This window comes from Carettochelys insculpta, chromosome 7 (genome assembly GCF_033958435.1).
Source record: "Carettochelys insculpta isolate YL-2023 chromosome 7, ASM3395843v1, whole genome shotgun sequence".
Classification (NCBI taxonomy): Eukaryota; Metazoa; Chordata; order Testudines; family Carettochelyidae; genus Carettochelys; species Carettochelys insculpta.
In genome coordinates this window covers 20649405-20721493 of record NC_134143.1, presented here as the reverse complement: position 1 = coordinate 20721493, position 72089 = coordinate 20649405, and the positions used below count along the sequence as shown (strand labels likewise).

General features: G+C 41.3%; 3 protein-coding genes across 3 annotated transcripts in view; 2 read left to right on the top strand and 1 right to left on the bottom strand.

Annotated features, from left to right (window-relative positions):
• Positions 1-20987, bottom strand: part of RGR (retinal G protein coupled receptor) — a 28785-nt gene extending 7798 nt beyond the window's left edge. The window contains exons 1-3 of the mRNA XM_074999738.1: positions 20909-20987; positions 15272-15428; positions 11981-12102 (exon numbers count right to left, since the gene is read on the bottom strand). Of these exons, the coding sequence (XP_074855839.1) occupies positions 11981-12102; positions 15272-15428; positions 20909-20987 (358 nt within the window). The remainder of the gene's footprint in view (positions 1-11980; positions 12103-15271; positions 15429-20908) is intronic.
• Positions 20988-36503: 15516 nt separating this feature from the next.
• LRIT1 (leucine rich repeat, Ig-like and transmembrane domains 1) lies at positions 36504-55028 on the top strand. The gene is made up of 4 exons (XM_074999725.1): positions 36504-36625; positions 41384-41850; positions 49315-49620; positions 54016-55028. The coding sequence occupies exons 1-4, from the start codon at positions 36504-36506 to the stop codon at positions 55026-55028; spliced, it is 1908 nt and encodes a 635-aa protein (XP_074855826.1).
• Positions 55029-67017: 11989 nt separating this feature from the next.
• Positions 67018-70852, top strand: LRIT2 (leucine rich repeat, Ig-like and transmembrane domains 2). Its single transcript, XM_075000014.1, has 3 exons — positions 67018-67127; positions 67452-68233; positions 70044-70852. Exons 1-3 carry the CDS (start codon positions 67018-67020, stop codon positions 70850-70852), a joined length of 1701 nt encoding a protein of 566 aa, XP_074856115.1.
• The last annotated feature ends 1237 nt before the right edge of the window (positions 70853-72089 follow it).

The following is a 72089-nucleotide window of genomic DNA, read 5'->3' as shown; positions in this document are numbered from 1 at the left end:
GGCAGAAAAAGGAAATGTTATTTCCACATAACTGCAGTTATCCAGCCTGCGCTCTCATTTCTATGAAACTATTGCATGTCAAGTGTTTGAGCTCCTCAACCTTTGGCCTCCTGCCTAAGAGAGAAATCCAGTCTCTATGCCAAACTTTAGTAGCCAGGGTTGAACAAAAGGCAGACACCATTGGTGTTGGTGTAAGGAATTCCTCCAGGGCATTCAGTGGCATTGGAACTACTCTGACTCTTATATCAGTAACTCATTTCGCTGCTCCCCTGATGCCACTTGGCCTTCACCGCCAAGCCTTGCTGTGCAATGGCACACAAATGGGGGTGCAGTACCCCCACAAAGGCTGTTCAAGTTCTATCTCTGTCCTGCTCTTCTCCGCTGGTTGGCAGTGGAGGTGTGAGATTTGACTCTGAGAACATCACTTGATGGGTCAGGGACAGTCTTCAAGCTATCATATACAAATGTCCTAAAAGCTGTGGCTAGGAGGAAGAAGCAATTTGTTGTGCCAGTCCTGGCTCTCCTAAAAATAGTGGCTCTTACAATTTCTATTTTGCCCCTTCATGGGTCATTTGCATCTTGAGACATAGCGGGTCAAGGATGTTCTATGCTCCAAATTAACTGTTCTTGTCTGCCATCAACCCATCTTTGCCAGGGTTGCTTTTGTTCCTGGTGTCTTTGTGGGTTGTGCAGATGTAACCCACACACCTATGTGTGGTTCACTGTCCCACATAGTGGTAGTTAGATCTCTTCACAGAGACAGAATGAGTGTCCTCTACAGCCTAAGATGAGAAGCAGCTGGCTTTTACTTCAAACTGTAGAGGCACCTACACTAAACTCCAGATGTCTGCCTGTGGATGTTACACGGAAACCAAAGTTCTTGAGAATGTGGGTGCAAAATCTAAAGAACTCAGGATATGATCCAAGGAGATCATAATTGCTTTCTGCCATATTTTATTGCCTGAAGCATAGATATAGAGACATCAGGCTGATTTCAGTGGAATCACACTAGAATAAAACTACAGGAACACAGTGAGGCATGAGTTCAGGACTTCTGAACCAGGAAACTACTCTTCTTTTGGCATAATCGTAGAAGACATCTAGTATACCACTGTTCAATTTTCCATAAAACAGGAGTTACATGTGGTGCTCTAGTTGAAATGTTCTTTTTTTTTAAAGTGTCTTCAATAAAGAGCTTCTCGTGTGTTTTGAGAACATGTTTGTAAAACTGGTTAGGCTACATACTTGAAGGAATGAAGACGCCATACAAATAGAGGAGCCAGGGCGATGAAATGGGATTCAAGACATGAATGTTCACCACAAAGGGGCGTGGCCAGAAATGAGACTCTATAAATAACATTTTGGACTGCTTTATTGTGGGCAAAGATTCTAGAGCAAATTTGCTCATTTTACAAATTACCTTTTCTTAACTGCAGATATAACCTGTGATCTGATGTCATGAATGCGTGCGTGTGCGTGTGTGTGTTGGGGCCAGGTTGTGCCTGATCACCTATAATAAAAGTTCTGCCAGATAAATTATTTTGTCTTCATAAAGTAAAGTTGTTTAGCCTGGGTTAGAGATGACTAATGGGAAAATTGATAGAGGTACTTGACCTTCATAATTATATAGTAAAAAACTGATTAGTCATGCCTTTATATCCAGTACCGTAAAATAAGAGGAAGAGGTTAATAAATTAAATTAATAGCTGGTAAATTTAGACTACATAGGAAATATTTCTTCAGACAAGGCAGTCTGTGGAATTTGCTGCAGTGCAGGTCATTGAGTCAAATATTCTGCAGTTAAAAAGAGCTGGATGATTTTCTTACCAAGATTACCATTTATAGTTATGCTGAGGTAAGGATAATCAAATCTCATGCTACAGGGTATGCACTAATCTTCACTGAGGCTGGAAAGCAAACCTCTCCCTCTTAAATGAACAATATACATTTGGCCAGGAACATTCTGGGATAGTTTCACATTTGTTAGAAGAATCATGAATTGGACAGTGTCAGAGGCCTGTTGTTGAACCTATTATCTCATTTAGTATGGGTAACCTTGAGTTCCTATGTTCTTATGACACATAGCATTTTGGGAGTATAAACTGGAGATGGGATGGTAGTGAGAAAAACATATCTCACACTATGTCTACACTAGTCCAGAAAATCAACCGGGGTTTGATTTTGTGCATCTAGTAGGGACATGCAAAATTGACCTCTCAGGGGTTGCAGTTGATCCCTGTACTCCTCATGAGATGCAAAGAGTAAGGAAGGTTGATGGGAAAAACTCTCCCATTGACCTTGTTCAGTAGGGACAGCCAAGTAAGATGACCACAAATAGGTTGATTCTAGCAATGCAGTTGCTGTAGCTAGAATTGTGTATCTGCAGTTGGCTTACTTTGCCTAGGGTAGACATAACCTCAGTAACCCCAAAGTTAGTGCTTTGAACCATTTCTGCAGGGTACAGTAGTACTTTATTTCTGTTCCTCCTCCTTCTTCTTGAGCTGCATTGGGCAGGAAGCATTAAAAGCGATGGAAAAGACAGCTTAAAACCAGTGAAACTCTGAAGTTACTAACAACTTCCAGAATGGTTTATAAGGAGCAGTTTAGGATGTAGATCAGTGTGCTAGCTGATTAGTGCCAAGAAAAGTCTCTGTCATGGCTTCTATTATGCTATAAAGCATCTCTCACACAAATTTCCTTCTTGATCTTTGACAAATTTCGCACACCAGAAATGAATGTGTTTGCAAATGGGAGATATATAGGACTGGACAATCTATTCATTCATTTTTTCGTATAAACAAAATTGCTTCATCAGTAACCAAATCAAGGAAAGCAAGATTATCAATTGGCAAACAAATTCTCACTAATTTGATTTGATGTAATATGTTTACTGAAAAATGAACTGTGTGTGTATATATACACATACATACATACATACATACATACATACATACCTACATACATATATATATATATATATATATATATATATATATATATATATATATATAGTGGAAGTGATAAATGTAAAGTGAATGTGTGTGAAGACCTTGTGTGGAAAAACCGGGCACTTTGCTCTCGAAATTTACTAAAACTCTTAACATCAGGTGCAACCTACTACACACCAGAGGCAATACATATGCTGCTAAGAAATACTTTTGTGACCCTATGAGGTAGTCTTAGGCATAAGTTCCATCAGAGAGGAGATAGCTCCCTCAGTTACAGGGATACTAGTTCAACTTTTCCTTTAGATTGGTGCTAAAAATGAAAAAGAGTTTAGTAGCAGCTCCTAAGACCCTGCCTCACCTCTCACCCCATACCTAGATAGCACATGAAGTACACAGTGGATACTTTAAGGTGCTGTGCATCTTCAGTAGAAATTGAGAAAGCACAGCACCTCTTAGAAAAGTCAGAGAGCTTTGCAGGATTGGGGCCTAATGTAGGGTTGCCAACTTTGGCCGTATTCCTGGTAGCCTGTCTTGGTTATGACAGTCTTGCTGCCCAATGAAATGAAGACAGACCGCTTATGTGGCCCACTCACTAGGCTAGATTGCCTATTGCTGCTCTAAACTTTTTGCCTTAGTTTCCTCTCTTGCAAGACAGACTAACCATATTAACACATAACAACATTTGTAAAGCATTTAGAGATACTTATTATGGAATAGGGCAGGTCAACCCTAGACCTGAAAGTTGGTCTTAGATGTGCAATTCCAGCTACGACAACTGTGTACTGGAATCGATGTGTCAAAGAACCATTTATCAGGCTGTCCACACAGAGGGAGTTTGATGGGCGAAACTCTCCTGTTGATCTCCCTTATGCAAATGAGGAGTACCAGGGCTGTCTGTTGAGGCCTGATAGTTCGATTTCACAGAATCACAGAATCAGGAGGATCAGGCAGGATCAACCCCCACTAAGTCATCACAGCCAGGACCTTGTCCAGCTGGGACTTAAAAACCTCAAGGGATGGAGAATCCACCACCTCTCTAGGCAACACATTCCAATGCTTCACCACCCTCCTGGTGAAGTAGTTTTTCCTAATATCTGACATACACCTCTCCCTCTTCAACTTCAGACCAGTACTCCTTGTTCTACAATCTGACACCAGTGAGAACAGTTTCTCACCCTCCTCTTTAGAGCTCCTCTTCAGGAAGTTGAAGGCTGCTATTAAATCACCCCCAAGTCTTCTCTTCTGTAAACTAAACAAGCCCAAATCCCTCAGCCTATCCTCATAGGTCTTGTGCTCCAGATGCTTAATCATTTTTGTCACCCTCCACTGAACCTGCTCCAGCAAATCCATACCCTTTTCATATGGGGGGTGGGGGTGGGGGTGGGGAAACTGGATACAATATTCAAGATGTGGCTTCACCAGTGCCGAATAGAGGGGAATAACTACTTCTCTAGATCTGCTTGAAATGCTCCTCCTAATGCACCCTAGTATGCTGTTAGCCTTCTTGGCTACAGGGCACACTGTTTACTCATATCCAGCCTTTCATCCACCATAACCCCACGGTCCCTTTCCATTGTACTGCTGCTGAGCCAGTCAGTCCGTAGCCTGTAACAATGATTGGGATTCTTCCACCCCAGGTGCAGGACTCTACACTTCTCCTTATTGAACAGCATCAGATTTCTTTTGGCCCAGTCCTCCAATTTATCCAGGTCACTCTGGATTCTCTCTCTACCTTCCAACATATCTACCTCTCCCCCTAGTTTTGTGTCATCTGCAAACTTGCTGAGGTTGCAACCCAGTCCCTCATCCAGGTCATTAATAAAGATGTTGAACAACTCCGGCCCCAGAACCGAGCCTTGCGGCACTCCACTTGAAACCAGCCGCCATCCAGATATTGAGCCATTGACCACTACCCATTGGGCCCGACCCTCAAGCGAGCTTTCTATCCATCTTATAGTCCAAAGATCCAATCCATATTTCCTTAACTTATGGACAAGAATGTTGTGGGAGACCGTATCAAAAGCCTTGCTGAAGTCGAGGTATATCACATCCACTGACTTCCCCATGTCCACAGAGCTTGTTACCTCGTCACAGAAGCTAATCAGATTGGTCAGGCAGGACTTACCCCTGGTGAATCCATGTTGGCTACTTTTGATCACTTTCCCCTCTTCCAAGTGCTGCAAAATGGATTCCTTGAGGATTCCCTCCATTATTTTCCCAGGGATTGAGGTAAGGCTGATGGGTCTATAGTTCTCTGGATTGTCCTTCTTTCCCTTTTTAAGGATGGGCACTATGTTTGCCTTTTTCCAGTCATCCGGGATCTCTCCTGATCACCAAGAGTCTTCAAGGATAATGGCCAAAGGTTCAGCAATGACCTCTGCCAATTTCCTCAGTACCCTCGGGTGCATTAAATCCAGACCCATGGACTTGTGCACATCTAGATTTTCTAGGTAGCTTAGAACTTGTTTCTTCCCTACAGATGGCTGCCCTCCACCTTCCCATACTGCATTGTCTAGGACCGTCATGTGGAAGTTGACTTTGTCCATGATGACTGAGGCAAAAAAAGCATTTTTTCAGCCTTTCCTGCATCATCTGTCATTGGTTACCTCCCACATCCAGTAATGGCCCCACACCTTCTCTGATCACCTGTTTATTGTTAACATGCGTGTAGAAACCCTTCTTGTTACTCTTCACATCCCTTGCCAGCTGCAGTTCCAATTGTGTTTTTGCTTTCCTGATTACTGCCCGGCATTCTCCAGCCGTATGTTTATACTCCTCCTTAGTCAACTCTCCCTGTTTCCATTTCTTGTATGCATCCTTTTTGAATTTAAGCTCACTAAAGATTTCCCCATTAAGCCAAGCTGGTTGCCTACCATGTTTGCATTTCTTACTATGCAGCAGGATGGTTTGTTCCTGTGCCTTCAGTAAGACTTCTTTAAAATACTGCCAGTTTTCTTCAACTCTTTTCCGTTTTGCCTCTGTTGCCCAAGGGATCCTGTTCATCCATTCTCTCAGGGAGTTGAAGTCTGCTTTCCTGAAATCAATGGTCTGTATGTTATTGCTCACCTTTCTTCCTTTTGTCCGGATCCTGAAATCTACAATCTCATGGTCGCTGCAGCCCAGGTTTCCTCCCACTTTTATTCCTTCTACTAGCTCTTCCCTGTTTGTGAGCAGCAGGTCAAGTTGCGCATGGCCCCTGGTCGCTTCCTTCAGCCCTTGTACCAAAAAGTTATCTCCAACATTCTCCAAAAACTTCCTGGATTGTCTGTGTTCTGATGTATTGGTGTCCCAACAAATGTCCAGATGATTAAAGTCTCCCATGAGAACCAGGGCCTGTGATTTGGGAGCTTCACTTAGCTGCCTGAAGAAAGCCTCATCTATCTCATCTTCCTGATCTGGTGGTTTATAGCAGACACTAACTACAACATCACCTCTGTTACTTCTGCCTCTAAGTTTAACCCAAAGACACTTAACTGGATTTTCTCCTTTCTATACTGGATCTCTGAGCAATCACACTGCTCCCTCACATAGAGCACAACTCCTCCTCCTTTTCTACCCCGTCTGTCCTTCCTAAACAGTTTGTAACCTGCCATGACCGTGCTCCAGTTATACGAATCATCCCACCAAGTCTCTCTTTTTCCAACCACCTCATACTTTGACTGTGGCAGGGCCTCCAATTCTTCCTGTTTGTTCCGCAGGCTTCTGGCATTAGTGTACAAGCATCTTAGAGAAGGGGCTGATTGGCCCACATTCTCCTCTTCACCCAGGAAACCTACTCGATTTTTCCCTGCTCCTTCCCCACTTACCTCAGGGCTTGTGTAACCTTCCCCCTGACGAACCTAGCTTAAAGCTCTCCTCACTAGGTTTGCAAGCCTGCACATCCTCACTAGGTGCACTAAATAGAACCCCAGAAGATTGACCCTGAATGAGTCGATCATCTGGTAAGTATAGATGTATACTTAGAGCCCAGTGTTGTTTTATTTTATTACGAAAATAAACAGCACCACTGAAGTCTTTGCAGACAGACTAACAATTGAATTGATATAGAACTTTTTTGGAGGTTGTCACTTCAGAAGAGAGATGCCACAATGGTAAGGCAATATACCAAAAGCTTGCTCACCCCCTGCTTGTGCTGTACCTATTCAGGGCTCTAGAGAATTTGGATAGTCCTGAAGAATCTGATTGATATCTTACCAGAGCATTAAATTCACTTCAGCAATGGTTTTAATTAAAGAAAAAAATTAATATCAGTCATGTTCCCTGGAGCTGGTGATGAATTGAGAAAGTGAACAAAACTAATTTCAATGAAAGAATAGACAAAACCATACTCTCATATCACAATGAAACAATATTTGAAGTTTTAGAGATTGCTTGACAATGTTGGTACAAATAATTATTCAATACCATGTAGCTCAAATTAAGGCTTTAGGCAAAACTTCTTCTCTTGTCTTGTCCAAATTCCAAAAGGAGCAATAAAGGTCCTGATCATGGACAACAATCATATATCTTGAGGTTGCCGTGGGCTCAAATGTTGTGTGAATAGAGATGGTTTCCTAAATCGGGGCCAAAATTACTACCAAATCAAAAGCATAAACAGCAATGCTTGCACAACATACAAGTCAGTGGAGGAACAGATGTTCAAAGAGTAATCAAATCTAGTGCTCTGGCCTTAACTCCTTTGAGAATCAGAAAAGATAGGCACCTTTGACATACGGTAGGATGTCTGGATGGAGAAGTTTCACCATCTTTTTTTAGGAATGCACTATCAAAGAGGATTGTCTGCACATGTTACACAGAAAACTGTGTTAACAGGATATTAAAGTTGCAAAATCAAGGCCTGAAAAATTAGTAAATTCCAGATTTGAGCTGCAACATTAATCTGTTCCTCTTGAGCATTAGGATAGTCTTTAATTACATGATCATGTGTTACTACTTTCTTTCCACTGGACCATGGAATCCTGGAAAATTTTAACACCTAAATTCTGAGGAGTAGCTGTTGAGCATCTGTGAACTGATTTTTTTCATGAAACTGTTGTAGGTTGCTCAAATTTGGACAGATTTTCAGATAACCAGACCAAAGACAATCCACCTGCTACGTGTTGAGTCCCTGCTCCAGAGTTATGGAGGCGGTACAGCTTCTCAAAGAGAAGGTCACCCGAGTATTTTAATACAAGACCTTGAAATGTCTGAATTGTCTGGCTGATATTTTCCAACGCCATTCAGCTTGGGGTGGATACTAGGCACAAAAAATTTAAACCAATATCATTAAAAATTGTCAAAATTATAAGCAATTGAAAATGGGGCCTTTATAATGAGAAATACCATGCAACTTTAATATGTGGTGCCTCTAATTAAGGTGCCAGTAGATAATGCTCACGAATATGTAGAATTGTTACTAAGTTTTGTAGGACTTATAACACTTGCACACTGCAAAATGGCTTCTTTACATGTAGCTGTTCACAAAGTATCCTTGGAAAATGTTTTTTACTCCTTAGGTTATTGTTATGACTGTTGAGGGACCCAAGTCACTTTGGCAATGTCTAGGCATAATCTTTCATTGCCTGTGCAATGCAAATATATGGAGATGTCTGTTGATTATATAAAAGCTTAGAGCCCTCCTCACATACTGGGCAAAATGATTCACCACTGCCAGTGTGACAGTTGCCTGGACCCCAACTGACCATTTGGCTTCAGAAGAGGCAGGAAGAAGCAGAGGTTGGGGTTCAACTCTAAGGGCAACCCTCTCCTACATTAGCTGAAAAGTTCCACTGCATGTAACCATCAGATTGATTCACTGCTCTATTGCCCTTTTCATGCAAAACTTTGGCATCCCAAAAGCAGATGGTAAATGGTGTGGAATGAAATCCAGTCCATTAACATCAATGTTAGCATTTCCATGGTAGTGACACAGGATGATGAGAGAGGTGATTGAGGTGATTGCGTCTGGGCAGCCTGTATCTCAGACCATATTATTTCTGGTGAGCTAAAGCTGAAACTGTCCACTAGCCCCGCACATACCTTTTGTTTATAGGTTAAATGTAACTTTGCATGATTAGTATCAGAGGGGTAGCCGTGTTAGTCTGGATCAGCATCTGAGGAAGTGAGTTAACTCACGAAAGCTCATGCTCTAAACTTTTCTGTTAGTCTATAAGGTGCCACAGGACCCTTCTTTGCATGATTAGTACAGGCATGTGACTCACATGGATGTAAACGGGAATTGAATGTATGGCTTGAGGGCAGGATGAGGCCTGGAGTTTCGATATATCAGATTTATAGAGATGTGAATTACTTTTGTCACAATCAGCATAGCCGTGTCTAACCTTGCTCCCTCCTTTCAGAGTGGTCATGTTAACGAGGCACTTTGGAAGATGCTAATGAGGCACTGACATGAATATGCAGCGCCTCATTAGCATAATAGCATCCGTGCGAGATTTGAAAGTATTGCTTTTGAATGCTGCCACCCATGTAGATGGGGGTCTTTTGAAAGGACCTTATAAGCATCTTCTGAAGTGCCTCATTAACATGCCCCCTCTGAAAGGAGCACATGTAGACACAGCTCGTGAAATAATCTTGGAGTACTGGCTCTTAAAACTACTCCCTTCTTTTCCTTTTCATCTGAAATCTTCAGTAAGAGCATTGCTAGTAGGTTATCAGTAAGTAACAATTCATGGAAAATAAAAAATGTTATTGTGCCCTAAGGGTTCATCAGCCTTAGTTTTTGAAATAATACTGTACTGAATGGGTGGGGGTACAAAGATTATAAAACACACTCCTCAAAAGAAAGAGTCCAGCGTTGCAGAATATACAGTGTGTTTCCAAAGCTAAACGTAGTTTCAGTCCAGCTTTCTTATCAAATAGGGACGGTGTTGTTCTGCTTCCAGACGTATATCACTGTCCAAAGAATATTAGTATGCATGCTGCTTATGACCTGTGCTATCCCAGGGCCTTTGTTTGGGCCTGAAAGGAAAACTTTTTATAGCCTAAGTTGAATTTTTGACAAAAGCTTCCAAACAAACAGATAGCAACCCCCTTTGCAGCTAATGGAGCGGGGCTGTCATAGCAAATAGCTCATTGGAAGCTGCGCATTTAGTTTAAATATTTTTTTTTTAATCACAGAAATGCCAGGTCTCAAAGGTATTGTGATGGCTAAGGTAGCACTGGAAGTGGGGAATAGAGAGCCAGTCAACCAGCAATTAATTTTTTAAGATATTTCTTTACTAAGGGATCTGTGAAAATAGGTGTGCCCAGATAATACCGGGCAGTGCTTTAGCACCTCGTATAAAGAACTTGATTCACCTACCAACATAACAAGGATGCGTGGGCACTAATTGCAAAACATCAGTTGAGAAGAGTGTTATGGCATGTCTATTCTGTGGTGGAGCTCATTGCTAGATTTTGCCACCCCAAAATAAATGGGAAGTGCTGACTTGAGTTTGTGGTGTTGCAAAGTAACATGGGAAAAGGATTGATTCAGCACATTGCATAGTTAGGCATGGCTTCCCCAGGAAGAGATAGCGTAGAGGGCACCCTCCTCTAAATCTACTAAGGAGTGCAGATCAGTGTTAAGTGACTATCCAAATGGTTCAGACTATGGAATTTCCATAGGAATTTCCATTTGTCTTTCTAGTTGAAAGAACTTTGAAGTCCTGGAAATAAAGGTTCATATTTTCATGTTTTTTCCTCCTGCCTTTTTTAGTTTTAAAAGAATACAGGGTCCTCTTGAGAATCGTTCAGTGCACAGTATGAAGGTAGCTTTATCTTTGCATACTTCTCTGCTCAATAATGGGGCTGGCTGGAAGGTGGTTTGGTGCTCTGCATAGTTCTTTCTCCACGTAGACTGTATTTGGCATGCCTGTGCACATTAAAACTCAAATCCTATGCATGCATACACAGATTGAATGGGGTCCTGGGAGATGGCCTAATTCAATGAAAATTTCCACTCAGTTTACATATGAGCACGGAGCTCATAGGACTTTGGTAGATAGTTTTACACTTAATGCTAGGTCACACCCTGATATCTTTATCAAGTCAAAAGCAATTTTTAAAAGGCCACTAAAAGACATTTGTGCTCAGAAGCATATAGGTTCGAAAACATCCATTGATATCTCCCTGTGAAATATTACTTTTCTACCATTTCCAAATGAGGTGCTAGAACTAGCGAGAAGGTTGCAAAACAATGTTTTAGCAGGAAAACAGCATTTCTTCCACTTTCTCTGCTTGAAAACGGCTCAACAATTTTTGCTGAAATCTCGGGGAAAATGTGCTCCCTGACTGACACCAAATGTATTACATGTCAGTAAGAAAGAGGAAAATTGAGAAAGCAGCAAGAAAATGACTCTTTCGAACATAAGTGCTGGGGCCATCTTAATATGGGTGTCACAGACTGCCTATAATACATTCCAACTATTTTTGATGTCGGCTGCAACGAATCTGTGCAGAGCCAAACTGTAATCAATTGGGTACCACCCACGCATGAAGGGCTACCCAAGCAAACCAGACTGCTGGACTGGGGGCAAAGTCCATATTTTTATACACATGACATTTAATTTACATAAGAGTTCTGGGGAGATTAGAGAATTAAAAATATAGGATCATGCCACTATGATTGTTATTTACTGGTGATTTGTATGCAGAAATATACTTACACTATGTTGCCTGTGCTTAGCTTATAGTATTAAAACTAGGGTAGATATAAGGCAAGCTTTCCCAAATTTATATACCTACATATCTTGCTACCTTTTGCCCGGGTCAACAACTACTAACCATGGTACCAAATATTATTACAGACTCATATTCAAGACCTTACTATTATCTTTTGCAGAGTCCCCAACATGGCCAAGATCTCAACATCACATATTTTATTTATGCCACACCTTAGACGTATTTTAAAAGAGTTTTAAACACTTATTGGTGAACATATATATTTTTAATGTTTTCATACTATTGCAATTAAAGACTTCTGCATCTAAAGCAGCCTTATTTTAAAATGAAAAATAAAAAAACAATGGAGCTCTGTAAGTTGTAACACTTACTGGTGCAATAATGGTGATAACGGTCCCAGGCAACTGCAGCAGAGGAGCTAATACTTGCCAGTGCTGTCACAAAGCCCTGAAATCCATGAATCTGGCAACCTTCAGAGCCATAGGGCCAATACCTGCAAAAAAAATAGGGAAACGCTTCCAAATGTAAGATAGGTGAAGGCATCTTTGAAAACTGAAATAATTTGGAAAACATAAAATATGTAATTGTTTTCCTATTTTGAAATTTGTAAATGCTATTGATATTGTGGTCATCATTAGACAGTCTATAGTCTCCAGTACTTATTACACAATGATGTCAGATATAATATATTTTTTCTCTGTATTGAAGATAGAAACCATCTCTTGCTGTGTTGGTGAATGCTGACATTGTGAGCAATCTACATATTCAATTATAGAACTATATATGATCTGAGTGGAAACTTGTCAATATATTAATTTAAGATGCTTTAGTAAAGTTTATACAAAAAAGATGGAAACCAGTAACAAAAGCTTAGTTGCAAAGTGAAAGGAAATGCCGTAGAACCTCCTGGAAGGGTAATTTGCTAATCGGTCACCCTCAAAGATTTTCAGAGAGCTAATGTTAATCTCAGTCTTTACCAGTCCTGTCTTTTCATGCTTGTACAGCTGTCTGTAGAGTTGAAGTCACCTGGTGATCTCCCTTGTTATATATGTGTATGATCACCAAAAACATAGTATATGATGTGTTCTACTAAAAGTTTCTAAATCCATGTTTAAGTACTCAAATGGCAGTGGCCTGAATTTCAGAGGTACTAAACAACTCAGATCCCATTTAAATTAATGAGAACTTCAGGTACAGAGCAGCTGTGAAAAGAGGCCCATTTTATTTAAGTACATAAACATGAATTTAAGAGCCTCCCTTCTGGTACACCAATTGCCCTCTGCTTGCAAATGAGACACTCAACTGGCCATCGAAGTAACAGTAATTATAGGCACAAAAATGTGTCTGCAATTATTTGTGCTCACAATTTATGGGTGCAGAAAGAATGCTCAGTTTTTGCAATTATAATTTTAAATATTGGGTATGCAGACTTTGCACAAGTTAAGAAGGGGTAAGCAACTGTGCTGGCTCAGGCAGCTCCATTCCACCACACCTGCAAAGCATGCATGGCTTGAAGGAGTAGCTTTAAAGGGGAGTAGGCCAGCTCAGTAAAGAGCAAACTGTGCAGTTTACCTGCCGTCTGAGTTCCTGGGAAGTAGTTCTGCAGGAACTACTGCGCCCTAGCACCTGATAGCCAAACACAGAAGGAAGCAGCTTAAGATTTGTAGAAGATCTGAAACTTTCCACTTAGCTGACATCTTTACCCATTGGAAAAGAGAGAATGGGTAGGAAGTAATCCAGGGAGGCACCGGTATAGCATGTTGGTAGTTCAGGGTGTACTAATCTACACTGGGCCCTGGATTGGAAGCTGGTAGGCAGGGTGCATCTGGGTTCCCCTACCAATACTTACAAGGTGAAGACAGGTGGACCCTGGTACAGGGAGTCTAGGGCAAGGAATGGCCTGAAGGGCAAGACCTCAAGGTCTCAAGAACTTGACCCTGACCCAGTCATCTAACTCACAGGGCAACTGTGTTATTGGGCCCACATACTATGAACGGTGGAAGTGAAACCTGTAACCTGGGCAGAGTACATGAGTGATAGAAAGGCCAGAGCATAACAGGATCAGAGAGGCTGTCATTTTCATTACTTTTATAAATATTGTATTACTGTATTGTGAAGTAAAATTAAAACATGAGCATAGTTTTTGAAAGAAATTAACAACTTACATTTTTATACGGTATTTAGATTTTAATTTTATTTTTAGGTGCCAAATCAGGGAAGTATCCCTATTGATGTCAATAAGATTTAAGTACATGCTTGAAATTAAATAGGTGCTTAGGGGCTGCTTGCAATAGAGATGGTCTTAAAAACACATTTAAGTGCCTTTCTGAACTGTGGACCTTATTGTGTCCATTTACTTTGTTAGCTTGCAAAGTTCATTAATACAGAGGGATAAATTATACCAAGGAATTCATGAAAACCTCCCTCAAATGCTGCAGTTAAAATATCCACATCTACATTTTTGTCTATTAAAATGAATTGCTTAATTTTAGTTTTACTAGATACAATATATGGAGGTAATGCCTTGTTGATATACAGTAGGACCCCATTTAGCTGATCTGACATTAACTGGCTCTTCATATTTACTGAACCACCAGGGCTGCGTCTACACTAGCAAGTTCTTTCAAAAGATTTTTCGAAAGGAGGGTGCTCTTTCAAAAGATCCAGCAGAGCGTTGACACACACAAAAAGTGTTCTTTCGAAAGTAAATCGAAAGTAAAGCTCACCACACATCCACACATGAAATGTGTTTTGCCGACAGACTGTTGACAAAACTCAGCGCTTCTGCTGACATCCTTCTGCCTCTCCCAGATGAGAAGGAGTGCCTTCATCAACAGATTCTGCCAACAAAAAAGTTGTATGGATGCTCTGCGTGGGCCTTCTGTTAACAGACAGGGCTTCCAAGACACTGGGCAGACCGGGCTGCTGTGCTGCCGGTTGGCTGTTTTGTCAAGAGAATGGCCAGGCAATCCAGCTGCTCTGTCAACACAGTGGATCGCTGTTTTGATCTGCTTAGGTGTATGGACGCAATCTGTCAACAGACATTTTGTTGGAAGATATCTTCCAACAGAAATGTCTGGCAACAGATGGCTCTAGTATCCCCACATGGTATTGATTCTGTTACATGTGGAAGGAAGGCTTAACATGGCATAACTGGTTTGAACCTCCATGCAAACATATTTGCATGAGTGACACTTTTGTTTTTAGCCATATTTTTGTGAGCAAAAATGCCCTCATACAAGTGTTCAGAGACAACATATAGACTGGTCACAAGTGACTTTGGGGTGAATTTGGAGGGTTTTTTAAAGGTCTGGTTTAATCAATGGTGAAGTTCTTTGGGTTTAGGTTATTACTTTCAGAGACCTGACTGGGAATGCTAAGAGCTACTCTAATTTGCATGGTGAAAACACTACGATATACAACCCCAAAGGTATTTAGACATCTTACTTCAGTGAGAATTTGGATTTTAAAAGTCTTTGTGAACCATGCTGTCAGAACAGAATCTAGTTTCATAGTTTTCTAGATAGACAAAGATGGTTAGATGGTGCAGTAAAAATATATTCATTTGATTGTTCTTTTAGGTTTAGAATTTTGTTTTTATGTAGTCCTCAAGTTTTTTTTCCCAAACAAATTACATAGAAAGAAAGAAAAGATGTAAATACCTCAGGAAGCTGGAAAAAGCAGCAATAAATGCATTGATGCAGATCCCACAATCAGCCAATGCAACACTGAGAACCAGGAAGTTGCTGGGAGTTCGGAGTTCTTTGATTTTACGAAAAGAAATGATTGTCAAGCCATTCAGACAGAACCCAAGCAGAGCTGAAAAACATCATCATTTTGGCTAGAATCAACTGAAATGGGAAACACAATGAAAACCACTGTTTTCTATAATGAGACAGAAATAGTTGCTATAAAATAAATACACAGTAGACAACTGGTGACTTATGAAGTATCTGCATAGTAGTCAACACAAATAAGCAACAAAAGGATTTTCAAAGGAAGAAGACATTGATGCCAACTCAAGCTGTGTCTCTAGCTGCACAATAGGATCATGGGCAGGATTGCTGATATGAAGCACAAACTATTTTCATACTCCTTCTTTAAAGACAGAATTTTTTACCAATCTCCACATAGCAATCCAGAAGAACTGAGGACAAAGGGACAGTTTTAGGGGGACCAGCCATCTTTGGGCTTGTCTATATGCTTAACATCAGATCTTCCATCACAACTATAACATGTCTTTTTTTATCTAACCATAAAAAATCCTCAGTTGTGTCGCAGTCAGAGTACATTGGGCTTCTCTCTAAGATCAACCCTGACGGAGCCCGAGTCAGCTTAGTCTTGTTTATGACCTCCTCAATGGGTTATGCATGGAAAGTAATAATCTACTTTTAAGATATCAGTGGGGAATATCAAAAGCAAGTTATTTGGTTTCCTAAGAGAGTGGCTTCAGGACAAACAAGACAAGCAGACCTATTAATTAGGGAGGATATGATAAATTTACGTTTGAAATCAATTCCTCGCAAAGCTTAAACCCAGGAGAAATCAAAGTGCTTTTTATTGCCCTCTCAGATCAGACCTTTTTTTTTAACAATGATATGGTTGTCTCCTGACTTGACGCTGCTTGGATTACATTTCAAATGCCCGATGCAACCAAATTCAATGGCAACTATACATAGTACACGTTTCTTTTTTTGACAAACAGAAACAGAACAGAACTTAAAACAGCTATGTGGATTAATACTTAAAAATCCTCATCACCTGATTCCCTAACATAGTAATCTTGCCCCAACATTCTCAATGGTGCCAACATGCGGACTGGAGATTTTTGCATCGTGAGCAGTCCTTGTCCTATTTTAATTGTCCTAATCAATGGTGGCATAAATGTACTAAAAGTAACCCTAGAATATTCTGCTGCAAATTATATCAGAAAAATATTTCTAAAAAGAAATACATGCACCACTTTTGTTTATTTGCTTATCTGTAACATTAGTCAGGGGGAGAGGATTTAAGTTTATCTGCATCCCTCATTTTTCCCCACAGCAACTTACCTTCCACCAACAGGGCAGTGCCAAAACCAACCATCTCTAACTCAGTGAAGCCTTCTGGGAGAGGGTATGAAGTAACCATATCTGCAGTAGTAACACTAACTAGCCCCAGCTTTACGTCTTGCTAGCAAATACTCGTCAGCTTTTTTCGTGCATCACAAATCCAAAGCACCTTTCTTCTTAAAAGGCTAGTTCTTGTCTGCATGCACACATTGTGTTAAGGGGAAAAAAAAAGCTTTGAGTTTTGAAACACTACAGTCCTGCCCAATTAGTGATGTGAATGAAAACAGACACATTCACCATCCTTTCTGCTAACTGGATTGGCAAACCACAGCACGAAAAAAAAAAAAAGGAAAAAAAAAGCTGCCTTCATTGCACTTACAACGACATCTTTGTAAAGACATTAACCCTTTCTTATTTAAAATTATTTAGCTTTATAATTGATTGTGCACATTTCAGTTGTGTCTGCAGGAAGACAATAACTGTAAAGTAGTACTCCAGTGCACTTTAGTCACCTGAGAAACAACCCAGAGCAGTGTATAAAAATATTGAGCTATCACACCTTCATGGAATCATAGGACTAGGCAGGACCTCAAGAGGTCATCTAACTCAGTCCCCTGCACACAAGGCAGGATTAAATATTATTTACAGTCCAAGATAGGTGTTTGTCTACAACCTCCCTGGACAATTTATTTCAATGCTTAACCACTCTGACAGTTTGGAAGCTTTTCCTAATGTTCAACATAAACAGCCTTTGCTACAATTTAAGCCCATTGTTTCTTATCCTTTTGTCAGAGGTTAAACAAAACAACTTTCCTCCCCCCTCTTTGTAAGAACCATTTATGTATTTCAAGACTGTTATCCTGTTCTTTCTGTCTTCTCCTAAACAAACCCAGTTTTTCAGTCTTCACTTATAGGTCATATTCTCTAGCTCTTTAATAATTTTTGTTGCTCTTTGGACTTTCTCCAATTTGTCTATCAGTAACAGAGAGAAAGCTGTGCTAGTCTATATACTATCAAAACAAAAAAAGCAGTGAAGTAGCACGTTAAAGACTAGCAAAATAGTTTATTAGGTGAGCTTTCGTGGGACAGACCCACTTGTTCAGACCATAGCCAGACCAGAACAGACTCAATATTTAAGGCATAGAGAACCCTATGGTTCTCTATGCCTTAAATATTGAGTGTATTCTGGTATGATGGTCTGAACTCTATGCCTTAAATATTGAGTCTGTTCTGGTATGGTTTTGGTCTGAAGAAGTGGGTCCGTCCCACGAAAGCTCACCTAATAAATTGTTTTGTTAGTCTTTAAAGTGCTACTTCACTGCTTTTTTGTTCCAATTTGTCTGTGTTTCCTGAAATGTGGTGCTCAGAACAGGACACAGTACTCCAGATGAGGCCTAATCAGCGTGGAGTAGAGTGAAGAATTACTTCCCGTGTCTTGCTTGCAATACACCTGCTTTTATATTCCAGAACAATATTTGCTTTTTTTTGCAACAGGGTTACACAGTTGATTTATATTTAGCTTGTGGTCCACTATGGTCCCCAGATCCCCTTCAGCAGTCTCCCCTTTTCAGTTGTGTTTAATCTAATAAACGTAACTCATATCAGGCCTTCATTTTTTAAAACCGCAGCATATGTGAAGATATATTTTCATAGAATTTGTATTTTTTGCACGTTTTAGTCCCCAGATGAATATCTCTGTGGATTATATGGAGTAATACATATATAGTCTCTCTGGATGGCTAAAATGAATTTGTAATGCAGTGGAGAGCTCTGATTGTCCTGCAGCATTTACTATGGTAAAAGACTTAGTGGTATATAGGTCAAAAGCGAAACCCTAGCTTGAAACCACAAAATGTGGATTCAACTGTAAGCAGTCTGTTAGATACATATGCATCTTCACTCACTGCTATGCCAGTGTTTTGACAGTTAAAACTACTAACTGTTTAACTGAACTACCACTATAACAGAATTAAGGTCTTAAATTACAATTGAAGAAAAATACATATAATAAATAGGGACAAGCAAGCGTTGATAAAATAAGTGCCAACCTAAGTATTTTCCCAGAATTTGAAAAAAAACATTTTTGAGTGGTCAGAAAATATTTCTTATTTTCATATATCCCTTCACTTCTTGTTTGAAATCAGACTCCAACACTTAATCCCTGGAATGTAAGCAGAAAAGACTGAGAAATTGCTGGCCAGAAGGGACTTGGCTTCTGAAACACCATGACAGAAGTACGATCAGAAAGCAAAAGGCTACCGTAGTCCAGAAGAAAAAGTGATGCATACTGTCTCCCATTGCAGATTACAAATAGCAGGAAGAATCCAGTCATAAGGAGGGGAATCTTGCTGAGGCAAGTGACAGCCATAGAAAAGATATAGGAGGGGTAAATATGGACTGCAGGCAGATGATTTAGAGGAAAATAGGAGAACAGAATGCTGAAGTCAGGGAGAATGGAAGGCCAGTCAGCAGGTAGTTAGGGGAAAGATATTTTCAATTTGGATAGATGTTGTGAAGTCATCTCTTGTAACAAGGATTCCATACTATCCCACTCAGCTGCCAAACCCTTTCTACACCCCCAGTTACCAGTGTCCCTACTTTACTGCTAGTTCTTGGCTTTCCAGTTCTGAGGAATTAATTCATACAGTGGTCCACAAAATCTAAAGTCAGCCTCGGCATGGGCCTCTTCTGGTCTATATCTCTCTTCAGTGAATGTTGCAGCAATGGACTCAGGCCTTTTTCTTTTAGCAGTGAAGGTCTCTTTTCTCTCTGTGCTCCAAGGATGGGCTCTTAAAGCACATAACTCTTCCGGCCAGTTTGTGTGGGCAGATATATTTCTGATTTGAAGGCTGTTCTCTCTTTGCCGGTACTTTTACCCCTCTCAGTACAGAGAATTGCCTTTGGAATACCAGGTCCTTTTTTTCCCTCCCTACATTCCTGAGGATAGGCTACAGAACACAGGTTCTGTCCTTCTTGATGGCACTCGCAGTAGGTCTCCTTGAATGCTGCCAGGACCTCAGACCCAGTGCATGGTTCTAGGAGGGAGATGAGAATGGAGCCCAAAAGTGAGAGGCCCACACAGCTGCATACTTTCCATGGGTTAGTGTTGGCTCTGACCAATGGCTAGCAGTCAGCATTTGAGGATGGCCACATGAATAGTCTCTGATAGACCTCCAAATACATATACATTAAGGTCGTTGCCTTAAATTTGGCTTTTGTTGACAAAACCCATGGAGTGTCTGCACAGTTAAAGCGCTCTGTTGGGAGTTTGTTGACAATCTCAGCTGTACTGTTGGCAGCATTATACCTCTCCCTGGTCAGGTCTAACACCTCTCTCGACAATGTTTTATCGACAGAGGGCCTGTGTAGACACTGCTGTCGACACTGGGGGCTTCCGGTTCCCTGGGCAGCCCTGTTGGCAGAGCTTCCAATCAGCTGTTCTGTTGAGAGAGGGCAGGGCAGTCCGGCTGCTCTCTGTCAGCAGAATGGATTGCTCTTTCAGTCTTCTTTTATGTGTAGACAATCTGTCGACAGAGGTATTGTTGAGGTTCCTCTGTCGACAGAGGCTACCCATGTAGACATAGCCTAAGAGTTTAATTATGGTGAGAGGAAGCTACATATGTTCTCACAAAAGCAGCCCATGGACCTTGGACCATCTTGGCTAAATTATGTTAGTTGAGTCTGTTCTACCAGGAGTCCAATTCTTAACAGTGTTCAAGGTTTCAAGCCTTATGCAGCTATATTTCTGTTTTCAACCAAAAGGCTGTTATTACTATTACACCAATTAGTTTGAATGTATTATAAGTTATAAGGCTAAATTTTGACTTCTCTGATTTTAAAATTCCCATCACATCAAACAAAACATGAATGCCAACTATTAGTTTGTTATCCTGAATCTGTTCAGTATCCCTTCTCTAAGGAAAATAAAATTAGCATCCCCTTTACCCACCGTTGATTTCTTCCTCAAAAGGCAAAATACAACCACCTGCTCTCTCAGTAATATCATTACATATACAGAAGAGTTCTGCTTTGCAAGCAACCTCCACCCTACTCATCCTCTTATTTTAATCAACAGAACTAATGATGATGCAGCCATAGAAACAAGCAATCTCGAAGTCTCTGTTGCTGTATTGGAAATACTTCTATTTGCTCAGATTTTGCATTGTTTCTCACAAACCCTGCTTTTGCTAGACTTTGAGAATAACAATGGAGAAAAGATCTGATTCCTTAACATGTCCGGGATCTTACCTTCAACCAGCAGGGCAGTACCAATGCCAAACACCTCTAATTCAGTGAAGCCTTCAGGCAAAGGATATGAAGTGACCATACCTACAGTAATAATGCTAACTAGCGTAGGCTCTGTACCCCACTAACTCACAATCTATCAGCCTTTCCCCTGGATTCCCCTTTACCAGTAACCTGAGGGAGCTTCCTTCTTAAAGGTCCAGTTCACGTGCAGACACATGCACGTTATTATGTAAAAGCTTTGGGGTTTTAGTTCAACACTGCAATCCCTACAAGAATGCCGTTAATGATGTGCACAAGCGCCCTTCCCCATTCCGCAAATCGTATTTGCAGGCCTATTTGCAAAAGGAAAGCATTCACTGAATTTACAACAAGGTCTTTGTAGAGACAGGATTAAGTACAGTCCAGTTAATTCTGCAACAGTGAAAAAGAATTAAAGGGTCTGGAGTGAAAGAAACACATGTAATATATAATTGGGAAGTGAATTGAGCAACAAAGGGGCAGTTATTGAATTTCTCATTAGGGAAAAAAGAGCACACAGGTAATTTGTGGTGTGTATAGTTTTCCCCATCAAGTATTTATTAAGAAATATGAAGTGTGTGTTTTCTGACAGCTGTGGTTCTGAATCTAATCCTTCCTCATCCTCTGCCCCCCTTGTAACATGTTTTTAAATTCTAGAGGATTAAATTCAGATACTTTTTTCTAGCATAGTTATGTATCTTGCTGGCACGGGCCAAAGGAGGACAAGCGCATGCTGAAAAGGCAATTAGTTCTTATGAACTGGGGACCAGTCCAGCAAACACTTATACAAATGGGTAGTCTTTTGTAGTCTAGTGGGGCTACTCACATGTAACTTTTTAGATCTAGGAAAGTGCTTGCAAGAGTAAAGTGTTGCTATGATGTGAACTGAAGTGTGGGGAGCATGTGACGTTTAAAAAGATATTACCCTCTACCCAACACTGCCTCAATAATAAGCTATCTCACAAAGTCATTCCAATAAATGCACTTGTAGGGAGTATCCTAGTGTTGTAAGTTCTGTTCTTTTGATTTCCTTCTTAGTGCAGTTAACTGCTTAATATATTGCTTTGGAAAGTTGTGACATAAAATTGCAGTCACTCCCTTTGATTGATTGTTGAAGTGACCCAAATAATAAGTATTTTGAGACACTAACATGTCAATATTTCCCTCCATCTCATGGCATTTTTAATGTTTTACAAGCACATATGGAGGTCACCATTCAAGTCAGTGACTTTGTCATGTTACATGTGACGTGGTCATTACACACTACATTTAGATTAGGAAGTAATTGATTCTTGCTGAGGAATGTTTTTTTTTGTAAAACGGTGATCACTATAGTTGTCTGTGCATTTGTCTGTTCCCCCTTTTCTTATATTATTTCCCTCTTTCTCATCTCCTCTTCTTTTCTTCTGCCTTCGGTTACTCCAGAGACCTTCTATCCGTCTTAAATGCTTACATTGTCTCTATTATCATAATATCATGACTTTTATAGGCTTTATATTCATAATACCCCTTTGATGTGTGGAAGTACTATAACCCTCTGGACAGATGGGTATATGTGGCAAAGACACACCAAAGTGAATTTCTTTACTTTTATTTAATGCAATTATATTGCACAACTAAGCATTATGAATTCTCAGTGATCTTCTATACATCAGTAAAACATCCACTTACACTCATTCTCATCATAGCCGTGTCTACACGTGCACGCTACTTCGAAGTAGCGGCACTAACTTTGAAATAGTGCCCGTCACTATTAACATCGACGTTAGGCGGCGAGACGTCGAAGCCGCTAACCCCATGAGGGGATAGGAATAGCGCCCTACTTCGACGTTCAACGTTGAAGTAGGGACCGTGTAGTTGTTGCGCGTCCCGCAACATCGAAATTGTGGGGTCCGCCATGGTGGCCATCAGCTGAGGGGTTGAGAGACGCTCTCTCTCCAGCCCCTGCGGGGCTCTATGGTCATCGTGTGCAGCAGCCCTTAGCCCAGGGCTTCTGGCTGCTGCTGCCGCAGCTGGGGATCCATGCTGCATGCACAGGGTCTGCAACCAGTTGTCGGCTCTGTGGATCTTGTGCTGTGTCTGGGAGGGGCCCTTTAAGGGAGCGGCTTGCTGTTGAGTCCGCCCTGTGACCCTGTCTGCAGCTGTGCCTGGCACCCTTATTTCGATGTGTGCTACTTTGGCGTGTAGACGTTCCCTCACTGAGCCTATTTCGATGTGGTGCTGCGCAATGTCGAAGTTGAACATCGGCGTTGCCAGCCCTGGAGGACGTGTAGATGTTATTCATCGAAATGGTCTATTTCGATGTCGCTACATCGAAATAAGCTACTTCGAAGCAGGCTTCACGTGTAGACATAGCCCATGTGAAAATACTTCACTTGTTCACCAATCTGTCTAGACTCTGGTGAGAGACAGAGAGAAAACAGATCAGAATGTTCCTTTTGCTGAGTTTCCTTTCTGTCTTCAGAGGACAAAATACTTTTGCTCAGTTGGTACATCAACCTTAATAAAATATTCATAGCTACATATGCAGTGAAAACAGTACGGTACAAAATGGAACACTCAAACACAGTCAGGAATTTTCTCTATATAATCAAAGGTGATTGACATATTTATATATTCATGAGACTTTAGTTAAATTAATATATTATTATTTAGCTGTCTGTGTAACCCTTTCTTCTGATTCAGCTTCAGCCAAATTGCCTTTCATTCATTTGATTAAATGCCAAACAGCAACATTTTATGAAAGACCATCCCAGCCTTGTAGGCCACTGAAAGTTAGTCACACAGATGAGCAGTAGCCTTGGCTCTAATTAGAAATGCTCCTACTCAAGTGTAAGAAAAAACAAGAAGCACATTGTCTGAAGGCATCTGGTTTAACTTGACCAGCTTAGTTGGTTTTGATTTTCAGACAGTGATCGGGGCAATGTTTTAGACAGTCTGCGGGCATGTGATCTGCAGTGGGAGCAGAGATGTAGAAGATAATACTGCAGTGCAGATGGTACTAAGGTTAACAGTGTCAACCCTATGAATGTATTTGGTGCCTCTTAGCAATTATTACACTCAAAATGACAAGATCTTGAATCACAGAATCAGAGGGTCGGATGAGATCACAGGAGGTCATTGAGCCCAACCCTCCTGCTGAAAGCAGGACAAATCCCAAGTAAATCATTCCAGCAAGGGCTTTATCAAACCAGGATTTAAAGACCTCTAGGGAAGGAGATTCTACTGCCTCCCTAGGTTACCCATTCCAGAGCTTCCCTTTTATGCTAATGAAATAGTTTTTCCTAATATCCAACCTAGACCTCCTGCGCTGCAACTTGAGACAATTGGTCCTTGTTTTGTCATTTGTCACCACTGAGAACAGCCTCTTTCCATCCTCTTTGGAACCCTCCTTCAGGGAGTTGAAGGCTGCTATCAAATCCTCCCTCACTCTTTTGTAGACTAAGTAAGCCCAAATCCCTCAGTTTCTCCTCGTACGTCATGTACTCTAGCCACCTAATCATCTTTGTCACACTTCCTGGACCCTCCTCCCATGCATCCACATCTTTTCTGTAATGGGGCACCCAGAACTGGACACAGTGCTCCATATGCAGCCTCATCATTGGCAAATAAAGAGGAACAAACAGTTCCCTAGATCTGCTAGCAGTGCTCCTACTAATGCACCTCAGTATGCCACTAGCCTTCTTCGCTACAAGGGTACACTGTTGGATCCTATCCAGCTTCTCATCACCTGTCATCCCCGAGTCCTTCTCTGCAGAACTGCTGCTTAGTCAGTCAATTCCCAGCCTGTAGCAGTGCTTGGGATTCCTCCGTCTTCAGTGCAGGACTCTGTACTTGTCCTTGTTGAACCTTATCAGATTTCTTTTGTCCCAGTCCTCCAATTTGTCTAGGTGTCCCTGGCCCCTATCCTTACCCTATCAACCTCTCCCCCTTGTTTAGTGTTATCCACAAATTTTCTGAGGGTGCAATCCATCCCCTCAGCCAAGTCCATTAACAAAGATGTTGAACAAAATGCGCTCCAGAACCAACCCTTGGTGTGTTCCAATTGATACTGGGTGCCAACCAGACATAGAATCATTGATGACTACCTGTTGAGCTGGGTGATCTAGTCAGCTTTCTGTCCACCTTACAGTCCATTTATCCAATCCATACTTCTTTAACTTGACGACAAGAATACTGTGGGAGACCATATGAAAAGGTTTGCTAAAGTCAAGTTATATTACGTGCACCACCTTCCCCATCTCCACAGAGCCACTCAACTTATAATAGTAGGTGAATAGATTGGTCAGCCGTGACTTGCCCTTGGTGAACCCATGTTGAGTATTCCTGATCACTTTTTTCCTAGGAACTGATGTGAGGCTGACTGGTCTGTAGTTCCCCAGATTCTCCTTCTTCCATTTTTTAAAGATAGGCGCTACATTTGCCTTTTTTCCAGTCATCCAGGACCTCTCCTGATTACTATGAGTTTTCAAAGATAATGATCAGTAGTTCTGCAATCAGATCATCCAACTCTCTCAGCATCTTTGGATGCAAAAGATCTGGCCCAATGGATTTGTGCATGCCCAGCTTTTCTAAATGGTTCTTAACCTGTTCTTTTCCCCTGAGGATAGTACACCTCCTAACCAATGACCAGTTCCCAAGGAGCAACTTTGCCCCAATTGTGACTTAGAGAGACCTAGAAACAAAGACAGTTCTTTTCTACAGCTCACCAAATGGCATTAAGTAATAAAATGAACATCCAGCATTTATTCAAAGACAATATGTGGCTTACAGGCTAAGAAAAAGAACTTTTAAGATTACATGGAACACAGTCAGCTGATGACTTCTGCCATAACAATATTTTACCAAATATCTGTCCTACTGGTCTGTGTACTCCATGCTTATTTGTCTCCCTGACAACAAGTACAGTTTATCTTGATAGAAAGCACTTTTCTTGGCCACATTCCTTGAGTCCCATCACAAGATCTGCATAGCTCCCTTTCAATTAAAGATATACTTGTAATTTAGTGCTAGGAGACTAGCAAGGTCACTTCAGATTCTCCCATCCACTTTCTGTCCATGAGTTCTTTTTTCTTCTACAAGCTATGAGTCAGTAGAAGTTACATATATCTAACTGGAGTATCAGACCCTTATCATTGGACCTTATGTGCATTTGTTAGTTTGTTGGGAAAATTTGATAGAATTTGTTTCATAAACTTTGAAGTATCTTTGTGTTTTGATTTCAGATATCAAATGTTATAGCTTTTTACATGGTTGCTTGATTTCTAGCTTCTGTTTTTTGTCTCTCTAGGTCAGAGTAGTTAGTAAGACTATGGTTATGTTGCAGTTTTAAGTGGACATAAGATAGGTTGCTTATGGGCATGATTTAGCCATCCCACCAAGGAACAGAATGTATGCCAGTTCATGCATTTGTGTAGACAGTGTTTTGTCAGTGGGAGCACTTCTCCCACCAACACAGCTACTATTGCTCACAGGGGCATGGTATCAACTAATGGGAGAACTCTATTCCATCTGCTTAGAGCGTCTGCGTTAGTGAGCTTACAGCACTGCAGCTGCAAGCTCCCTAGTGAAGCCATATTCTAAGCAAAATGCTCAGACTGAATTTCTTTTTACAGTAGAGAGTAATGATGCTTGTAAAGATCAGGCTGCATAGTTTCATAAAATGGAATTAATGATGATGAAAGCAAAGTTTTTGAAATATCTTTATTGTTTTTGTTGTCTTCTCTATTGTGAGCAACCTGGATGATGTATTGTCTGCATAACCAGGTAATAAAAGAGGATTGGAGTTCTTCAATACTTGTTACTGAAAAACAGATTTTTCCCTTTGAGCCAAAAATAATCAGCATTAGAACACAGTCTTTACCAGAAGGAATCTCACCATAAAAGGGAAGTCTTGACTAGGAAGTTGCTTTCTGAACAAAGAAAAAAAATTGTGGCCCAGATATTTTAGCAGTATCTTAAAGGCAATTTGCCAAATTGATGTAAAAAAGAACGCAACAGAATTAAAATGTTCTCTTCATTTATATTCCTATGGCTTATGGGAGTGAGCGTTAGAACACATTATATAAGAGATAAAACCAAACATAAATATATTTTTAATACTCTAATGGATGCATTTACACAATGGGAATACAGAAATCCCTAGAGTAAAAGGTGGGAAAGTGAAATGCAGACATTAAGGGAAGAACTGATTCGAAACCAGACAAAGACAAGAAGGGAAATTTTATAGTGTACTGATTTTTCCTCAGAGTAATAAGAGAGATAAAGGCAATAGTGACCTGAAAGGAGGAGAGAAGCATGTGACTGTTCAGAATGGCACCTCAGTTCTGATTTGCAAACTCCATCCAATTCTAGTCTTACAATATAGTCTAGTTTAGAACTAGAATACACAAACACTATGACATTTAGTCCAAGGGTAATTGCAGTAATATATTTACATAGGCAGTAGATTACTTATACAGTGTAGTCACTAACAGATGCAAACATTATATCACCGAGGCTGTGTCTACACTACAAAAATAGCTTTGAAGTTGCTTATTTTGAAGTATAATTTCGAAGTCAGCAACTTTGAAGTTGAGCGTCTATACACACCCTACTTCGAAGTTTTCCAAGAGTTAAACTTCAATGTAGGGTGCTACTCCATTTCTGGGGATGGAGTAAGGACTTCGAAGTTGGGGAAGTAAGGGAAAATGTGTGTAGACTTTTTGATGGCTACTTCAAAGTAACGCCTGACTTCGAAGTTAACTTTGAAATTAGTTCCTAGCGTTGACACAGCCTGAGTGTAATAAATATAGAAGAATGCACTGTTCTGAGCAGTTAATATTTAGAAAATACTATCTGAAAAAAAAACCACTCCTCCGTCTCTTCCTACCTTTTATTACCTTCTTTCTGTTTTCCAATTTTGCTGAGTCCCTAGTGTTTGAAATTTGACTTCTAATTTCCAAGAGGTTAATGAAAACTGGTACAAGGCCACGCATATGATCTCTGAAACCTTGAAAAGAGTGTGGTGAGATTAGTCAGAATATGAAAGCTGATGATTATCTGACCAAGATACGGAGGAGGGGGGTCTCTTCTACAGAACTCACAATGTTCCAACTGTATTTGGAAGCAAGATAATTGAGCAGAGGGTTTAGTTTTTTCCGGCATGCCTGACAATGAAGCTGAAGATGCAGTACAAGCACTGTTGTTTCCTAAGCTCAGGTGACCCTGTAGAGCTTAGAGTAATACCATTAGGATTCAAATCAGAAAGGACTGTTGCAAGTCTACAACATTGTCACATGACTTTCTCTACGCCACCACCTAGGATGTTAGGTCTGGTTTTTACGTATAAAAGCCTGAATGGAGTTTAGAGGAAAACTGTTATCTAGCCTAAGTATATATGTCAAATCCATGCATTGCTGTGCTTTTGGTTTTTTATGCAACAACAGTATGAGAGATCCCAGGGGCATAGTTCTGGGCCAAATAATGATGTTTAACAGATTAACAGACAAGGCCTAGCTATATACATACTGCTGCTCTAACTGTAGCTTCTAAAATAGAACAGAGTCAGTACTACCCAGCTCATCAACTTGTTAAAGAAATACTACCTTAATCCCATATACTGCAAGGATTAAATTAGAAAAGCAAAAATTCCAATACAAACTTGCTCTCAGCCATTTTAGTTTACTTCCTCCCTCAAATCCTTCCTTAAGACATACTTCTGCTGCAATGGTGAATGAATGGTTTGCTGACCTCATGAATGGGAAATGCATGGAATTTTATAGAGTAAGACGTATGCAGGGATTACATTTGAGAAGTCACCACTGAAGGCAAAAATCAACCTGTTACTTAGACATGGTGTTTTTTTCTGCTACAGGAATGTCGCAGAATGTATCATCATCACCAATTTTTACCTCAGTGAATGGTTGTATAATGGTTAAAGTCTTATGATGGAGTCATACAAATTGCTTTCCTTTTTCTCAGGGGTGGGAGAAGTGGTACTACCACTTCCAGACAGCCCATCTCCTGGATAACATGTACACTAGTTCTGCTTAGAGTTAATATTCTGTAAAAGGCTGCAAAAGACAGCGAGGATCCAAATCTTCATGTTTTCATGTATGGGGGAATCCATGTCTCAAAGAGGTTACAAAAGGGGATTGTGCTCTAGTGGCAATGAAGTTGTGGTTGATAGTAGCTGTTTTCTTGCCACTGCTTGTGGCAATGGGAGAAGTGTGAGAGAGGAGAGGAAGGGGCGTGGCTAGAAGAGCCATGACTATGCAGATCTAATAGCTAGCCTCCTTGCCTTTGGAGCAGTGGTGGGCAACCTGCAGGCTGAGGGCCACATGCAGCCAACTGGGGTTCTATGAGTGGCTCATGAGACATTTTCTTTACTGTTGCCCTGAGTCTGTTGTCTTCCCTCTGCATAGTTTTTGCCCTGTTTGTATTTCTGTAGTGACAAGAACTTAAAGCAAGGGCACGGGAAGTGAGGAGCGTGCTGATCGCGCACCACATTGACTATGAGAACCGTATGCTCCGTCTGCATTCAGAGTGCTGCTGTGATTCAGTCGGCGGAGCTTTTGGATTCTAGGTACACAAGAGCAATTAGCAAAACTAAGATATCATGTAAGGCTGTCTTGGTTACAACAATCTTGTGGCCCACTGAGAGAGAGTAGGTCCACTCATGCAGCTCACCTCCTAGCCTAAATTGCCCATCACTGCTTTGCAGAGCAGTAGTGGTGGATACTACTTTAATTCTGATGCTATAGTAGAGGCCAAGGACTGGTTCTCCAGGTAATTTGAGACCTCAGGAGAGTAATCTGTTCCCACCTGGACTTCACAGAGCCTTATTTTGTAGAACCTGTAGTCTCGGGCTTTTCACAGAAGTCAGGACTTGGTTCTATAGAGTTTGTTACTGAGTTTTAAAGAATATAGGTCAAACTATGGTCCCATGAGCTATATGTCCTTTACGTTTGGTTTCCTCTGGGGTGATGCTTTATGTTATTCTTTACTATCTGTAACAAAAGGGAACATAACTGATAGGTTTTAATATTCCATGCCAAAAAGCATCAGTGTTTCTTTTCTTTTTTTTCCATCAATATGCACATAGAGGTCTACTTAATTACTTAAGTCCTACAGGTCTGGAGGAGCTTTCTTCATCAGCATTAAGTGCAAAATCCAATTTAGGCTGACATAATGCATTAATGTGCTCTCAACATGCATCAGTGGGGAGGATTTTTCCATTTTACAATATGTGTCTTGCCAGAAGCTTCTGGAAGATGCATTTACCTAATGAAATTGCTTTGCTGTCTGGCTTGAGTTGTCTGCTGTCAGACAGAATGGTGATAATAAGGTATTTTACAGCTTTTATTTATTATAAATATATTTAATTTGTATTATAGGACCTTTGTCAAGCATGAGGGAGAGGAAAGCAAAAAGAAATCTATCACAAAAGTCCAATTAAAGAAAATTAACTCAGAAATGGTTTGATTTTTTTGGACTGTCTATTGATATCCATCCACACCAAGGTTCAGAAATTCCAGAAGGGAGATAGATATTACAAAGGCAGATAATTAAATTTGATAAGAAACAAAAACAGAAGAAAGTTCTCAAAATTACACAGTCTGACCTTGCTGAAGTTGCTGTAGACTTCACTGAGGTTGTAACTGAGAGCGTAATTTGGCCCGATGTACAGGGACATACACTCAAAATCTGAACAAGAGATCCTGCTGTATTCAGGATATGCAAAACTAAATCCTCATACCTTTACTGAAGGCAACTTTACACCTCATGCTGACATCTTTTCCTCTGTCCCTACTAATTTGTATCCAAATACTCTATTCCTGTAATTTAGGGCCCTCTCTTGCTTCCATTGAATTCAATGGCATAGCTCCCAGTGACTTCAGTTGAAGCAGGAGCAAGCTCAATGGAAGATGGTGTATAACTGTACAGTTACCATTTTATCCTCCCTGAAAATGGAACATTGAATTTAAATACAAAAAAGTGAGTGAAACATAGGACTAGGAGGGAATTAATCAACAATAATGATAAATTAAGTAATTCTTTAGTATTTGTAGAACAGAGTGATCAGGGTGACTGTGAAATGCTCAGGGAGATTAGAGAAGCTATAAAAATAAAACTTAATTGATACTGGGGGATTTCAACTATGCCTGCATTGATTGGGTACATGACACATCAAGGTGAGAGGCAGAGACAAAGCTTGACATTTGAAATGACTGCTTCTTGGAGCAGCTGGTTTTAGAACCCAGAAGTGGAGTTCTAAGTGGAGCAATGAATATAGCAGGACCTCTTGGTAACAGTGACCATGATATAATTAGATTTAATCTACCTGTGGTGGGAAAAACACTACAGATGCCCAATACTGCGGAATTTAATTTCAGAAAGGAGGACTTAAAAATGTAGAAGTCAGTTAAACAGAAATTAAAAGGCATAGTGCCAAAAGTGAAATCCCTGCAAACGTCATGAAAACTTTTTAAAGATATTATAATACAGGCTCAATTTAAAAGTATATCCAAAAATAAAAAAAAAGCCATCATTAAAGAACAAGAAAGAGTGCCCATGGCTAAACAATAAAGTAAAGTAAAAGAAACAGTGAGAGACAAAAGGGCATTGTTTAAAAAGCAGAAGTTAAATTCTAGTGAGGAAAATAGAAAGGAGCACAACCCATGTCAATTAACGTGTAAAAATATAATTAGGGAGGTGAAAAAGGAAGTTGAAGAACAACTAGCCAAAGATTCAAAAAGTAATAGAAATTTTTTAATTACATCAGAAGCCGATAACCTGCTAAACTGCCAGTGAGATCACTGTACAATCAAGATGTCAAAGGAGCACTCCAGGATATTCAGGCTGAGGGTGTGAGGGTGATTTCCAAACCTGAGCCACACTATTTAGGTGGCAAATCTGAGGAATTGTCCCAAATTTATAAACTAAACAGTAATAAGTGACCAGGATCAGATGGTATTCACCCAAGAGTTCTGAAGGAACTCAAATGTGAAAATGCAGAATTGCTAACTGTGGCTTGTAATCTATCCTTTAAATCAGCCTCTGTACCAAATTACTGGAGGATAGCTCGTGTGATGTAAATTTTTTAAAATGACTCCAGGGCCATGTCTACGTGAGTGGCTTTTCTCAGCAACACTGTGCTTTTACTAGAAAAAAAAAACATGGAGTGTCTACATGGCAACTGTGCTTTGTCAACAGTTTGTCCACAAAACCTGCCACATCCACGGGCAGCTTTTTCTCTCTTCCTGTGCGGGTAGAATGCCTCTTTCAACAGTGTTCTGTCAAAAAAAAACAAAACAGCTATGTAGATGCTCCAGGGCTCTTTTGTCAAGAGACAGGGCTTCCAGTTCACTGGGCAGTCCTGTTTGCAGAGCTTCCGGTCAGCCATTCTGTCGAGAGAGGGACAGGTAGTCTGGTTGCTCTCTGTCGACAGAGCAGGTTGCTCTTTCGATCTGCTTTTATGTGTACATGCTGTCTGTCAACAGGAGTTTTGCTGGGAAATCCCTTATGACAGTGACTCCTGTCAACAGAGGCTTCTTGTGTGGATGTGGTTCAGAGGTGATCTTGGCAATTACAGGCAAGTAACTAATTTCAGCCCCCAGGCAAACTGGTTGAAACCATAGAATGGAACATAATTGTCTGACATAGGTGAAGATAATACGTTCATTGCAGAATCCTTTTTCAGTAGGTGCTTTATTATCCTAATACATTTTCCACCAGCCTGTTGGATTGGGGATAATAAGGTCTGGCAGTGATATGTCAAACCCATTCTTTGCTACAAATTGCATAAAGTCATGCGCACTAAACTGTGGCCCATTTTCTGACATTGTGGTGTCACACTATCTCTAGCAAAAATAGATTTGGCATGCAGCTTACTTGTTTAACTGTGGTATCTTCTAGTGAGGCTGTAATTATAATTCTCTAGGACAGGTACATAGTTTATTTCCCCTGACAGCATAAACAAATCTATGCATTCTTTGCTCCAATGCCCTTTTGTCAAATGCCCTAAAGTCTGGAAGGTGTGTTTGCAACCACCAAATGTCTCTCAAGATTTTATTCTCTTCACAGATTATATATCTGTAGCTGAAAAAAAAGTTCTCTCTATCCTGGAGAGAGAGAGAAACTCTCAACAGAGTACAGACTAGAGCTGAAAGAACCCATCTACCCTAAAATTCATGCCTCTAGGAAAGTTTGCCTGACCTTAAGGCAGGGGCTAAGCAAAATCTGGGCAGGCCTATTGCTTTGGGAATATTAGCGCGAGTGTAAACAAATGAACACAATAAACACATTGGTTATAACAAGAAAAAACCTGGAATCTTCCACTTGAATTATAGACCTAAAAGAATGGAAAACATATGTAAAAAAGGGACCATGTTCCATTACCTAGAGTGAAAATTTTGGGAGAAAGATGCTATGTCAAATATTTTTCTTTGCTTGAGATGTCAGCAGGGACTGACAAACACCCCCTGGTCATACCATTTATTGCACACAGATCACTCAAGCTGCCCCTACACTAGCAAGTTCTTTTGAAAGATTTGTCAAAAGAAGGGGGCTCTTCCAAAACACCCCATGGGGCATCCACACACAAAAATTGTTGTTTAGAAAGTAAATTGAAAGAATGTGGCGCTCCTTTCAAAATCTCTCTGCTTTTCCCCTTTCAGGAACAGCGCTCCTTTACGAAAGCTGCGTTCAAAAGAAAATGTGCGTAGACACCCCACAGGGCTTTTCTTTCAAAAGAACAGGATTATTTTCTCTATGCTATTGTTATATTTAATGTTTATTATTTTTTGAAAAATCTCAAGTATCTGTAACCTAACAAACAAACAAGTGGCTGCTTGAGATTTTTCAAAAAATAATAAACATTAAATATAACAATAGCATAGAGAAAATAATGCTTCGAGTGCTTCTGAAAAATAACTGATTTTGCAAGCCTTGTGATCCAAACCATCACTTACAGTTACTAGTGAGACAGACTTACCCACAATCACGACACTGTAAAATGCCTACTTAATAGTTAGCCCACAGATGACATTTACGTTATGTCTAAATTCTTATTTCTTTGATTTCTCTATTCACTATTCTAAAGCAATTGCTAGGGATATTTCATTCTGAGGAAGGACTAAAAATTAATTTTATGGTAAAAATATTCAATAGTAAAATCATTAGTAAAGTTTCTTTGTTAGGAATAATGTCCACTGCTCTTACTATAATTTATCCATTAACATTCAGTAATGTATCAGTTTTTGCTGCAGGGAATTCATTTATTCATTCATGGAGGGCTGAATTGATTATGCATCTGAAGGGAGATGCAAAAGCAACTCATCTGTGATAAGGAGAGTTATAGGTGAGGAGAGTTGGCAAAGTGTGGGTCTGAGGGGATGGCCCTTCTTCGAAGCATTATCCCCCACTTTGACCTTGCAAAGGCTTCTGGGATAAAGACCCTCTGTGCAGCAAATTATATGGGTTCCCTCACCACATAACTAAGGCTACATCTACACTAGGCAAAGTAAGTTGACCACAGATACACAGTTCTAGCTACAGCAATTGTGTAGCTAGAATCGATGTACTTATGCTCGGCTAACTTTGCCATCTCTACTGGGGAAGATTGATGGGAGTTTCTCCCATTGACCTCCCTTACTCCTCACATCTCACAAGGAACACAGTGGTTGATGGTGACCTCTCAGAGGTCAGTTTCATGTCCATACTAGACACATGAAATCGAACCCCAGACTGAGCGGGTCGGTCTTCTGAGGTAGTGTAGATTTAATCTAATTCCCCACCTCAGAAGGAGGGTTTGATGGCAGGTGGCTTCTGGGGGAGCTGAGCAGAACTGAGAGTCAGGGAAGGCCTTGTATATGTGTAGAGGCTCAGGGTCATCTTTTCCAATCTCTCAACCCCCAAGAAGATCTGGAAGATATGTGAGTTTTGCGGTAAAGATTCCTAGCAGTTCTTCAGGACAAATCCTTCTGCATCACATATTCAGGCAGAAAATCTTCAACCCAATCTATTAAAAAATATTACTGATGTACTTAAAGTTAGAACGCACCTAGCCCTTACAGAAGCATAAGCGGGCATAAGGATTCAGTGCTTCCTTGCAAGGGTGGGTAAAGGACGGGACATCAGTCTCCCCAGTACTCAGGGAAGAATGCAGGGTTAAGACCAGACACTTCCCCAAGGAGCAGCTAGACAGCAAGTAGGCAGAGCCAAAAGTACTCCCTCCTAAGAAAGTAGTGAAAGGACAAACTGTATTGGCCATGCTCTCTAATCTACAGGAGAGTGAACAAAACCAAAGGAAATCTTTTTTCTGAAGGTTTTTTCTTTTCTGATCTTAGCTCTGAGTAGAGAAGACAGAAGATAACAGGAAATAAATGAGTGGTAGAAAGAAATGGTCCTTCAGGAGCGGTGGAACCCAGCAACGCTGAGTATTGTGTCTGAAAACAAAGAATCCTAATCTCATTTACATCAGTTTCCACAACATTAACACCATTGGGTGAAATCCTTGCTCTACTGAAGACAAGGGAAAATTCCCACTAACTTTGTGGGGGCCAAGATTTTACTGGAATTATTCCTGATTTATGCCAGTGTAATTCAGTTCAGAATGAGTCCTATTACATTTATATTGCAGGACACAAAGACTTTAATATGACTTTCGTTAGGTAAGCCTAACTTCAGTACCAGGCAAATTGGGTGAACGGACATTAAAGAATAGAGTTGTCAGACAAATCAATGAATATAATAGGTTGGGGAAGAGTCAGCATGGTGTTTGTAAATGGAAATCATGCCTCACCAATGCATTAGAATGATCTGAGAGTGTAAACAAACATAAGGACAAGGGTGATCCAGTTGATACAATATACTTTGACTTTCAGAAAACCTTTTGCAAAGTCCCTTACCAATGGTTCTTACACATAGTATGCAGTCTTAAAATGGTTAGTCTTTTAGGAATGTGGGAGCACAGGGACAAACACCTGGAAAATGTATGTATTTAAAATTTTATTGACGTTTTAGCCATTGTAAAATTCTTAGATTTACAAGATTGATCATACTGGCAAAATCAATTAACCATTAAACAGTTGGTTCGTTTTTTAAAAAGAAAAGAAATATCAATAAAACGTTTCCCCATATTTTTGTATATTCTCAGTGGCTCAGATTTCTGCAGTACTAGGAATCCTTTTTGAATATGCAGTAAGTCACTACAGGAAAGGGAGCTACTGGTAATGTCAATTAAAATAGTATTCATATTGTTACTGACAAACTCACAAATAGACAATGTTGTTCCACACAACAATCACTGGTTTTCTGTTGGAATCCAGGATCGGTCCTGCTTGCTGAGGGAAGAAATGCTCCGTCTGTGTGATTCCAGGAAGCAATAAGCACCTACATGAAAATAACTCAAGTCCCCATCCTTAATCCCCTGCCTATCCTTTTTTATCTGATGGATTCAGAGAGGGCTGGAAGATCATTGTGCGAATGAAATGGAAAGAGAGTTAACAAGATGTGACCAGTCTCTGGACAAAACAATAGAGGAAAACCTTCACTTTATCTAGTATCTGGGAGTCATCCTCATGTGCAGGTAACAATGTGGATCACTGTGGGCTTGGTCTGCTGCCTAGTGTTTGGAAGACTGCCTTCAACTCACTGCACTTGCCCTTCCCAATGTAGCTGCACCTTCCATAGTCTCAATGAAGGAACAAAAGCAAGGTATGTTGGTTCTCCTTGTTTTTAATCCAGAAGGTTTTGTGTTCACCTTTGTGAAGATGCATGGGAAAGAAAAACTGGCTTGTGCGATGGCTATTTGTATGTATGTTATTTTCGCCAATCACTTTGTACCACAGCTTTATGTGCAGAAGGATTAGCTTCTGAGCCCACTGTAATCTGATTTCAGAGAAAGCATTTGGAGATCTTCTCTGCTAGGATATAAGCAATATAATTAACATCACTCTAGTGGGGAAAGATGAATAAAATGGAAAATACCAGACTTTGTATGTTTAGAAAATGTCTGTAAGTTCTAGTCCACCTTGTTGTCCTTTAAAAGAGTTTATCAGGTTTGCTTAGTAGAGTGCTTTCAAAAATGCATGGACTACTGCCCTCGACTGCATTTACTTAAGAATCCTTTAACCAAAGGGGATTTTCTTGAGAAGGAAATGATCCCTAAATTAGAAGAAAACTCAAAGGTAGATTCCATATATTAAATATAAAATCTGCAAATTGTTTATGTCAGTTCCACAGAATCTATTTTTGGAATCCTGCATAGTTAAGATATTAGTAGAGGACCACTTTCTTTAAATATAGCAATTAAGCAACAATTTGACTTATTAGGAAACAGGGCAAGCTTTTATACAATAAATTCACAAGACGAAAAAGGGGGAGAGGAAACAGATCTTTTTTCTTTGTAAAACACATTTCTTCTAGACAGGCATTCAACAAAGAAATTAAAACCTGCCACCTAGATTCTGAATATCAGTAAAATGGACTCTTTTCCTTATCACTGTTCAGGTGCAATTGAAGTAGCACCAGTAGCTTTCCATGTTAGAAATATAGAGGTAACACAAATCATCTGTAGTTCCTGAGAAGCAATGCAACACAATTAATCAGTGCTATCCCAAAGAGGCCACAGTAGAATTACCTTCCAGTGACTGGGAAATACTATAGTATTTTGTGGTAACTACGTTAAAAAGGTTGCTGTCTACCATTCCTAACAGTGAATAACTGAAATTTTTGTACATTATGATGCAGTGGAAAATCAGCAAATTTCCTTAGTAGAAGGGGTTTGTCCTATAGAATAACAGTTTTGTGCCCAATAATATCATCTGGAAATATCATAAGTAGCGTAATAACAGATAGGTTGCCATGTTAGTCTGTACTCCAACAAAACAAAGCAGCAGAAGTGTAGCACGTTAAAGACTAACAAAATGATTTATTCAGTGATGAGCTTTCGTGGGACAGACCCACTTCATCAGATCAATTCAATTTAATTTCCAACACAGACTGACATTTATAAGTACAAAGGACCAAAAAATAATTGCAATTAAAACTGACAAATCAAATAGGATTGAAGGAAGGGGGCGAGAGGTGTGTGCGCATTGCTGCACGATTACAGCTTCTCATGTTATAGAACTTTCTGTGCCATTCACAGAAAAGAAATGCACTGTGTACTCCGTCTCATTTTCTTCTTTTTGTTTTTAGTTTCTCCCCGAGTCCCCAAGCCCCAGTGAAAGAGGTTAGGCTGAACCTTCTTTCAGAGGCTGTCTAAGTCTTGTTCACTCCCCGTTGTTTGAGAGTCATGTGAAGCATTTCTTTTGTCAACCTCTTGGAATTGTGTTTGCATCTTTCTCTTCCATCACAGATGGAATGCCACGGTAGGTATACTGAATGAAAGTAACTGTACTGTATACCTATCACGAGTGAACAATTTTATCTGGAAGCTTCAAAACATTCAACTCTGGGAAACCTCACTTAGCAAGAACAGTTTAACTATGTTATTTAGTTATACCTATAGTACAGGAATAAGCACTTTTAGCTAAAATGATCTAGTTCATAATATTCCATTTATTTTCCAGCCTCAATCATTAGGAGATGGTACCTTAGACTATATGACATTTCTTTCATAATGCCTCTTCTAGCACGTGAGGTAGAACATGGGTATCGGGTTCTGCTGCTTTGTATAAAGTAAACTTTGATTCATGTTAAGAATTGACCTTTTCCCTCCTTCCTCTTCTTGTTAGGCAAATTGATGTCCATTTTGTAATGTATTTTCTAAGATACTTCTCTCGGTCCCTTCCTCTCTGCTATCTATAATTTCACACATTTACAAAGCCAAAGTCAAATGTTGCTTGTATGAGGCCCAAGTAAATGAGGAGTAAGGACATAAGACATGGCCTTTAGAAATTATTAGAAACGGAAAAGATCAATTAGGTCATATAGTTCACTCTTGCTTCAGTACAGGATTTTTCCCAACAGTATAATTTCCAATGCTTTGACTTATCTGCTTACAAATGCTTGAAGTGAAGTGCCTTCTACCACTATTTAACAGTTCAACAGATTTCACTGTAGTTTAGATTTCAAAGAAGGGTTTTATTGGCTTATTTGACTTAACGTAATGAACGGGAAATTTCACAGTTTTTATTATTATATGTCCATACAGTGTTATATTCATTTAGACGTAAGAAAGGGCCCAAAGAGCCAAAGGTGTTGCAATGATTCTGAAACCATCCAACACTGAATAGCTGTAAACAGGCATTGAGGTTTGGTAAACAGAGACCTCAGCCTGCTTAGGATCCCACAACATTCATACCAAAGGTTACAAATTTATTGTTTTGAAACATACACAAAGAAAAGACTGAAAATGAGATAAAGAACACAGAACCTGAAAAGGGTTATGTAAAACAGGCTTAATCAAAACATAAGTCCCTTTCTGGAGACAGTGAATATCAGTTAAAATCTGTTATTTGGTTAAGCAATAATTCTCGATAGGGAAAAAAAGGATCATACTCTTGTTCAGTCCTGAACTGGGGATGATAGTCACTTTCTGATATCAGACAAAATGCAGAAGGGAGAGATGAAAGAGGATAGCAAATATTAAGAAAATACAGCATTTGTCAATAGTCTCATGATACAGGACAGTTGGTCATTCACAGATGGACACTTCGGGCTGATAGATTAGCCCTAACAGGTGGAGGTGGCAGAGATGGAAAAAGTACCCAAAAAATTACTTCTGTAGAAGTGCAGCTGCTTTCTCTTCTGGATACTTGAGAACAATCTAGATGAAGCGTGTGTGTGTGTGTGTTTGTTTCAAGTAGTTTTCCAGAGGGACACCAGTAACTTGTTCTTAAGTACAGTCCCGTCAAAGCAGCTGCACTTTTGCTGCAGTAACTTTTTGGGTAGTGTTTCCACTTGCATGTTCTGGACCCTAGCTTACTTCCTCTGTCCGGCACATCATCAGGTTGGTCTGCTCAAGTCCTTGTCTTTCACTGGTCCTTCTCAGAGTGAGCAGGGATGGATAGGTCATCTCACGTTACTGTGTGCAGTATAGTTGTCCAAGTCAGAGGAAAAAGCTGAGAGAGAGAGAGAGAGAAAGAGAGAGAGAGAGAGGAGGACGATGAATGGGTGACAGAAGGGAGCACATGACAAGTAGCAAAATGTCACAGATATCAGATTGGGGTCCTTGCTGGTGCTGCAATGATGCCTGGGTGTCCCACCTGGAGTATCAAGGTCTGGTGTCATGGCAACAATTCATCCATTGCAGTCATGGTGGTGGTAAAAAGCTTTCCCTTTTCTGCTTCTAGGTCTCTTTTATAATGGCCCAAAAGGCAATGGGTGGAATAATCCACCCTGTCTTTATTTTGTCAATAATTAGGCCTAATTTTCAACACACACATCTTGGTTGATTGGTATCCAGTTCTATCTGTTCTTATTTACCAAGCATGATTTTAACACAATCCTTGAATTATATCAATAGGTTTATTTGGACTAATTCAGTCTTTTTGTTTCTTTTTGACACCTTTTCCCATTGATTGTCATAGGTCACTGTGACACTTTGTGAATTTTTACTCACTTTTCACAGTTGAGCACATGAGGGAAATAATTTTAGGCGCAGTTATCATAACACCTCTGACACCTGCCAGAAAGAAGCTTGTTAATATTTGACTCTGTCCAAATCTCTGGTTGCGGAACTGGTAAACTGTTTTAACATGTACTGATGTACTCTCTAGTACAGGAATGTTGTGGTCATAATTTCCAGAAATTCAATTAAAAATATCAGTAAAAAAGACTCCATGGATGTGTCTAGATTATACCAATTTGTCGAGAGAAGTTTTTGTCAGAAGATATCTTTTGACAAAACTTCTATCAACAGATAGTGGCCAAATTGCCAAGCAGATCACTATGTTGATAGAGAGTGGCTGGACTGCCAGGACTCTCTTTTGACAAAATGGCCGACCGGAAGCATGGCAGACAGGCTACCTGGTGTCCTGGAAGCCCTGTCTATCAACAGAGGACCTCCTGGAATGTCCAAACTGGCTTTCTGTTGACAGACCTCAACTAACAGAGGTTTTATTCCTCACGGAGAGGGGGATAAGACTTTCGACAAAAGTGCTGCTTTCTGTTGATTTACTGTCAACAGAATGCCTTGGGAATCTGGATGCTCTGCAGGTTTTGTGGACAAAACGCTAGTTTTGTCGACAAACCCCTCTAGGGTAGACATAACCCATAAGTTAGATTCATACCTAATATAAATCAGAGCAACTCACTGACTTCATTTACACAAAGATTAAATGTGATCCTGTGCACCTAATTGCTTTGTTTTTTCTCATATATATGATTCAGCTATGTACATAATGGTTGGTAAGAAAATGATCTAAAGAAGGTATTAAAAAGAGAAAAGTAGGTGGAAATTGCAATTTAGAATAAAGTAAAAAAATTTAAACTATAGGAAAGTTATTTCATATTTTTTTCAATCAGAACTGTGCTGTGCAATGATCCAGAGATGACACTCACCCCTGTGAACATCCCTGTAGATACATTTAAACTTCGAATAGAGAAGACAGCCATCCGGAGAGTACCAGGAGAAGCTTTCCATTCTCTTCGTCACCTGGAATACCTCTGGATGCCCTACAATTCTTTGGCTAGCCTCAGCATGATTACTTTTAGGGGTCTGCGCCGGTTACAGGAATTGAGACTGGATGGGAATGACTTAATCTTGTTTCCATGGGAAGTTCTTGCAGACATGCCCCAGCTTAGGCTGCTGGATTTACACAATAATGAACTCACCTCAGTACCAGCAGGAGCTGCACGTTACATCAAGAACATTACCTATCTGGATCTTTCTAGCAATAAACTGATGACTCTCCCTCAAGATCTTATTTCAGCTTGGGCCAGCCTCCAGACAGTTCCTTACTTCCCCAATGACAACTCCAAGATCATCTTAGGTAAGAGAATTAAAAAAAATATGTTAAATTAGAATGCACTGAGATGAATATCAAACATGCATCATACAATAATAATACCTTCATATTACTCTTTCACTCTAGAAAGAAAGTATCAATGGTAATACACTTTTGTTCCTATAGTCTGCATGCAGGCCGAGATATTCCCTGGTGAAAGTAAGGATAGCTACAGTTCTTCATACGCTATCTCTATACCATCAGAGGCCTCTAGAGTGGCATTTTTGATAGGTGGTTTTGCATCATAAAATCAAGTTACAGATGACTGTCTTTGAGCCACCTCAGTTGCAGTAAGGCAGAACAAAGTTCAGTGGCTTGGCGTTGAATCTTTTATCATTTATGCAAGGATCATTTATTCACATTCATCTGAGGGTAACATAAGGTTGTTGTCAACTGCTGATCGTTTGGTAGAATACATAAACTAAATTGGTGGCCTCTAGTTAATGTCAATCAATTCCAACCATATCCTCAATTAGTATATACAGAGGGAGTGACACTGACTTCAGCTTAGACCTGAGGATGTGACTCTTTCTATCTATATCACACATAACCACCACATGCTTGGCATCAGTTAATACTCTTACTGACAACCTCACTGGGGAGGATAGGAGTTACACTTTTACACCCAGGGATGGAGAAGCAGCATACAATGCTACCAACCTTCTGCGGATAAATGGGGAGCTTCTTTCTTAGCTCTAAGGTTGCACTTATAATAAATTCACACATTTGTAGAAGAAAGCCTCAAGTCTGGTCAGTTTTTAGTATCTTTCATTAATGTTTGGTTAGCTAGTAAAAAAAATTGGTGCGTCCTCTGGTCGTTTTGCATAGTTCTGTGTAAGTTCTTAAGAAAACAAAAGATATGCTTGTGATATATTGCAAGGTCCCGTCCTTTTCATGGTATAGAATATTGGCAGTAACAATATATTGCATAGATCTGTTCACTATATGTATTATTACAGTATATAATCAAAGAGGATTTTTGTACTGTTACTTTGGCCAGCACAAGATCACCTTGCACCATCATCTGTATTGTTTGCTTGGGCAAGGATCTGAAGAAATCTGTACAGAAAAATGTGTATGGAGATCATGGGGTAGGTCCATACTACTGGCTGAAACTTTCTAATCCAACACTCTGTCATCTGGCAACATCTGGGATCCAGCATGATTTAATTAGCTGGAAGACCACTTATCAAGGGTGTGGCCAAATTTTCTATAGTCTCTAAAGTTTGTTTATAGCCACCAGTCCTGTCTCTCAATGTTCTGTGCTGTTACTTAGCTCTAATTTACCCCTAAAAGTCTTCTAAGAGCCCACTTAGCAGTGGAAATGTTGGTAATCTGCTACATAATATTGATCTTTCGTAGTTTGGCAAATTCTCTCATTTGTCATCAGTCAGGTCCTGAGGGTGCCAGTCTAGAGAGGTTCAACCCCTATAATTCATAGACCAATCAATGATTCTAACTCTTAAACCTCACTCCAGATTTCCCATCTGTGCACTTACACAGGCATTGTAGTGCCTAGAGATTGGGGCGCACAGCTGCACCTTCTGTTTCCTTCCTGACCCTGGCTTTCTGATGGAAAGCATAAAAACCTGTAAATAGCAAGGATTCAGTCAGTCCCATTAGTTCTGTAAAGTACATCATTATGAATTCTCTTCAAAGCCTTTGGTTTTAGGTAGTTGTAATAAAAATATTTTTAGATACAGTTTAGTGCTTTCTTGATATTCATGTCTTCTATTGTCGGCTTTGTGATGTGCTTTTATATAAGTACTTGGGTGAAGTATCAAAAGTAGAGTAGGAGCTTAAGGAGTAGTTTGTGAAAGCCTGGATGATAATGAATTGCTGCATTTAGCTCATGTGTCACACAGATACATAAATGCTCTGTGGAGCAAAGAATCTGTATCATCTTCCAGAGCAAACCCGCAGAGGAGACAGGAGGGGCTAGCCGATGGGCAACAGTGAAGGCCTTAGTAGTGTGGAGCTTAAGAGAGGAGACTGTGTGGTTAGGGGGGAAGGGGGAGGGGAGAGAAAGTCTGCATAACTAGTCATGTCTTTTTTTGAAAATAGAAATATAGTAGAATTTGTTGTTTGTGATCAAATTAGTGTTAATGACTGTTAATTTGTGTGTACCTTTATTGCAAAAACAGAAATAAACTCACATGAGCCTTGAGTACTGAGGTGAAAAAGGAAGTATTGTCCAGAGAGCTAACAAATGGCTGAACTGGAAATGTAGACCAGGAGAACATTTATTTTATGGTCACTTCTTATTTTTACTCCCAGAGACAGATTTTATTACTTCTTAGTTGTAAAATCTCTGCCAAAGGCAAGAAATAGAAAGGCCCATGAGCGAAGAAGGTGTTCCTGGTTATAGCTGACCTATTGCAGGTATTACAATACTGAGGAGATGGGAAAAGTGGAGGAACAATTTTATAAGATGCTCACCTAGCCATCTCTGAACTCTCATGTCTATTTTGGGTGTTAACACTGTCCTTACTCCCATTGTCTCAGGCTAGATCTACACTAGAAAGTCGATTTCTGGCTCGCAGTTCTATCTAAGCCATTAGTGTAGCTAGAATCAACGTATCAGGATTGACTTTCTTACCCTGTGCAGATTGGAAATCTACAGGCTTGTACCGACATCCCTTACTCCACGAGTATGGGAGTGTGGAGTACCAGGGTTGATGGCTGAGCCCAGAGAGATTGATTTTGCCACGTCTTAACACGCATCAAAATCAAACTCCAGAAGATCGACTGTGGTGTGGTTGATTGGCTGGTAATTATAGATTCACCCTCAGAGGGATAGCCATGTGAGTCTGTATCTGTAAGAAAAATGAGGACTCTTGTAATACCTTAAAGACCAACAGATTTATTTGTGCTTAAGCTTTGGTGGGTCAAAACCACTTCAGCAGATGCCTCTGACGATGTGGTGCTTGCCCATGAAAGCTTATGCCCAAATAAATCCATTCACCTTTTAGGTGCCACAGGATTCCTTGCTGTTCTTATTCTCACTGACTTCAAGGCAAGACCTAATCTCGGCAGCTGCTCGGGCCCCTTTTGCCTGTTGACCCCTGTGGAGGCTGTCTTGCGAGTCTCATAGGCCTTTGGAGCAGTGCTTCCCAACACTCAGAGATGAGTGCAGGGCTGCTGGAGAAATTTGTATAGAGGGATTGCTGAGAGCCATTAAACCAGACTGTAAGCCCTCTATATTACGCAAACTGTATCAAGCCGGGGATGCTGCAGCACCCCCAGTTCCGCTTGTGCCAGCACTGATGGATGAGTGCTGTGCATATGAGCAAAGAGAGGGGATGCGAAAGTTCCTCATTTCCATTCATACTGAACCAAACCTACTCATCCACCAGCCACAAAGGAGGCCTCTACTGCAGCCCTCCCTCCCATTCAAAAATCTTCCCTCATTTCCAAAGCAGTAGCTCACATGATCAGTAATCCATAACGTGGTCACAGACTCAAATCAGGGCCTAAATTGCACAGGCTTGTGGGGCATGCTAGCTTGTGGGACATACTTTTTTGCCATTGTTTGGGTTGTGAACTAAAGAAGTTGAAAACCAGTGCTCTGCACCACCCTGATTTTATATACATCTGTCAAGGCAAAGGTCCCAGTCTCATCAGGCTCTAGCCTCTTCATCTGGATGTTTTTTCTGGTCTAATTTACTTCCTGAAGGGGAGCTCTAAAAGGGAAACTGTTCTCAGTGGTGTCAGGTGGCAGAACAAGGAGTAATGGTCTGAAGTTGAAGAGGGAGAGGTGTAGGTTAGATATTACAAAAAAAATACTTCACCAGGTGGGTGAAGCATTGGAATGAGTTGCCTAGAGAAGTGATGGATTATCCATCCGTTGAAGTTTTTAAGTCCCTGCTGGACAAGGTCCTGGCTGGGATGACTTAGTGGGGGTTGATCCTGCTTGAAGCAGGGGGCTGGACTAGATGACCTCCTGAGGTCCCTTCCAGCCCTGTGATTCTGTGATTCTATAATTATTTTATATTATTTTATATTTTATATTGTTATTCCCTACAGTTGTACTGTATTGTTTTCCAGACAGGCCTGGCTGAACTCAACATAGTATTCTGGATGATGACCTACCATTGATTTTCTCAGTAGCACTATAGTATCTTCATTCCATTCCTTTTGCATTCTGGCATTTTGCTTGCTTTTTTGGCCATTGGTGCACACTGAACATGGGTTTTAGATCATTTTTTTCATTAGTCCTTTATCTGAGTAGATAAATAGATGGCCTTCTTACATGCTATAGGAATCAAGGATTATGTACACACATAGGAGGCATCTGTAGGCCGGGACCAAAAGCTGAGGGGCAAGTACTTGAGAAAAACCTTTTAAAGAACAAAGCTATGACCATATTTAAAACCATACCACAGGCTGTCCATGTGAGCCATACTGCAGAGTATGGATTGCCTAGAAAAACACACTGAAAAAATATCTCCAGGCACATTGGTCAGAAAAATGATAGCCAAACTGATCTAACAACTGATTTAATTGTAGTGTAGACTGGGCAATTGTGTATCTTTCAGATATTGATATGTTTACCAGAAGGTGCACAGTGCTAGTGAACAGTGAGGATAAATAGAATGACCATGCACCAAGAGCTTAAATTTAGGAAAGGACTGTGAATCAGAAATTTCAGTTAACTATTCTGTGAATATTCCAGTTCATTCAGTAATATTTCCTTACTTTTGCTAGAGTATTTCTAAGCGTTTATGACAGTAAATTAACTTTCTAGAACATTTACAGACAGAAAATGCACATGGGGTATCAGTGGAGACAAAATAAATCTGTTTAGACATATTATTGAATGTTTGTGGACTCTATATTGGCCCAGTCCTGCTCCCCAGCCATCCAGCCACCCATCCCATTCAGGGTCACTGGGTCAGGGAAAGGGAGCAGTTGCCCTGGGTCCTGGCAATTTAAAAGGGTGCTGCATGAGCCACTGTCACTGCTACCATGGCAGCATTGGCAGCCAGAGCACTGGGCCCCTTTAAATTTCCACCAGAGCCCCACACAATGTGGGCTGGGTGTTGCTGTGGGCTGGCCAAGCCTAGCCCTGCCCCCTCTGCACAAGGTCTCACTCCTTTAAGAGGGCCCAGAGCCAAGACCTTCCACATTGCCCAGGGACCAGATAAGTCTTTTGGCAGCCCTGATCCCCTTTGTTTTAAAGTATTTAGCTTAAAATGTGTAAAAAATGTCCCACCACTAAGGCATGCCCCTTTAAAAACACCTGCACCGAATAAGAGAGATCTCATTTCTCCTTCAACAGAATGTTTTTAAAATTTCTGTGACATGTTAGTTGCTCATGATCTGAACTGCATTCATAGATCTTTCATTCACTGGGAACCTGGGTATTTCTCCCATGTTGTGTCTAAATTAGACCTGCAGTGATTGTCCTATGGTCAGCTGTGTCAGAATCCACCCCATCATCTAAACCTTTACTTTAGGCAATGAATTTTTGTCTGTGATCCAGTGTTTAAACTCCTGCTTAAGTCAATTCTAATTCAAGACTACACTTCAGCATGCCCTTATCTTAGGACTTGTTTTTAAGTCTCATCAACTTTAAAGTTAAGTATGTGCTTACATACTCTTCTGAATTAGGGATGCTTTCTTGAATTGAAGCTTTAAACATCTCCAAGTCATTTTTCTAACATTACCATTTTTGAGTGATGAAATACGTTTAATTCCAGAGCAAACAAAATCAAACAACTTTATTTTGAAGACAATTCAGGTAATTAAGTGACAAGAATGTATGTGTCTGTCACTTTCTTTGCCAACCCCAAGCATTTAAAAACAAAGTAATGAAGAATTAAGGACATGAAACTATGTTATCTACATGATAAACAAACAAATCATTCTTTCCAGGGATAAAGAAATGCATAATTTATTTCAATACAAGAATTTTAACTCTGACTCATGGATATGCATTATTTTTATTGTGATGTTGATATCTATATTTCCTTGTGGGATATTGTTAAAATCAAATCATGCAGAATAGTTTTTTGGCATAATATGATTTTTTGGGTAGGCAGAGGGACATGAATCAAAATTAGATACCTTGTGAAACAGGATAAGGATTAAAATTGAAGTTATTTAATCTCACTGAATTGAATCAAATTTTTCAGAAAATGTGTGAATTACCTACGAGACTGATAATCTAAAAAGGTGAAAGCATGAACAGCTTTCTTTTGTGACATAAAAGGAGTTGTAATCAATCATACAATGGGATGTTGGAAGCAATCAGTATGGAATCATTGTCACCAATGTATAGCAAAGCTCAAACACCTGCATTAGAACCCTTCCCCTCCAGCTCTAAAAACAAAGATCTTTATTAACTGATCCCCAGGAAGGGGTCTCCGTAATTTTAAAGGAGCTATATGTTCTTTTTAAGCTACAACCAGTCCCCACCACACCTCGACTTTTTTTAAGTATTGCGCCTGCTTCCACAAAAGTAAAGGTCAAAAACTTCTCAGTCACATCATTTGAAATGTCTGAGAAAGGCCTCTCTCCCAAACTATTTAAAAGGAAAATTCCAGCAACTGCTTGGTTTCTTATCCCCTATTTTCTTCAAATACAGGTGGCATGCAAGTTTCCGAAGAACTATAATTATGTGCAGTTTGAAGGTGAGGTACTCAAATAGTCAGCTTTGTGCTAGAGGGCAATAAAGAAATTTAAAGTCAAAATTTCAAAACAGAACAACTCAAAACCAACAGGACAAACGCTCTTCCAACTTCACGCAAACATTCCCCCTTTGCTTTCTCAATAAATATGGCGATTTTCAGGACTTTTATTTCCAAGCCAAAGATACAAAAGCTGACTGCAATATTAAATAAGGGTAGTCTATTTTCTCCTCCTAACAATCTGTTTTGTTTGTTTGATAATCATGCTTTGCACCACCATAGTACTGTTTCATCCATGTGTTAAAGCACTTAATAAAACATTGTTAGCTCCATGTTACCAATGGGGACAGTACCATTCAGAGTGGTCCTAGCCATATGGTGAGGATTAAGGCGATGTCGATAGTTACTGGAAGATTGACTGTAAACAAATCCTTCTTCTGGGGTTTGACTTAGTGCGCCTAGTGGAGACATGCCAAGTTGAACTATCAGGGCTCTGCAGCTGTCATGAGGAGTAAGGGAGATTGATGGGAGAGTTTGTCCCGTCAACCTCCTGCTGTGGGGACTGCCAGAAATATTGATCTACGATATGTTGATTTCAGCAACGCAGTTTTCATAGCTGGAATTGTGTATCTTAAATCGACTTTTTGGCCTAAGACTCTGGACTCCAAGTCTATATTCCATAGGCAGGACCACAAATGCCTCTCACTGGCAGCAGACTATAAGCTAGCCCTCCTATGTTCATTAAAAATACAAAATGATAAGTAGAAATGGAAATGTTGGTGACAAAGTGTCTAACAACAGTCGTTATCTCTGACAGGTTTTCAGGACAATCCTTGGGCGTGTGACTGCAGTCTGTATGAAATGGTCCATTTTCTAAACTTCCAGTCTCCTAACATAGCAATTATAGAGCCAAGACTGAAATGCTTCAGCCCCCGGAGTCTTGCTGGAGTCTTCTTCAGCCAAGTCGAGCTAAGAAAATGTCAAAGTCCTGTTGTACATACATCTGTGGCTAAAGTAAAGACCATGCTGGGCAGCACTGTGTTACTGCGGTGTGGTACTACTGGGGTGCCCATTCCTGAACTCAGCTGGAGACGTGCTGATGGTAATCAACTCAATGGCACAGGTGGGTTCTGGCTGTTTATTTCCCACAGAATGAATGGTAAGCAGGCTATTGTTTTCTGCACACCCTGGAGCAAGTATCAGCTTCAGCTTTTCCAGATAAATAAAACTGCTGTATATGACTCATGCTGAGTAAGAAAATAGGAGGCTAACAAGGGGAGAATGTTAACATGTAACTCTCTCACTACAACAGTGGTTCCCAACCTTTTCATGTGTGGACACTCAATCACCCCCCCAAACCATTTGCAGACACCCACTCACATTCCAAACCGTTCATGGACCCCCGTGAAAGCCAATTCTAGCCACTATATACAAGTCATTAAATGAAAAGGAAATCACAGCATAGAGTTTCAGACAGCAATTAATAACATCACTGGAAGGTGTTTAATTTAAAAATAATAATTGATTGTAACTTTGTAATTTATTTAAAAATTATTTTCTATGATCATTTTTATTTATCTTTTCTGTTTTTCATCGACACTCTGCAAGTCTTTCATCAACCCCCAGGGGTCCTCAGGCCCCAGGTTGGGAACCACTGCACTACAATATTTATGTGATTTTTTTCCTGGAGATTTGTTCTTACCACTAACCTACACTTCAGTGTGACTATCTTAATGTTTATATAACTGTCTTGTGAAGCATGTTAGTTTTTTGTTGTCCCACAACAAATGCACTGCAGCAGTGGATTTCAGGCTCTTCACTGCAAAGTACTTTTAGGTGGTTTATGCACCTTTTCGCATCCCCAGGGATGTGCACCTAGAATCAGAGGTACTTAAACATTAATTTTAGTTGCATATTAAACTGTCTTCCTAAAAATACTAATCTGTGGGCATTCCTGGGCTCCACTGTGTGCTCTCATGTGTCTGAACAGATGTCAGAACAGTTAATAAACCTAAACATAAAATTGGCTACGTCTACACATGAAGCCTGCATCGAAGTAGCTTATTTCGATGTAGCGACATCGAAATAGCCTATTTCGATGAATAATGTCTACACGTCCTCCAGGGCTGGCAACGTCGACGTTCAACATCGATGTTGTGCAGCACCACATCGAAATAGGCGCTGCGAAGGAACGTCTACACGCCAAAGTAGCACACATCGAAATAAGGGTGCCAGGCACAGCTGCAGACAGGGTGACAGGGCGGACTCAACAGCAAGCCACTCCCTTAAAGGGCCCCTCCCAGACACAGTTGCACTAAACAACACAAGATCCACAGAGCCGACAACTGGTTGCAGACCCTGTGCATGCAGCATGGATCCCCAGCTGCAGCAGCAGCAGCCAGAAGCCCTGGGCTAAGGGCTGCTGCACATGGTGACCATAGAGCCCCGCAGGGGCTGGAGAGAGAGCGTCTCTCAACCTCTCAGCTGATGGCCACCATGGCGGACCCCGCTATTTCGATGTTGCGGGACGCGGATCGGCTACACGTGCCCTATTTCGATGTTCAACTTCGAAGTAGGGCGCTATTCTCATCCCCTCATGGGGTTAGCGGCTTCGACGTCTCGCTGCCTAACGTTGATGTTAACATTGAAATAGCGCCCAACACGTGTAGCCGTGACAAGCGCTATTTCGAAGTTAGTGCCGCTACTTCGAAGTAGCGTGCACGTGTAGACACGGCTAAAGATACAAAAGCAGTAAAGTAGCACTTTAAAGACTAACAGAATAATTTATTAGGTGACGAGCTTTCATGGGACAGACCCACTTCTTCAGACCATAGCCATACCAGTACAAATTCAATATTTAAGGCATAGAGAACCAAATGCCTTAACTATTGAGTCTGTTCTGATACAGCTATGGTCTGAAGAAGTGGGTCTGTCCCACAAAAGCTCACATAATCATTTTGTTAGTCTTTAAAGTGCTACTTTACTGCTTTTTTGTTTTGATAGTATATAGACTAGCACGGCTTTCTGTCTGTTACTAATAACCATAAAGATGTTTCTTTGATGTCAGTTCAATCAAGATCAAATGTGCAGGTGACAGGGAGACTGGAGGAATATAAAATCACCGGTAAGATAATGGAACAAATACTAAGAGGAGAAAAGAAGTCATGACAATTCCCAAAGGATATTGAAAGCATAAGCAATAAGCAAGATTGTGAAGTATATAATACAGTGTCTCATTGAGGCTCACTCCCAAAATTAAAATGACTCAAATGTTTTCATTTATCAGAGAATTTTTTCAGTTTTCCATTACAAAATGGACAGAGATGATCACATTTCAACATCTCCTGTAAAAAAAAAAAAAAATCCCCTCCCCAAATATATTTTGAGTTGATTGAAAAACTTCATTTTGATTTTGACTTCTACAGAAAAAAGATAGCATTTTAAAAACATTTGAAACAAAAAATCCTTTCAAAATGGAAAATTGATTTTTTTCCATTTCCAAAAAGGTCATAATGCTTGCCCCTCATGTATTGTAAAAACACAGTGGCACTGAAATGAGCAAGTTTCTGCAAACGTTTCACTTCTGATGAATTGCCATTTTCTAATGGAAAAACATTCCAGTGGAAAAATTCAGAATGCTTCTCCCCTTAAAATGGGGACTCTTGGGCTACATCTCCAGTAAAGTGACTTCTCAAAAGAAGTTCCTCTGGAAGATCTCTTCTGAAAAAGCTTCTTTTGAAGGAGTGCGTCCACACACAAAAAAGCGGATCAAAAAAATCGATCTGCTCTTTCAATAGAGTCCACCCAGCCCCCCACTCTTTTGCAAGAATGAGCCAGCGATCAAAAAGTCTGGTGCCTTTTGAAAAAAGGGCCCACGGAGAATCCACAAACTCTTTCTTTTGAGAGCAGCTTTTGAAGGAAGCTGCTCTCTGTGATTCAGGGCTGGAGGAGGGCTTCTGGAAGAAGAGCTGTACTCTTTCAATTTTGGATTGAAAGAGCGCGTTTTTGTGTGTAAACGCTCCATGAGCTCTTTTGAAAAAGGGCTGGACTTTCCAAAAGAACTTGTTAGTGTAGATGCAGCCTCAAATATAGTCATTTTTCCCTTTGCATGCCCCATGTCATGGTAAACTTTTCTTTCACAAGAAGGGTTGGACCTAAAGAGAACAAGGGATGTTGGTGTGCACAGATCTTTCAGAACCTGGAAATGAAGACTGAATTTCCAGACCCTTTCAAGTCATAGGGGGTTTTGTTATTTTTTATTTTTGTTATTCATGTCAGTGGGGCACATTTCTCCCTCAAGGTGCAAATTCAGAAAGTTAATTGTGGTTCCCTGAATGGTATTTGCTCATTGGACCAGCCTGTTAGATGCATTTCTTATAAGAGCTAAGCAGAATGTATAGATTTATGTTGTGTGCCCTTAAAGTGTTATGGGATTTCTTCAGTGCCACGGGATGAGGGAAATGGATATCTATATTTCACAGCTATAGAACCAGTTGCAATAGAAATCCTTTTTTGTGAACTCCACAAGCCATTACTCTGTTCTGCATGACATGGTGCAAGGGCTACTAATGATAATGCCTGCATTTCATGCACTACATTCTTCCTACATTAAAAGCAAACAAAAACTGCCTCCCTGCAAAATAAAGAACGCATTGTAGAAAGCAAACTCTAGTTATAGGCAAGATTGATATATTCTCTGACACTTTAAACATGGCTTTACACCCTTTCATTGAAGGGTTGTCTGAAAAAATTCCCTCACAGTGAGGGAGTTTCTCCATGAACACTATAATATGACAGCTTAAAATATTAACTTTTCTGAAAGAATGAAAAGAAAAACTGCTTTCATTCTAGCTGGAAAAGTGATGTAGAATGGTCACAAGAAGACTGAGAAGAGTTTTCTGTTGAACCTCCCTAGTCAATCAACAGTTAAACTGTAAAGTGCAAAAGGCTTCAATTTTCTAATTGTTTGGTTAGACTGAGTTTTCATTAGCAAGATTCCTTCTCCAAAAGGCTGGATCTTAAAATGATTAGATTTTTGCATGGTGCTCTGTGTGTAACATGGTACATATTCATGTCAAATCTACAGCAAACAGCATATTATTTCTCAGACATTTGTCTCTTGTTTGTTCATTGTAGGACCTACCATTTATATGTCTTGAAAGACTATCTCCTCTTGAGCAGTGATTTTTCTTTCAGGTGAATCATCAGTGTATCAGGTCTTCCAAATACAACAATCTTCACTCTCATTCCTGCAGATGCTTGCAGTGCTCTGTATACATACTTTTTAAATATGGGAAAATCCTTCCTGTTTTGTTTTCCAATTGTAGCTTTGCCCTGAAGAAAAAATTCCATCATATTTTTGGAAGAGGGTGTATGGATGAACTACCTCAACTAGTCTATTTTAATTTCATAATATTTTGGTTAACAAAATTGATCATTCTGACATGTATAATAGCAAGTTTGCTGACTCCTTTTTAATATTTTACATTATATCTGTGTTTGATTTTTTCTTTTTCAGTTCACCAGGAAATTTCGAGTGACGGAATGAGCTGGTCCATTCTAGGCTTGCCTGTAGTCTCTTATCTGGATTCTGGAGAGTACATTTGTAAAGCAAAGAACTTCCTAGGGGCTACAGAGGCTTTCATATCCCTCATTATCACTGATTCTGAAGGCACCGATGACCCTAATTCTAACTCTAAAGGAGTATGGAATAGGAAGGTGAGCGGGATGGAAGCAGCTGCTTACAATGATAAATTGGTGGCTAGGTACATTATCACAACCTCAACTTCACCTACTCTAGGTGCCAGACCAGTCCATCTTAACACTGAAGAGAATCTAGGGTTCCAGAATGAGGCACGGAATATGGTTAAGGACCAGAATAACAATCCAGGAAACCTTCTCTCAAGTTTACCCACTGGTCAACAGGAGTCAGAACGTATAGTGAGGTCTGTCAGAGTGATAGGAGACACAGACCAAAGCGTCTCATTGGCCTGGAAAGCTCCCCAGGCAAAGAACACAACCATATTCAGCATCCTTTATGCCATTTTTGGAGAAAGGGACATGCGCAGAATCAGTGTGGAGCCAGGAAAGACGAAGATCACCATTGATGGGCTGATGCCAAAAACCAAATACATAGTGTGTGTCTGTGTGAAAGGGCTGATCCCCAGGAAGGAACAATGCATCATATTTTCCACAGATGAAGTTGCCAGTGCTGGTGGAACTCAAAAACTCATTAATGTGGTGGTGATCAGTGTGGCCTGTGTCATTGCTGTTCCTCTGACCCTAGTCGTCTGCTGTGGGGCGTTGAAAAGGCGCTGCAGAAAATGCTTCATGCGGAAACCCAAGGAAGTTCAGGAGTCCTATGTCACATTTGAGAGCCTATCTCCAGGGGCAAAAACTAAAGGAGCAGAAGGAGAATACTTAACTAGGCACACCCTGGATGAGTCTAACAGGTTGCTGTCTGCACGATCTAGTGTGGACTCAGAAGCAGTACCAAAGACAGAGGGGCAACCCAATGAGTACTTTTGCTGATAGTACTAGGCTAATTGTTGGCATGTTAGACACACGTGCATATGACTCTTTACCCTGCAGGACATAACACCAGCATATACTGTTGCAGGTCAGTATGTCAGTAGTAATGTATCCCAACATGTTCAAGAGAGTGATGTGAGAAGATATTCAGCATTTTTGGACTATTTTGCACAGTTTCTTTGCTGAGTTGCATTTAATTAGATGAACACAAAAGATTTCTGATTGTTCATAAAATCCCCTGGGAAGTTATTTCTTTGACAAAATGTTGGCAACTAGATTCTTATATATTTTGTTGTTTTAATATCTGACTTGTTGTACACTAAATTTTAATATTGACTATGTTGACTCCCTTTAGGGTGACAAAGAATGAAATCGTTTCTAATGTTAGTAGACATTTAACTACAAATGTGAAGATTCATAGATTCATTTGGTACTTTCCACACAATTAAAGTCTTATGTTTAAATACCCAGTTTGATGCTTAATAGACCATGAAATGCAAATACACAATTAACTATTAAATGTGACAATCATAATGTATTATTGCAATAATGTACTGATTTGAGGAAGAGTGATAATCAAGAAGAAAAAACAACATGTCTAAGGACTCAGAGGTCTGAGATTTTTTGTGATTTTATGGCTTGAACTGGACCTGCTATGATTTACAAGAACTATCAAGTGCTGTACGTAAGCACTATATTTGACAATAATTTCCCATCAATGCCGTACTGAGTATTGTTTGTATAATGACTTTGCTGGTTGAAATTATGATTAGTTACTTGTTAGATTGGCTAAATATTATAATTTTTACATGGTTTGTCACAATCCTAATATGGATGTAACTTATGGCCTTAACCACATTAGATGTTTTTGGAACATCTCTCAAACCTTCATGACCACCAATCAGCTACATTGCAATGGGAGCAATACTGTAGACAAACCTCAGGAAACTATTTGCATTTTTGTCTGAGTATCATTTAGATCTGCTCTGGGCAGGATTAGATAAGACTGTGGTAAAACTTCTTGTTGGCTAGTCTACCAATACCTTTATGCCATTTCTATCATTGGTGGAGCTGCCCCAGTGATAATACAAAAGTGAGAAATTTCCCAGCAAAGTCTAACATAAGCAGTGGCCAAGTTACAACAATGGTAGGTTGTTTCTAACACTTTGCAACTCTTGATATGAAGAGGGTCCAGAAGTCACTTAGCTGTCCCCAGTCCATCTAAACTTAATTTCATCCCCAGAATAGTACTCAAGTACTAGTGCTAGTACTAGTAATCTAGTACTGCTCTCATTTATATCAGTGTCAGGCTGGAGTAACAACATTGAAGTTGTCAGAGTGGCATTGTGTAAATGAATGGCTAGTCTCTCCCTTAAGAATCAGGGGCACAATATTCTAAATGTTCCTGACATGAGTAGCATGTACTCAGCTGAGGAGATCAAAGAAATTACTCAGATAAGTAATGGTTTCAGGAGTAGACTGCAAGACATATGCATTTACTTTCTTAGCTGTTCACCAACATGATGTGCCATGTGATTTAGCTCATCTAGCTAAAGTGAGCAGAAGCAGTTGTTTTTCCTCAGCTTGCTGGTCGTGATAGCTGATTGTGATCTTTCCATATCACCAAGGGTCATCACACCTTCCACATCATCATGGAAGAAGCAGTGTATTTGAGGAGTATAAATACTAATTTGCAGAAGATATCATTTGGGCCACGATAGTGTTCATATGTGGTTGATGCAGAAAGAAATATTTCAGCCCATAGTATTCATCATGAATCTGTTGAGTATTTCAAACTTTAAGAACAATTTTTACACTTCACTTTTCAATAAGTAGATGTCTAAAACACCAAGTGCATTTTTTCTGTCTGTGTGTGTGTTTTTTTGTTTTGGGAACATCGACCTATCTGCTGGAGGTCAATCATCCAGGATTCAATTTAGTGACTCCGGTGGGGATGTGCTAAATCAAATTGTCATGGCAATGCTGTCAACCTCAGTACTCCTGGGAATCACAAGAAGTAAGGGAAGTAAGAGAGAGTTTCTCCCATCGATATCCCAACATGGACTGCAGCAAAAATCGATTTTAGATAAATTGACTCTAACTACACAATTCTCATAGCTGGGATAGTGTATCTAAAATCAATTTTACCTCCTAGCATAGACCTTGTCTACAACAACTGAACTTTCTTTTTTACTCTAAAACGCATATCTTTGTTTCACATAAGAACATTACTGAAGTAAGAGACAGAAAAGACATATATCTCATTCATCTGATCTCGTGTTATAAATTAGAAAAACACCAATGTTATCTAAACCGTGGTTTATTAACTACTACCTAAACTGATTTTCTACACAACTAGTAGAATTTGAATTTAGATGTTTTCATAGGCACCTGAAAATGCTGATAGACAATTCTGATTTTCTGTTTAATGGGTATTAGGATCCTAACCTGTTTAGGTATTTTAGAACATTCCACTAAATGCCTTTCTGCCTTTTTAGGTGCCTAAGTTGCTTTAAAAGCTGTTTCTTTGATGTTTAAACAACATCTATTTCATACTGAGTTCTAGAGACATAGGACATTTTATAGACGTAACGTATCTCATGAAAAATAGCTATTTGTTTTTCTTTCTGAACAAGAAAAATAATCCTATCATCATTTGATTCTACTTCCTAGGTCCCTTTTTATAAAAATATTTTTCATGTGGCATTCATACAAATGCTTTTAAGATGAAAACTGCCACGTATTCCATTTATAAAGTGGTGTCTGGTATCTCAGTCACATAACTCCCACTGACAGTACTGGAAGGTGATGCACTGATCTAAACTCCTCAGTGTGTTGAAAATTCACTTAAAAGAGTGTCACAAGGACTAAAATTAATAAATACCCTAGACCCAGCCAAAAGTTCAGTTCTGTAGAGACTATAAGTCACTTCTTGATAATTGTTGGAATTGCCCTTTTACGTGGACAGGAACAAACAATAGCTATTCTAAACAACTAAGCCATGAGGGAAGAAATGGTTTGGCATTTCAGCTGCTGGCTGGACTTATGTTACATGAAGAGAAGGTCATTCCAAATGCATTGACTAATTGGATCCATCTACGCTCCAAGATGGACTTGTAGATTCCAGTGCAAGGAGACATACCTATGTTAGCTTTGGGCGAACAAGGCTTGCTGCCATGACTATGTAGCCATCTGAGGCTCTAGAAATAAATCCGATGTCCTGCTGCTGCTTGTACTGCTGGGGCATCACTTCTATTTTTAGTGTGCTATTTGATCAGAGCTACCACGGGTATATCATCTCATGTTGGAAATTACACTTACAGAGCTAGTGTAAAAACGATGATAAGTCCTGTGGCACCTTATAGACTAACAGACATTTTGGAGCATATGCTACTTGCATATCCTACTTGCATATGCTCCAAAATATCTGTTAGTCTATAAGGTGCCACATGACTTCTTGTTGTGTATGGAGATACAGACTAACTTATACTGATACTTGTCATCATGTAAGATATTTTGTAGAGACACCCTTTGAACAAGACATGAGAAGTAATTCTCCTGCTTCACTTAACATTTTTCTCCCCCGCCATTGGATCGATTTGTGAGAATTCAAATGGACCTGTGCCCATGAGCACTAGAAGGTAGAATTTGTCGGCCTTGATTGCTGTTTTTGGTTCTCTGTGCCTTAGGTATTGAGTCTGTTCTGGTGTGGTTACGTTCTGGGTGGGTGGGTCTGTCCCATGAAAGCTCATCACCTAATAAATTATTTTGTTAGTCTTTAAAGTGCTACTGGACTGCTTTTTTGTTTTGATGGTAGAAAATCATGTCTATGTCCCAATTCAAAGTGAGAGGCAGGCTTACCTCATGTTATGGTGCTTGAAGTGAGTAATGAAACCTGTCTCCATATGAATGAATCCAGGAAGATAATGCACATTTTGCAAATTGTTTTGTAATATTCTTTCACTATTATAGCTGGTCACATCTCACTGGCTATTTTGATCATTGGTGGCTGTATCAGTGATCTAAGAAGGAACTTATTAGTAATGTTGCCTGTCTATTTAGTAAGATTGTAGAGTTGCAAGAGTGAGGGATGTGCTATGTGTCTGATGATGCATTAAATAAGGCAGGGCTTTTTCAGGACTGCTTGGGCCTCACTCGGCTCCTAATCAAGTTGCTGGAAAAGACTGTAGTGGGAGCAAAATTAGTTTGACTCTGAGTGCTCTTGAAAAACTTCCCCCAAAGTTGAACATGTTTGTATTGCATGGGAAAAATGCAGCAACTGAGTGACTTGGGTCTTGTGTCAGAACTATTCCCAGCAGCAGTGACAGAGAGATTCACTCCTACCATACCAAATTCTTCTTGACATTGTATTGCTCAAACTTCTAGGACTCAAGTTCACTCAGAGCTAGAGGCCAGCAAACCTGACTGATGATGAAGAGAACTGGGCAGCTGATATATTGCTTTGCTGAGGAAACATTATATATTTTTGTGCCTTACGTGTTCTGGCGTTTGGCTTTGTGAAGTTCTTTTAAGCAAATGTCAAATAGTTTCACCAGTTTATTACTCCTGATGTTAGCATCCTATTGTATCCTATAGCAACATCCAATTACCTATCACTGAATTGTTTACTGCCTGTGCTGCCAAATCATCAGATTGGACACTAGTTTATTAGGCGATCTTACAATGGTGAAGTTTTACACTCTTTCCTTTGCTGAAAGGAGATGCTTTGAGCTCTTTTGGGACTTTTTGTGCTTTTTTGGAGCTTGGGAATTTTGCACACTTTTTTGACGACTTTTCACAATATTTCCAGAAATACTCTCTGGAAATATCCTTCATCAGCTCTTTCTTTCTTTCTTTCTTATAACCCATGCTATACACTTTTGGCATTAGTTAAGATGTCACATGAATGAAGACTAATAATTCACAATCAAAACACTTAATATATCATTAGTTAAGGTTGCATCGATGAATAAATTAAACCATACAAATTAGGAATACAAAATAAAGGATTATAGGGTTGCAAAATTTAACTCTTTCAAGTTAGGAAAAAACATATTTTTTTAACATGCAAGAGTGTTCCCTGTAAGCTAAGTACTAAACAGCTGCCCAGGAGAGATTCAAGTGCCACCCAGCTGATTAGCACAGTGCCCACAGCCACCCACAGAGGGCAGCATGTGTTTCCACTGGTGGTACAAATGTGCACATGCGTTGGTGCATATAATCAAATTTATTCTGTGCATGGATGAAAACAAATAGAGGGACTATTACCATGCAACATTAATTCGGATCCTTTTATGCATTATGAAACAAGGTTTAATTCCAAGATCCTGTATTATATTTTACCCAGGACCTCTGGGGATTATCAGGGTTACATGCAAACGGGAATCAACTGGTATGCCTGGCTGGCTGCAGGTATATTGAGCTGATGAGAGTCCTATACAAAGTTTTATCACTGAGAAAGTGGATATAGTTTTTTTAAGTTGGAATCTCTTGCTGGCAGACCACTTTGCTATGTCGAAGTAGGCTGTTTCGAAGTAACAACATCAAAATAGACTACTTCGATGCGTATTATCCACACATCCTCCGGGGCTGGTGCCATCGATGTTCAGTGTTGAAATAGTGATGGGGAGCATCGAAAGGGCCTGCCCTGCAAGGAAGAGCAGAGCATCCACACACACAAGCACCCCCCCACCTTTGAAATAATGGGCCAAGAAAGCCCGCAGATGGGATCACAGGGCAGACTACCCCCTCTGGGGTAACAGCATGCCGCTCAATTCAGGGGACCCTCCCAGACATGGCCTGCACAGCACAAGTCCTGCGTTGGTGACACAAGCCTTGAAGCCCTCCCAGCCACCTCCTGTGGGCCAGGCACCCTGCCAGATGCTGCATTGGTGGCCGCCCAGCAACTCCTGGCAGGGGAGCCCTCCCTAGGGGCACAAGGGGATGCCCCCGACCATTGGGCCCTCCTCCCCACCCCACCAGGTTCCCCACCAACTCTGGAGTTACCCCTCCAGCACCAAGTGGTGGGAGCACCTGGTTATGGGGGAATGGGATGATGACCAGTGGCTGTGGAACTTCCGCATGAGCCAGCAGACCTTCATGGAGCTCTGCCAGTGGCTCAGCCCCGCCCTGAGCACCAGGACACCCAAATGTGGCACGCCCTCACCATTGAGAAGAGGGTCCCAATAGCTGTCTGGAAGCTGGCCACTCCAGACAGCTACTGCTCCGTGGGCCATCAGTTTGGTGTTGTCAAGGACACAGTTGGGACTGTCATGATGGAGGTAAGGAGGCCTGGGCCTGCATCCACTAGGGGATTGGGGGTCAGGGAGCAGAGCCTGCAGAGGGGAGGGTCTGGGTCGGGGGGCCTGGGGAGGGGAACCCGGGGAGGGACCCGGGTGAGGGGGAGGGTGCACTCGACTTAACCTCATGGGTGCCCATGTCCCCTCCCTGCAGGTGGTGCGTGTGCACAATGCCCTGCTGCTGCAGAGGGTCATCTGAGTCGGGGACCTGGAAGCGGTCGGTGCAGGATTCACTGCCATGGAATTCCCTAACTGCTTCGGGGCCCTCAATGGGACCCACATCCCCTTCTGCTCCCCAGACCACAGTGGCAGGCACTATATCAACAGGAAGGGCTATCACTCCACGGTCCTGCAGGCCATGGTGGACAGCTGTGGCCACTTCCAGGATGCATATGTGGGCTGGCCCAGCTGTACCCATGATGCTCGTGTATTCTGCAATTTGGGACTATGCTGCTGGCTGGAGGTGAGGACCTACGTCCTCCAGAGGGAGATCCCTCTGGGGGACACCACAGTACCCCTCTGCCTCATGGTGGATGCGGCCTATGCCTTCCAGCCCGAGCTTATGCACCCCTACACGGGCCACCTCAGTGCCAGCCAGGAGCTCTACAACACCTGACTGAAGCACACCTGCCAAGTGGTTGAGTGGGCCTTCGGGTGCCTGAAGGGACGGTCATGCTGCCTCCTGGCCTGCCTGGACGTTGGCCTCTCAAACATCCCACAGGTTGTGGGTGCCTGCTGCATGCTCAACAACCTGGTGGAAAGCAAGAGGAGGGCCTTCATGCAGAGCTGGGCGCTGGAGGCTGGAACAGGCTACCCCCAGCCGGCTGCTGCCCCTAGCCACCAGGCCCACTGGGATGGGGTCCAGGTCCAGAAAGTCCTGTGGGAGTACTTTGATCAGGGGGCCTAGTGACCGCCATCTAGGCCATCCCTGGTGGGTCCCCGACACACCACCCGCACCCTGCCCTCACCGAAAGCACACGGGACACAGGGGTTTTTGGGAAAAACAACCTGCTTCATTGCTAAATAACCAAAAACCTCACCTCTGGGCATAAAACTAATAACAAACAGCATCATAAAAAATAACTATATAAAGGGGGAAACAACAATATACATGGGGGGAGACGTGGCCAGGCCAGCCATTGGCCCATCACTCTGGGGCAGAGGTGGATGGGCACAACCCCCATTGTGTCTGGGTGGCTGGTCACCCACCCTCAGCTGCGATCCCTGGCAAGGCCAGCTGGAGGCCGGGAGGATGGGGAGGTATGGCTGGGGTGGGTCCTTGGCCTGGTCATCAGCCCTAGTGGGCTTCTGCCTTGCAGAGCTGGCAGGTGGGGCAGCAGGTGGGATGGAAGGCGGGACATCGGGTGGGGTAGCATGGAGGGCAATGGGTCGGGGTGGGGGGAGACAATTGGAACACCAGATCCTCGAAGGTGGAGGCCACAGACTTGAAGGTGGCCATAAAGTCCCACCAGACCTCCTGGCACCAGGTGGCCTCCTGTTCCTTGAGGTGAAGCCTCTGCTCCATGAGGTCCGCCTGGTGCTGGAGGGCAGTGGCCACCTCAGGGTCATGGCCGGTGAGGCTCTGGCCCTGGCAGGGGCAGGCCCATCCTTGCGCCAGCAGTGCCAGTGGGCAGTGATGGTCTGGGGAGCTCAGGGAGCTGTCCGAGACCACAGATGGTGCCATGCTCTCCTGGATGGTGCAGCTGAGGAAATGGGGGGGATGGGCGGGGGGGGCTGTGAGTATTGAGCCCTGCCCCATCCATCCCTGTCCCCCACTGGTGTGTGCAGTGGCCCCTTCCAGAGGTCCGTCCCCCTCCCACTGGGGGGGGCGGGGCATGGCACTGTCTGTGGGTGAGGGTGCTGATGGGCACTGGTGGCTGTGGCACCGTCCCTGGGCCATGGTCTGCCCAGGCCCTGGTGGGCTGGGGGGGTTCTGCCGGGGATGTGGGGGGTGGGGGGTGGGGCTGGTCACATGATGCCAAATGTTGCAGGGTGTGTGTGTGTGTGTGTGCTGTAGACCTGACTGCAGTTCCGAGGCCTGCTGTGGCGCCTTGGTCGTGGAGTCAAGGACAGCCGGGCGGGTGGGGGGTGGGGAGGAGGTGGCCCAGGATGGCCCTGAGCTCCCAGTAATAGGGGCAAGCAGTAGGGTCGGCGCCAGACCGTCTGGCCAAGGCCTGCGCCCGGATGTAACCCTGCCGCAACTCCTTGACCTTACTCCTGACATGGGTCAGGAGCGTGGGCAGGGTGGTCAGGCCGTTGGCCAGCTGGGCAAATGCCTCTGTGTGCCGCCGCTTGCTCCCCATTATGTGGAGCACCTCTTCCTCACCCCAGAGCCCCAGCAGGTCATGAAGCTCAGACTCAGTCCAGGAGGGGCCCCGCTTCTTGCCTCGCTGGCTGGAGGCCTGGGAACCCTGGGATGGCCCAGGGGGGCTTTGGGGGTGCTCAGGGGCTGGCTTGCTGCCATGGTCTCCCTCTGAGCCATTCAGGGGCACCTTGTGGCATGGCTGCTGCCTGCATGGTCTCAGCTTCCTGCTGCAGGGTTCTTGGGTCTGTGTGGCTTTAGGAACCACTGGGTGCAGCGATCAGGTATCTAAAATGGTGCCATAAGGAAGTGGGAGAAAACTTGTTCTTCTTGGCCTCTGAGGCTAGAACAAGAAGCAATGGCCTTAAACTGCAGCAAGGGAGGTTTCGGTTGGACATTAGGAAAAAGTTCCTAACGGTCAGGGTGGTCAAACAGTGGACTAAATTGCTAAGGGAGGTTGTGGAATCTCCATCTCTGGAGATATTTAAGAACAGGTTAGGTAAGCGTCTATCAGGGATGGTCTAGACTGTACTTGGTCCTGCCATGAGGACAGGGGGCTGGACATGATGACCTCTCAAGTTCCTTTCCAGCCCCTGCATTCAGACAGCATTGTATCCAGCCAGCAATGGGCTTGCTTTGCCTCTCCGGGGTACAAGTTTTACATCGGTCTGACTCCCCGGCATTACTGACATTAGCACCAGTGTACCCATTACATATAACGGTATCATCCTTTCTTCTTAGTGCCATGCAGTAAGCAGAGGCTTTGTCTTTTAGGGCACAATTTTCAGACACTTATCATGAGTGTAGCATTTACAGGGCCTATTCCCTGGTACGAGAGCCGATAGTAAAGCTTTGGCAGGCTCAGGCCAAAAATGTGGACTGTTATGGAGCTATTGCTTATGTCTTTCTCCTACATCAATTCCATTCCATGATGAATTATTGCTATGTAAAAATATATCAGATGAGTTGAAAAAATGGTAATCGTCCACGCCACAGGGTGTATAACTGGGTGTACAATGCAGTGGGCATTAAATACTTGCAGTAGGTTAGCTAACAACAGCTTGAGAAGAACACTAATGAAACCCAGAGGTTAGATTCGGTCCATAAGTCACTGCACACATGACGAAAAAGATTTATGTGGCTGCTCTGACGCTATAGCGTATAGATCTGATCTTTTGCTCATTGAAAGTGAATGCCAGCCACCCAGTAATATTAAAAGCTGCAGGATAAGACACTGGCTATGTCTACACTGCAGTGATCTGTTGACAGAAGTGACTGTCAGAACAGCTCTTCCAGCAAAACTGCTTTCAACAGATCACATCCACACACAAAAGTGGATCAAAAGAGCAATCCACTCTGTCAACAGAGAGCAGCCAGCCTGCCTGGTCACTCTTTCAACAGAAGGGACAAAAGGAAGCACAGTACCCTGGGCTGCCCAGCATCTACACAGTTTTTTTGTCAACAGAAACTGTTGACGAAGGAGTTACTCCTCATCATGGAGTGGCAGAATGCTGTCAGCGGAAGTGACAAGTTTTGTCGCATTTTGTGTGTAGCTGCTCTGTGAGTTTTGTTGAAAAAAACCCAGTTTTGTCAACAAACTCTCTAGCATAGGTGTAGCCAGTGTTTACAGGGGTGACCATGGCCATATGATCAGAAAATACTCGGAAGCCATATATAGGTTATGTAGAGATTAAATCTGTCAGTAGCAAACTATATATAAAAGTCTATCTCCGTCTGGTAGGGTCATAGGTTAAGCAGGTTCAGACTAATCTCAATGTGTGACCCAGCTTCATGCTGATTGGTAGTGTAGCTATTCTCTTTTCCATTGACAATGCAGGTGGCTGTTAACACGTAATAAAGCCTGTGAACACTAGAGGTCCTCAGGAGAACACAGATAGTTCACTCTGAAAACTTCAGGGGACGGCTGATATTGATAATACCACATTCTTGTGACTCACCAGTCTTCAATCCCTCACCACAAAAAGATTGTGAAGATGAGCAGGTAGATTGAGAGTCCCACAGTGGGAGGAGTTGGGGGGGGGGTGGTACCTGAGGCCTGTTGGCCACGAGTGGAATGAGATGAATTTGAAATCCTAGACTTACAAATAAAGGTGAAGTTGAAAATTATCTCATGCCCAAGAATAAGGCCTTAGCTCAGTGCATTGCTCAGCACAGTCCAAAATGGCCACAGCTGTTTTCTGAGAACTGTTTGAGAGACCGCAGAGAGAAGAGATACTCTGCCCCTTCCCTCATAGCAGAAACTGGCTTGGAATGGCATGAAGGTGCCCAGTGAACCAAATGCACTAGCCAAAGGGGACAGGGCCAGTCAGGAAGCGGGAGGTGGGTGTTCTGCATGAGGGATGGGTGGTGGCAGGGGCAGAAGGCCGGTTAAGGTGTCAGGGTTAGCAAGCGGGGCTCTCCATTAGGAGGAGGGAACAGTCGGGCTACCAGGGAATGGCGGAGGAGCAGAGTGGGTGCTCTGTGTGGGGAGTGAGCAGAGCTGCTGAGATTTGGGAAGGAGTGTGTTGGGAATGGAGGTCCTGGCAGGCAGCTTCTCTCTTTATGAGGGTAGCTGCTCCTGAATTATCCTGAGTGCCATGGAGTCAACTCCAGTCTGTCTGACCCTGCTCTCTCCTCTACCCTTAGCAGCTGCAGAGCTCTGCCCAGCAGGAGCATATGAAACAACTCACTTAAGAACATGTGAGGTGGGAGCTAAGATCAAGCCTTCCCCCAGTAATATAACCATTTTGTGGGCTCTAGCCCATCCATACTCTATCCCTGGATCTGCCACCGCTGTCTGTAACAGCCCTTTAGTTTCAGGGAAAATAGTGTGATAGTCAAGTTTTCCTGTAGGAATGCCGACATGCAAGAGCTGACTTCTTGTTCACAAAGTACCTTGTTGTGCAACTAGCCCCATTTACTTAATTGGAACTATTCATGTATACTACTAGGTCTGAGTAAAAGGGCTAAATCCTAGCCTTTAATGTGGCGGTAGGAGTGCCTTTCTAGGTCTGACAACCAAGGGAGTTTAAATATAATTTGCTAAACAACATTTCTGTATAAAGAGAGACAGAGCTGTTAGATTTGGGCTACTTTCAAATATTTCAGAGATGTTTTGTTCTAAACATTATCAAGCAGTTTAAATCACACTCCACTACATCATTGGCCAAAGGAGCTTATACCCAGGAGATGTCAGTATTTTCACTTGGTTCCATGGATGGGTTTGGAGATTTGAGGCAGAAATTTAGCCATGTTACATGTAGTGGTTGTGGTGTGGTCTCTGGCAGGGCTTACTGCTGCGTCAAGGAAGATTATGGCTAATAGGATTGTAGTGCTTGGAAGCTGCTGGCATCTCAAGTACAAACCCTGTGTTTTCTTAAAGAAGAATATGGACCTCATTAGGCACATCATTTTTCTCCTTCTGGCCTTTTACAAAACAAACCCCGTGCTTTCTGAATGTGTAATAGGATGCTCCTGCTCCACTGACAGCTTTGGAAGGTAAGAAACAGTGGCATATTTTTGATAGTTTTCAGAAGAATGTTTTGGAGATTCTTAGTGTATATGGGGCAGTCTTGTCAATATTAGCCAATAATAGACAGCTGTATGTTGGGGATCTCACTAACATTTTTGGGTATTACTAATTTGAATAAATAATACTTTTTATTGGATTAAGGTTTTGTTTTGCAGGAGAGGGATGTTAACTGTATCTCATTGCTTACGGGGCTGAGCATTTTATAACTTTTCCAGTATCCTTTGCACATAGAAGGTTTGTTATGCATGAATTCACTGTGTCATCTAAAGCTTTACTGCTTTCCTTTCCAGGAGTTTGCTATGCATGTCTACAACCTTGAGAAAGATACCTAGAGACATCCCTCAAGACATCAGAAAAATTAGAATAGAAAACTCTCATCTAACAGAACTGCCTCGTGGGTCATTCTCCAATACGAGTGCCTTGGAATATCTCTGGCTAAATTTCAATAACATCACAGTTATGCACCTAAAGAGCCTAGAATACCTGAAGGATCTGAAAGAGCTGAGATTGCAGGGCAACAAGTTAAGTTCAGTACCATGGACAGCATTTCAAGACACTCCAGCTTTAAAAATATTGGACCTAAAGCACAACAGACTGGATGTTCTTCCAGAACATACTCTCAGGTACCTGCCCAACCTGACCTACTTAGACCTATCCTCAAATCAGCTTACTGTCATATCCAGGGATGTTTTCTATAATTGGCCTGTGTACCAGAAAACCCAGCAGCCTGAAAGGAGGATGGAAGCTATTTCCAATGCTGTCCTGGCTTTACATGATAACCCATGGATCTGTGACTGTCGCCTTAGGGGATTTGTCCATTTTATCAAATCTATTAGCCCGCCCGTGATTCTGATGAATTCTTATTTAACTTGTTCAAGCCCTAAATTTAGGGCAGGGAAGTTCTTTTACGAAGTGGAGCTCAACAGCTGCATGAAGCCATCAACCTCATCCCTTGACTCTAACTTGACTGTTCAGGTGGGATCGAATGTTACTCTGGCATGCTTGGTACAAGGCAGCCCCTCCCCAGCAGTTTGGTGGACGTATGGCCTAAAACAGTTAAGGGCATTTGATGGTAAGCCATAGTGTCTATTATTTATTTACAGTGTAAGAAGTGGGAGTCAGTTTCTTGCCTACTGGTGAGTCATTCATACAACACCTAAGCCTTAAAATTGTTTTAACAACACAGCAATTTCTGGTCAGAAACAACACAGAGCACTCAGGAGACTAAATCCAGCAAAGCTATTTCAAATAGGATTTGAGAGTCAAGTGACTAACAGAGACATTCTCCAACGTTACTGTGATCTTAAGTAGGGCGAAAAACAGGAGGCTGTGAAAAGGATACATTATCCAATGGTTTCCTGGCCTTTTCCTGTTGCTATTTCTTATGTTACTGGGCCTTTCACACAATAAAAGCAGCTGTTACCTAACTGCTAATATAAACTCATGCATTTTTTCTGGCAAACCAAAATATATTCCCCTGGTTCTTGCATAAAATTATAGGTCACAGAGTCTGATTGCTTCTTGATTTTGTCTCTCTTAATGAGGTCTCCTTTTCACCAAAGACTACAGTACTGAATTCATTACCATGCCTCCTTTCTCCATGCCTTAGAGCCTTATGAGACTCCCTCGCATACTGACTTCCTTCAGCAGTGCAATTTATATATTTGCATAAGACCATTTTTATAATATACCAATTTTCTACACAGAATCCTGAGTGGTACCTGCCACTTAAATTAAATAGTTTTAGTCATGAATTCCAGAATATGATTTGCTTTTATTTGAATGTTTTATCAGTATTTTCATTTTTCCTTAGCAAGCCATGTATTACATCAATTCTATATATTTTTTCTTACCATATATCAATAACTACTATATCTAGCTAGATTAGATTGAATATTTCCAAAAGCAAATGCTATTTTTAAGATTGTTTTTCAGTTTCTATTGCAACCCACAGGTTGCTCATAATTTTATTCAATAAATTCCTTTGAGGCTGAAATTTTTGCATTGCCCAGTATAATGGATTATGGAATTTGGCCCAGAAAAAATGTCCATGTCCATTAAAACACTTTCTCTTTGATTTATTATCATTTTTGTAAGCCATTTGGAAATGTAGAAATAAGGAGGCTTTTGCTGGGTGATAGAAACAGGAACTGCTTGTGCTTTTCCTCAATTTTAAAATGATTTTTCCCTGGTGTTTAGAAAATCTGACTATTCATATGTGTACATCAGCAACACAGCATGTTCATGAGCAATTTTACAATAATAATCCGTAGGGCAATGGGTGAAATATAACTAAGATACTATGTACCATCACTACCATCCAAAGAATTAGGGAAATACAGATCCAAGAATCCAAAAATGATGAAAACATTTTCCTCTAGTGTTGATCTCAGTTATGTATATATACCTAACCCTGGACATCCTAGGTAACAATACACTATGTCCAGAGCTAGGCAACTTTTTGCTGACCTAGTTCACCTGTATTTAATGGAGTCCTAACACCTGTGTTCTGTGTTTCTCAACAAGCAAGTGTCTTACCATATTCCTGACCTATAGCTCCCCTCCTTCCCAATGCGCACACCTGTTACTTGATGCCATGCTGTTCCCATAGGATGGCACATTATTCAATGAGTTAAACTGGTCAGAAAATAGGGAAAGAAACATCCGCAATATTTTCATGAAATGTTATGCCTAAATTTAGATTTTGTTTGGGATTTTGAGTCACAATTTGCTGATCTCTATCCACCAGGAAGTCCTTATTTCCTTCAGAGAATTCATAGTTGGGTTGAAGTGAATTCCTGGCACCACTGGGCCTATCACACAAGTGATGGGGTGAGTAGTGCAAACTGACATGTCTATCTTTGCTCTTCTGTTCTCCCCAGTGTCCACTACACAGATCAATGAAGATACAATTAAGTCAGAGCTGGTGATTCCTTCAGCACACCTTGTGGATGAAGGCAATTACACCTGCATGGCTGCCAACTTCATTGGCAACACCTCTACTGTCATCTCCCTGAAAATTCAGGCTCCCAGAATGGTAGCTTCTTCCTCATCTTTCTCTTCCTCTGGTTCAGACGAGAATGCCTATGTTGATGTGAGGATTGCCAAGCAGACAGTGTATGGGATTACGCTGGAGTGGTATGCAGTGACTGAGAATCCAGGGGAAACCTGGTACACCCTCCACTTTGGGAAGTATGATGATTCCAAGAAGGAAACAATTTACATTGGTCCTGGCACCAACACATACTCCATCAACGACCTGCTCCCAGCAACCAAGTATGAGGTGTGTGTCACTTTAAGGAACCAGGCACCTCAAAAGGGCCAATGCATTGTTTTTGTCACAGGCAGTGACATCAGTGAACTGGAGCAGCGGGAGAAGCTCATCCACATCATCATCATTGTGTGCGCCATGGTGCTGGCAGTGCCTGCTGGGATGTATGCGTGCACCACAGAGACCCGTCTTAACTGCATGGCGAAGTGTGCTGAATTCTGCCGCCAGAATCGCAAAGGGCAGAAGAACCTGAAAACAGGCAACAAAGAAAACACCTTCGACAGCTTGCCAACTGGCAGCGAGGAGGGGCTGTGCTACCAAGAGTCCAGTGAAGACAAGAGAAAGCCAAGGTCCTGGGAGGACAAGGAGAAGCCCAATAGACACAAGCCTAACCACAGAAATAGTGCGGATCTGTATTAGCCAATGAAAATTCAACTCCAGATTAGATTAGATCAAGTTAAATATAGAAGGATCAACCAAAAAGAAAAAAAGCCCACCAAGGTCTCATGCTACATAAACACTGGGCATGGGATATGCAGCCACACCACCTTGTTTTTCAAAAGGGATTGGGCACATCTGAAACTTTAAGGAAAAATTGGGTTATTGTTAAGCAAGAGAGTAATGCATGACATGTAGATTGCTGGCAGCAGAGCTGATACATGGAGGGAAATTCAATTAAATACAGGACAGCTACATGGCAGTGTAATCTTTACAGATTATTTATACATGCACAACATTTATACATGCTCCTTCAGTGCTTATGGGCAGCTTAATGCTGACAGACAAAATGATGCCCAATAACGAAATTAAATTCTGTCAGTCTCTCAGTTGCTTAAGATTTATTGCCCAGGGAGTTTCTGCAGAGGGAAAATATTGTTCTTGATCTCTTGTGATTGAATACATGATTTTATCTTGTGCCGTTTTGAGTATCTTTATGTATTGTAGCATTCAGGAACAGTAAACACTAGAGTTTTCAAGATGAAGTCCCTAATAATCATGGTTCACTTGCTTTTGAGGTTCCACTTAGGTTGCACCTTTCTGTAATTTTGGTCTTAGTGTATATTAATATTTCTTTATTATTTTTGCTGGGCTAAATTTACCTAAAAAGACAATATTAAAACTGTTATGGAGTTATCCCTCTTGTGAAAACAGATACCAAGTTTTCCATTTTGAAGAACAGTTAAGAACTACCATGCAAATAGATGATTGAAAAACCGTTGCACTTTGCAACTTTAAACAGCACATTGGATTAGTTTTCAAATGGGATAACCTCTGATTATCTGAAACACAATAACATTCTGCAGTGAAAAACAGTGTTAAGTTAAACGTTTAGTGGTGTGCTTCCATTGAATTACATTGGCCGTGTCTACACTAGCCCCAAACTTCGAAATGGCCATGCAAATGGCCATTTCGAAGTTTACTAATGAAGCGCTGAAATACATATTCAGCGCTTCATTAGCATGTGGGCGGCCATGGCACTTCGAAATTGACGTGCCTTGCTGCCGCGCGGCTTGTCCCGACGGGGCTCCTTTTTGAAAGGACCCCGCCTACTTTGAAGTCCCCTTATTCCCATGAGCAGATGGGAATAAGGGGACTTCGAAGTAGGCGGGGTCCTTTCGAAAGGGAGCCCTGTCGGGACGATCCACGCGGCGGCGAG

Excerpts from the sequence above, each read along its gene's own strand:
- LRIT1 (XM_074999725.1), top strand. The coding sequence starts at position 36,504 with ATGTGGATCACTGTGGGCTTGGTCTGCTGCCTAGTGTTTGGAAGACTG. Across the intron at positions 36,626-41,383 it reads AATGAAGGAACAAAAGCAAG|AACTGTGCTGTGCAATGATC; the intron begins GTATGTTGGTTC and ends TTTTTCAATCAG. Across the intron at positions 49,621-54,015 it reads TAATCAACTCAATGGCACAG|TTCACCAGGAAATTTCGAGT; the intron begins GTGGGTTCTGGC and ends TTTCTTTTTCAG.
- LRIT2 (XM_075000014.1), top strand. The coding sequence starts at position 67,018 with ATGGACCTCATTAGGCACATCATTTTTCTCCTTCTGGCCTTTTACAAA. Across the intron at positions 67,128-67,451 it reads TCCACTGACAGCTTTGGAAG|GAGTTTGCTATGCATGTCTA; the intron begins GTAAGAAACAGT and ends TTTCCTTTCCAG. Across the intron at positions 68,234-70,043 it reads ACAGTTAAGGGCATTTGATG|TGTCCACTACACAGATCAAT; the intron begins GTAAGCCATAGT and ends TGTTCTCCCCAG.